General features: G+C 49.8%; 1 long non-coding RNA gene across 2 annotated transcripts; it reads right to left on the bottom strand.

The window, feature by feature from the left end:
• Positions 1-20,688: 20,688 nt before the first annotated feature.
• On the bottom strand, positions 20,689-59,729 carry LOC146045861 (uncharacterized). 2 transcript variants are annotated; one of them, XR_014465638.1, is made up of 4 exons: positions 59,150-59,729; positions 32,203-32,338; positions 29,000-30,626; positions 20,689-20,758 (listed from the first exon to the last, which is right to left on the bottom strand). It is a non-coding gene; the product is annotated as an uncharacterized LOC146045861 (long non-coding RNA). The 2 variants fall into 2 exon arrangements; XR_014465637.1 differs by lacking the exon at positions 20,689-20,758 and adding an exon at positions 22,247-22,337 and having other exon boundaries at positions 59,150-59,727.
• Between the last annotated feature and the right edge of the window lie 12,360 nt (positions 59,730-72,089).

The raw sequence follows: 72,089 nt of genomic DNA on the forward strand, positions 1-72,089 counted from the left end.
GGCTGGGCCGGGGGCCCCTAGGTCCTAGGGCCCCCGGGCAACTGCCCATCGTGCCCAATGGGAAAGACGGCACTGCTCACAAGAAGCAATCATAGATTATTCCCCAATCCCCACACCCCCACTGCGGCAGTGCTACCAAGACATCACAGTGCTCACTGGGCCAGCATACAGTGATGTATTATGTTCTTACACTCCTCACCACACTGCCTATTCCCCTTCTGCTGGCACCAACAACAAAGCACACATACCTGGGGAGTCAGCCTCACCAGCACAGAAGCAGCTCCATCTCACAGCCCTGTGAGGTGTAGAGAGAGAGGAGCTGCCTGAAAGCCGAGGAACTGTGCGCTGCAGCGCCACCTATCTGCAGCTCTACAACATTACATCCAAAACTGTCTCCATGTTTTCCCCACAGCTCCGCTCTATATAAAAAAAAAATGTCAGCTGGCTTGAATGAACAGGGGCCCTTTCAGAGAGGGGGGACTGGGGATACATACCCCCTCCCCCCCAATCCGGCCCACCAAAGTCGTTCGGTGTCAGGGATTGGAAATGCGCAGAAATGTGCAAAACCCGACCATCAGGACTGGTTCCGAATTCGAGGCCTGATTCAGTACCGCTCACTAAGCAGTGTTCAGTTAGTGAGTGGCATAACTCGCGCCCCCTGCCACCGAATCCTGTCGGTAACATGCGAGGGGATGTACGTGAACATTTCCCCTCACATGCGGCCATCAAATGATTTCTCTCCTCTTAAGAAATAAACTGAGTTTCTTTTCCATCAGAGTCCACCAAAGAGAGGGTGGGCGCTGACATCATGTGGCGTCAGCCGCCGGCCATCGACCCACCTGCGTTCCAAGGGAATGGGCAGCGTTTTCCTGGAGACGCTTATAAAATGCTCCGGCCTTTTCCTGTACCCTCCCCTACCCGTGCAAGCACCTCACCTTTGACAGGTGTCGAAAGCGTTCGCACAGAGGCCCTGCACATGTGTATAATTGGACATAAGCATCCTCAGAGCAGCACCATCGGTCCCCGGCGCGTATACACTGGGGGCGATCACTCCTGAATCACCCCTCAGATCGATACGAGCTATCCACTATCAGCCTCCAACTGCGCTGTTTTAGGACTTCATGACAATAAACTTCCTGTCATCCGGCAGTCTAGTAATCTCTGAGGTGTATGAGGAGTCTAGTTACAGACCTGTACGTCTGATCCTCTTTCTGCACCAGGACAGCTCCTCTAAATCAGGGCAGACTTCTCCACAGAGACTGGCAAATCTCTGAACTTCCTCTGCCCTCTGGCACCTACCCAGTGGCGCAAGTAGAATTGATTTATCAGTACTCTAAGCGAGTGCGCCAAAAGTGGGCGCGGCCATGTGTCATGATGGGGCGTGGTCATATGAAACTAAACGAGTGTTTACAGGACAAAAGGGGTATGGCCACATTATGACACATATGCCCATTTCACATTATGCCCCACAAGGTAATGCCTATTACACATAATATCCCACACCGTAAATTCCACTTCACATTAGGAGTAAATGGGGGAGGAGGTTGTCATTCGCACAAGACAAGGATATTGGTCGGACCCCTAAATATGTCCACGATTTATATTTCTGATTTTTTAGGAACAGGTGTGTGCTACCTAAGGACACAACATGTATAGAAGACAGAGAAGAAAAAAGAATGTCCTTTTTGTTGGTGCACCTCTAATTAATAAACCTTAAAAATTAACCTTTATTATTGTCTTTATTAAAAGGCTGCGAAAAATGAATTAAAAAACATACATAGACATATACAGTTGGGGTACACACATAAAACAAGGTGGCGGGCAGGGATTGCTCTTTATTGCGTTAATTCAAAATATGTTTATGAAGTGTTTAACAGTGTATAGAGGAGCCGATCCAAGTAGTGAATTGGATTTGCAAATAAAAATACCAATCTCTTCTTTCTGCCTGGATCAAGGTCTCAACTCATCTGGTCTGAGTCATCATATCTCAGTAGTCACATTTACCACTGTACAATTTGTAGGTGTGGTGGAGAAAAAGAGAGGGGATGTACCTGTCTGTGACACCTTATATAAGGGGGGTGCACACTGGTAAACCAACCCTCTTATCCAAGTGGGGGAATCACTCTCTTAGTATCGCTAATATCCTGGCATGGTCTTCACAAGTCTAACAAGTTGCCACCATGTCTGATAATCAGCAAGGTGACAATCTCGCATACCTGCAGATTACCTATTATGGTGGCAGGAGTGTGGGGATACTGAGCAAACCCTGTATAACTGTTTAGATTCACCCACCTGCAGATTACCTATTATGGTGGCAGGGGTATCTAATATCTAAACAAAAACCCCCAGACCTCACCTGGCAGTGAGACAGCCTCCCGAAGGGCTGGTCTTTCTCCCCTTGGGGGTCGAGGTCACCCTGATATTGTACAGAGTGACACCCTTTATTACCAATTGGGGATAACAGTGCTTGGTCTTAGATACTTACCTGCAGATTACCATATATGGTGGCAGCATATATGAGTAACCAAGCAGATCCTATTAACACACTTGATACCAACATCATATTGAGTCTGCTACCTTGCTGAGATTGTCACCTTGCTGATTATCAGACATGGTGGCAACTTGTTAAGGCCCATACAGACACTACGATGATGCCTTAATGATGATGAACGACCCCATTATAAATCACCTCCTGAACAACTCAGAACGACTTCGTTCAGGGTCGTTCAGGAGGTGAATCTTTCAACATCGTCTAGTGTTTATGCTGTGAATGATGGACGACTACAAACGATGCGCGTACCCGTGGGTCGTTAAAGACCATAGCCATCGTCCATGCATGCAGGTCAATTTGGCTATGGTCGTTAACATTGTTTGTTTTTTCAATAGAAAAAGGACCTGCATCGTTTGTGGTCGTTTCTCATCCGTCGTGCACCAGCGATCACCTGCAATGCTGAGGTCGTTCATTTTCACTTCAAGGGTGAAAATGAACGATGGTAGTTAAGATGTGACCAGTGCTTAAAGTGGTCCTGGTGAGGTGGTGGAACTCACTACTTCCCCCGCCGCCCCCCCCCCCCCCTCCTAGGGTGTTCGGCACCCCCCTGTAAGCTTTACATTTATGGCCTATCCCACATACCCATGAAAAGAAGAATGCAGGCCACGTAATACCACCCCTAATTACAATTATGCCCCACATTGCAAAACAACCACAAAGATAAAAAAAAATAGAACAGTGCGCGCCGAAGGCGCGCCGCAAAAATTTAGGGCATGGCTTTGTTGGACAGGGGATTATGCACACCGTAATGGCGATTACACATTATGCAACACGCCGTAATGCCCATTACACAATATGCCACACACAGATATTGCCCATTACATATTATGTAACACAGGTGCCACTTCCCTACATGCTTATTGCTAGGGTTTTCTTGCTCGAAACCAGGGGTTGCATGCTCAGTGTCATGGGTTTTTCATTTGATGTCAGGGGTTTCCTGCACAGTGCCAGGGGTTACAGATGCAGTTCCAGGGGTTTCCTGCACAGTGCCAGGGGTTACATGCACAGTGCCAGGATTTACATGCAAGTGCCAGGGGTTTCTTGCACAGTGCCAGAGGTTACATGCAAGTGCCAGGGGTTTCTTGCTCGATGCCTGGTGTTACATGCACAGTGCCAGGTATTACATGCACAGTGCCAGGGGTAACATGCAGAGTGCCAGGGGTTATATACATGGTGCCAGGATTTACATGCAAGTGCCAGGGGTTTCTTGCTCAATGCCAGGGGTTACATGCACTGTGTCAGGGGTTACATTGCTCGATGCCAGGGGTTTCTTGCACAGTGCCAGGGGTTACAGCACTGTGCCAGGGGTTTCTTGCACTGTGCCAGGGTTAACATGCTCGGTGTCAGGGGTTACATTGCTCGATGCCAGGGATTACATGCTCGGTGTCAGGGGTTACATTGCTCGATGCCAGGGATTACATGCTCGGTGTCAGGGGTTACATTGCTCGATGCCAGGGATTACATGCTTGGTGCCAGGGGTTACATTACATGTTCAGTGCCAGGGGGAACACACACAGGCACGAACATCACTCCAACACAGCACTTATCATCACTGAATAAAACAAAGCTGGCTACCTTATCCTCCGAGGAATTTCCTACTTCAAATAAATGTATACTTTCTGCATTATTCATAACCAGTAGCAGCACCAGGTCCCTACCTGCAGTATCCGCGTGGGTAAAGGGCGGCAGAGGGCAGCGCTGCTCCTCACCTCAGGATACGCCAGCAGCAGACTAGCAGAGGCACGGAGGAGGCATTATGGGCCAGGTCTCCCCATCCCCTTAGCTCCGCCCCAATATCCCGCCCCCCACCTCATTATTATTCATTTTATTCGGCGGGTTGGGTCTCCACTGGGTAGCCGTACATAATAGTCTGACTCTTTGCAGGCTGCTGGGCGCTGGCTAATGAGAGGACGGATGCTGAGAGGCAGACAGTGAGTTACACTGTCTGCCTCTCAGCATGCTCCTTCCTCTCATCAGCGGCAACTGGCAAGTAAGTCACATACACTGTGACTGCACACTGCCGGGTGAGCGGTGGGACACTCGTCGGGCTGCGGAGGCGGGGGACACTGGGCGGGCTGCACGCACAGTAATGGCTGGCTCCAGTGCTTAATGCAGCCTGAGCCAGCCTGCCTGCTGTGCTGGGGAAATGTTACTGTGGCCAGGCGTCGTGGGAGGAAGGAGGCGGAACTGAGTTCCGGCTTCAATTACAACTGCCGGAACTGAGTTCCGCCCCGTTCCGGCCCACTTTAACCCCTGGATGTGACACATCGTAGTGTCTGTATGGGCCATTAGACTTGTGAAGACCATGCCAGGATATTAGCGATACTAAGAGAGTGATTCCCCCACTTGGATAAGAGGGTTGGTTTACCAGTGTGCACCCCCCTTATATAAGGTGTCACAGACAGGTACATCCCCTCTCTCTTTTTCTCCACCACACCTACAAATTGTACAGTGGTAAATGTGACTACTGAGATATGATGACTCAGACCAGATGAGTTGAGACCTTGATCCAGGCAGAAAGAAGAGATTGGTATTTTTATTTGCAAATCCAATTCACTATTTATTTATTTATTTATTATTTATTTACAGGTTCTTATATAGCGCAGCAGATTCCGTTGCGCTTTACAATAGTAGACAGTGATAAAACAAACTGGGTAACAACATACAGACTTGGGGGTAGGAGGGCCCTGCTGCAAGCTTACAATCTATAGGGATATTGGTGGAAACACAAGGACAGGCACCAGTAATACCATAGCAGTCCCACCAAGTTACAAGTCCAGAAGGGTAGCTATATAATACATAAGTGCCTCAGAGGGTTATGCATGTAGAACTTAAACATTATAGGCTTGCCTGAAGAGGTGAGTTTTCAGGGAACGCTTGAATGTTTGAAGGCTATTGGAGAGTCTTATTGTGCGTGGAAGGGCATTCCATAGGATGGGAGCAGCCCGATGAAAGTCCTGTAATAGTGAATGGGAGCTGGTGATCCGTGCAGAAGAGAGACGCAGATCTTGTGCAGAGCGGAGTGGTCGAGATGGGAGATATTTTGTGATAAGTAGAGAGATATATGCTGGTGCAGTATGGTTAATAGCTTTATAAGTTAGTAGAAGTGTCTTGTATTGAATACGGTAAGATACAGGTAACCAATGGAGGGACTGGCAGAGCGGATCAGCAGATGATGAGCGTCTTGCAAGGAAGATCAGCCTAGCAGCAGCATTTAAAATGGATTGTAGTGGTGAGAGTCTGTTCTTGGGAAGACCAGTCAGGAGACTATTGCAATAATCAATGCGGGATATAATGAGTGCATGTATAAGAGATTTAGTAGTTTCTTGTGTGAGATACGGTCGTATTTTGGATATGTTCTTTAGATGCATGTAACATGATTTGGAGACAGATTGAATGTGGGGAAGAAAGGACAGGTCAGAGTCGAGGATGACCCCTAAGCAACGAGCTTGTGGGGTAGGGTAGATGGTCGAGTTGTCAACAGTGATGGAGATATCAGGATGGTAACTGTTCTTAGTTGGCGAGAATATAAGTAATTCTGTTTTTGAAATATTGAGTTTGAGTTGGCGGGAAGACATCCAAGATGAGATGGCAGAGAGACATTCTGAAACTCGGCCCAAAACCACTGGTGACAAGTCTGGGGTTGATAGATAGATTTGAGTATCATCCGCATATAAGTGATACTGAAATCCGAAAGAGCTTATTAGTTTGCCAAGAGAGGAGGTATAGATGGAGAACAGCAGAGGACCTAAGACTGAGCCTTGCGGAACTCCGACTGACAGAGGTAGTGAAGAGGAAGTAGAGTCAGAGAAGCGAACGCTGAAAGAGCGATCAGATAGGTAAGATGTGAACCAGGAAAGGGCTGTATCATTAAGACCTAGGGAGTGTAGTGTTTCTACAAGAAGAGTGTGATCCACAGTGTCAAATGCAGCAGATAGATCTAGAAGAATAAGTAGTGAGTAATGGCCTTTAGCCTTAGCAGTTACCAGATCATTCACCACTTTAGTCAGTGCTGTCTCAGTGGAGTGTTGAGAGCGGAAGCCTGACTGAAGCGGGTCTAATAGGGTGTGAGAGTTAAGAAAGTTTGTGATGCGAGAGTAGACAAGTCTCTCCAGTAGCTTAGAGAGGCATGGGAGCTGAGAGATAGGACGATAGTTAGAGAGAGAGTTAGGGTCAGAATTCTGTTTTTTTAGAATAGGAGTAATCACTGCATGTTTGAGCAGAGATGGAAAAGTACCAGTAGCAAGAGAGAGATTGCAGATGTTAGTTAAGGTTGGAATAAGCACAGGAGATAGATTTTTTATAACTTGTGCAGGTATAGGATCAAGAGGAGAGGTAGTAGAGTAGGAGGATAAGAAGAGTGCAGATACTTCCTTTTCATTTGTGGGCTCAAATGAAGAGAAAGTGCCAGAGGGTTCAGGTAGGGAAGAGAGCGGGTTAGAGGTAGTAGAAGAGCATACCATTTCATCTCGGATGTTATCAATCTTGTCCTTAAAGTAGGAGGCAAGTTCTTGTGCACTGATGGTAGCCAGTGGGGGAGGAGGGGGAGGGTACAGAAGAGACTTGAAGGTGTTAAAAAGTCGCTTAGGGTTGGTGGCATGAGAAGAGATGAGAGATTGGTAGTATGTTTGTTTGGCAGTGTCCAAAGCATTGCAGTAGGAGTAGTAGCTAGTCTTATATGTGAGGAAATCAGTCATATTACGAGATTTACGCCATTGGCGTTCTAATTTACGTGACTGATTTCGTAGTTGTCTTGTTGCTTTGGAGTGCCATGGTTGGCATCTAAGCCTACGTGGGGTATAGTGGGTAGCTGGAGCCACTTCATCAAGGGCTGTTTCAAGAGTCTGGTAGAGGTGGGAAACAGCAGAGTCAGGAGAGGTAAGTGTAGAAATTAGTGAGAGCTGTTGTTGCAGGGAGGTGGTAAGTTGTGGAAAATTTATAGCTTTAGTATTTCTGCGGGTTAGAGTAGGCATGCATGATTTCTGTGTCAGTGAGCTTGGGGTAATGGAGGAGAGCGAGAGGGTTATGAGATTGTGATCAGAGAGAGGGAAGGGAGTGTTAGTAAAATCAGAGACTGAGCACAGCCTGGTGAAAACAAGGTCCAGGCAGTGACCTTCCTCATGAGTAGCGGCGTCGGACCACTGGGAGAGGCCGAGAGAGGAGGTTAGAGAGAGGAGTTTGGAAGCATGCACAGATTGTGGACTGTCAATAGCAATATTGAAGTCACCCAGGATGATAGTGGAGATGTCAGAGGATAAGAAATGGGGAAGCCAGGCAGAGAAATTTTCCAGAAATTGAGATTTGGGAAGCCCAGGTGGGCGATAGATAGCAGCCACACGCAGAGAGAAAGGGGAAAAAACCCTAATAGAGTGAACTTCAAATGATGTAAATGTGAGTGAAGGAACTGGTGGTAGAACGGAGTATGTGAAGGCTTGTGACAGTAATATACCAACCCCACCTCCTTTACAGTTACCAGGCCTGGAGGTGTGAGTGAAATGGAAACCACCATGTGACAGTGCTGCAGGTGATGCTGTGTCTGATTGTGTGAGCCAGGTTTCTGTAATAGCCAGCAGGTTGAAATTGTGAGAGATGAAGAGGTCATGGATGGATGTTAATTTATTGCAAACAGAGCGTGCATTCAATAGGGCACATTTAAGTTGTTTGGGGTGTGGTGGGAGGCTTGTGATATTTATGAGGTTTGATGAATTTCTAGTCTTAGAAGCAATTAAATCTGAATGGGACCGGTTATTGGGGCCTGGGTTTGGTGATATGTCACCAGCTAATAAGATTAAAAAGGAGAGATAGATATAGGTGGATGATTGTGGTTTTTTGTATTGGTGATAGGATGTGGATGTGAAAGTACAAGTAGAGAAGTAAGTAAAGAGCTCATGAGTGCTTAGAAGAGGGGAGTGCATAATGGAAGAGGCAATGTGCACAGAATTGTGAGTATCAGGGAGATTATAGGATGGTTGAAGTTTGGTGAGTATTCCATGTAATGAAATGAGAAGTAGCAATGTAGTGAGCATGATCTGAATATGTTTGTGATCAGGGTAAGAAGAGTGGATAATGTGTATTAATAGTGTGTAATAAGTATTGTATTTACCTTGTTTGAAGTTGTTCAATGTTTTTCAACTGTTTTATAACTGTTCCTTATAAGTAATTCCCACTTTGAAATTTCTCACTTCGGATATTTCTCAATTAAAGAACTGCCCCGGCAGAGAACTGCCTTCTATGTGAACAGATATACCAGGTCTACTTGGATCGGCTCCTCTATACACTGTTAAACACTTCATAAACATATTTTGAATTAACGCAATAAAGAGCAATCCCTGCCCGCCACCTTGTTTTATGTGTGTACCCCAACTGTATATGTCTGTATGTTTTTTAATTCATTTTTCGCAGCCTTTTAATAAAGACAATAATAAAGGTTAATTTTTAAGGTTTATTAATTAGAGGTGCACCAACAAAAAGGACATTCTTTTTTCTTCTCTGTCCACTTCACATTATGCGCAACACAGTAATGCCCATTACTTATTAAACCACATGCCATTATGCCCATTACATGTCATTATGTCACACACCATAATGCCAATTACATACCATGTCACATAAGTGCCGCTTACCTACATGCTAGTTGCCAGAAGCTGCATGCTCGATGCCAGGAGTTTTGTGCTTGTTGGCACAGGGGGTTTCATGCTTGTTGCCATGAGAGGATTACATGCTTGCTGCCATGGGGGTTCCATGCTCGTTGCCATGGGGTGATTACACATTCATTGCCCAGGGGATGAAAAAGGGTTTACATCCTTGTTGCCCAAGGCGGGGGGATTACATGCTTGTTGCTCAGGGGGCTCCCTTTAACCATGTCGGCTCATGCCCCTCCTGGGCCCCTGACCCCAGGCTGCGCAATGCAGCAGGCTTCTCTAACCCCTCCTGCGTCTCTCGGCCATTTCAAATATGGTGCCGATACATGAGCCAATCAGAATTCGTGAACAGGCAGACATCAACATGGCTGCTTGTACGCGAGCTCTGATTGGCACCGGAGCTGCACTATATTTGAAATGGCCAAGAGCCGCTGAAGGGATGAGGAAAGCCTGCGGCGCTGCGCTCCACTCTTCTAGTCTCTCAGTGGCAGCGGCAGAGGCGCTGGAGGGGTGGGGGAACTTGTGGTGCTGCTCTACTCTCTCCTTCACCTCTCATCGACAGCACCTACCCGAGGGGTGGGAGAAGTGCAGCAGGGAATGCAGGGTGATACGGTGTATCAGCAACATATTTCTTAAAGGTGCGCCGTACAACTCCGTACCCCCCCCTTACTTGCACCACTGCACCTACAGTACTCCAGCCAGTCCCTGCACTCTTGTCAGCAGCCGGTTGCGATCGTCATTTAGGTAGCCATCCTGACTGGCCAGGACATTGCAGGATGCTTCTGAACTACCTTTGTGAGTCCAGGGCTGCAGCCAGTTATATCACTACTGCTCGTGCCAATTGTTCTTCACTGCACAGGTGTGATCGGGTTACAGAACATACAGCCTCATGGCTGCAAATGGTTCCCCTGTCACATCTCTCCTGCTCCTAGAACACACAGTGTAAAAGTGTACGAGGAAGCCAATGTACCAGTCCTCACTGAAGAAACGCATCCCCATGACAATACAGTATATCAGGGTTGCCGACTTTAAGATTCTCCTCTCCGGGAGAAGCACGGAGAGGAGAGATTCAGCAGCCACTCAGGGGGCGGGGCTTGCGAGTGACATCACTAAGTCCTGCCCCCATGCTGTTAAAGCAGCTAATTCACGGATCTCCATGGAGGGGGCGGGGCTAAAATGACGCGATTGTGTCATTTTAGCTCCGCCCCCTCCTCTGAGACCCGAGGATTGCTGCATTTTAATGCCGCGATCCGGGGGTCAGCGGGGGTCCCCCCTGAATCCGGGAGGGTTGCCCACCCTTCCGGGGGGCGGGGAGGGGGACAAGATTTTCGGGAGACTCCCGGAAATTCCGGGAGGGTCGGCAACCCTGCAGTATATCCCCACCCCATAAGTCACAGTTAGGATGGTGCTTGCTGAGGAATCTGCAATTCATTTGCTGTGTGCCACCCAGAGCTTTAGAGATGAGGAAACAAAGCTTAATTGTTGTCTCATGGGACCACAAAACCTTATCTCGCATTGGGCCAGATGTATCAAGCTTCAAAAATGTGATAACATGGGGAGTGGTAAAGAGCCAGCCAATCACCTCCAACCTGTCATTTTTCAAACCCAGCCTGTTACATGGCAGGTAGGAGCTGATTGGCTGGCTGTTTATCACTCTCTGTTTTATCCCGTTTGAAGATTGATACATCTGGCCCGTTGTAGCTGAGTCACTTTGATGCTTTCTGGCAAATCCAGATGTGCTTTGATGCAGTCTCTCTAATAATGGCTTCTTTCTAGCCACCCTCCCATACAGGACAGTTGTGTGCAGAGCTTTTCATATTGCTGACTGGTGCTTTCTCACTCGCACCTGAGGCACTGAGCTCTGTAGGTCCTCCTATAATAATAGTCGGCTACCCTGTGGGTCCCTCACTAGTCTCCTGGCTCTACCGCTGACTTGTGATGGGCGGCTTGGTCTAGGCAGCACCTGGGCAGCAGGACATAGCTTCCATTTCACCACTGATCCTACAGTGGGACATCAGAGCACTTGGCCTTTATTATTGGCTATTATCTTGTAGCCTTTCCTGCCTTGGGCATGTCTATAACTTTATCTGTTAGGTGAATAAAATGCTCCTTGGTCTCCAGTCTCACAGCTTTCCTTCACATTCTCCACCTGACCAATGTGATTTCAATGAAAGGGAGTTTGTCCATACATATTATTAAGGTACTTGTTTCCTAGCACGGCGCCCGTCGTGGGTGATCACATACCTTAAGTTAAGGTAACTTAGGGTATGCGATGGACGCGACCGACGTGATATTTGGCTATTTTTAGCCTTTATTGCCGGCAAAGAGAAAATCGCGTTGATCGCGTCCATCGCATGGCGTTATAATGGCACGCGTTCGACCGACGCGATCAACGTGATATTACATAGGGAGCAATGTTAAATTAGCCGGCTATTACAAAATCACGTTGATCGCGTCCATCGCATGCCATTATAATGGCATGCGATGCGACCGACGCGATTTTACATAGGGAACAATGTTAAATGGGCCAATGATCCAGATTTTTGATTGTATAGGCACCCTAATGGGTAATGTGTATGTTAAATGCCCCCCCATTGTTAATGGGAACCCACGATTAACGCCAACCCGAAGCGTGGAGAGCATAGCGAGCCTGCAAGGGGAGGCGGTACGCGTCCTACGACCTGTTCATACCCCGCGAGGGGACGCGTAATACCTGTGAAGTAATGCGCGTCCGCTAGCCACGCTTTGGGCTCGGTGGATCGCTGCGCTCGCCACACTGTATAAAGTCAACTCCACGCCGACGTGGATAGTGGGGGTATGAAAAGGTCGGAGGACGCGTACCGCCGCCCCTCGCGTGCTCGCTATGCTCGCCACGCTTCGGGTTGGGGTTGATCGTGGGGTGCCGTTAACAATAGAGGGGCATTTCACCCATGAGGGTGGGTATACAATGAAAATTGGAGTCTGGGGGGCATTTTACATTGGGGCCAATGTAAAATCGGGTCTCAGGGACCATTTTACATTGGTTCCAATGTAAAAAATCGCGTTGATCGCGTCGATCACATCGCATGCGATTTGGTTGCATGCGATGCGATCGACACAATTTTTGGGATCCCGATGGATGCAATTAAAATTGCTGGCGCCCTGCTAGGAAACAAGTACCATTATTAAAATGAATATTGTATTATATCAGATAACAATCTCCTGTTTATATTGGAACAGGGTTATTTATACTCAAAGGTCATACATATGATAAAGGGATTTTTGTAAGAACTTACCGTTCGAATCCCTTTCTCTGATATGGTCCTGGTGACACAGCTCAACACTGGGATGTAGGAGGGTCCGAAGGAGCCAGGCACCTATCCTAAAGTTTTAGAGGGTAGGCTCCTCCCCTACTGCATCCCTGGACTCTTCAGTTCAATCTTTCAAAGCCACTGGAATACATTAACTCAGTACAAACGCCTGCACATATTATATGCACATTTTATAACAGAAACTGTTAACTTTTAACCATTTTAACATGAACATCATGAAACTTCTGGCATACTTACTGAGCGTAAGGGAGGGATCGCTGTGTCACCAGGACCATATCAGAGAAAGGGATTCGAACGGTAAGTTCTTACAAAAATCCCTTTTTCTCTTTCAATGGTCCTGGTGACACAGCTCAACACTGGGACGTTCCAGAGCCGGTCCTTTGGGAGGGTACGCTCAGGTCTGCAGCTCTCAGCACTGCTCGCCCGAATGATGCGTCCTCCGACGCGAACTCATGGAATCTATAGAATTTGGCAAATGTGTGAACAGATGACCAAGTGGCAGCTCTGCAAACCTGCTCAGCTGTGGCCCCATGTCGAACCGCCCAAGAGGTGGCAACTGACCTGGTGGTATGCGCATTTATTTTGGCCGGTACCGGTCTACCCACTTTAGTGTATGCAAAGGCTATCACAGACCGCAACCACCTAGCAATAGTCTGCTTAGATGCAGGCCAACCAATTTTGTGTACGTCATACAATACCAACAATGTGTCAGTCTTCCTGACACTCTTCACTCTGTCCACATATATGCGTAACGCACGCACAACATCCAAAGTTCTCAACTTGTCCCTTTTCTTAGAACCCTCTGGGGGTTGAAACACAGGTAGAACTATCTCCTGATTTAAATGGAAGGTAGATACCACCTTCGGTAAAAACTGAGGCACTGTTCTTAAAACAGCCCTGTCATCATGAACAATTAAGAAGGGAGATTTACATGACAAGGCTCCCAACTCTGAAACTCTTTTAGCAGATGCTACTGCTAACAAAAACACTAGCTTCCACGTGAGAAACTTAAAGTCAGCCGACCTTAAAGGTTCAAATGGTGCCTTTTGAAGGCATTCCAAAACCAGTGATAGATCCCAAGGTGCTACTGGTTGCTTGTATGGAGGTTTCAACCTGGATACTCCTTGTAAAAAGGTTTGAATTTCCGGCAAAATGGCTATCTTTTTCTGGAAATAGATGGACAAGGCCGAAATCTGCACCTTCAGTGACTGAAGGCTTAGACCCGATGAAAAACCATCTTGTAAAAATTCCATCATTCTTGATAGCTTAAAATGAGATGTATGAGCCTTTCTTCTCTCACACCATCGAATGTAAGTCTTCCAGACTCTATAATAATTTGCCGAAGATACAGCTTTTCTGGCTTTTATCATCGTCTGTACCACTGCCTCAGAAAACCCTTTCCTTTTCAAAATGGTGGTTTCAATAGCCAGGCCGTCAAAATCAATCGATCTGAATCCAGGTGATTGAATGGGCCTTGTCTTAGAAGGTCTGGTCTCAGAGGTAGACGCCATGAGTCCACAGACAACCTCTGAAGCCTCGAGTACCAGGACCTCCTTGGCCAATCTGGGGCCACTAAGATCACTGGAACCTTCTGCCCCTGTATTTTCTTCAAAAGTCTCGGTAACATTGGTACTGGTGGGAATGCATAAAGGAGATCTCCCTGCCAGAGAATAGTCATGGCATCCACTGCCTCCGCTAGTGGATCCCTTGTTCTGGCATAGAACCTGGGCACTTGACGGTTGACCCTGGATGCCATCAGGTCCACATCCGGAGTTCCCCACATCGAAGTGATCTGGTGAAACACCTGAGGGTGTAAGCTCCATTCCCCTTCCTTGAGCTCCTCCCTGCTCAGGAAGTCGGCTTCTATATTCTCTATTCCTGGAATGAATATAGCCGATACAGCTGGAACATTCTGTTCCGCCCATAGGAAGCTTCTGGACACCTCCCACATGGCCAATTTGCTGCGTGTACCTCCCTGGTGATTCAGATACGCCACAGCTGTGGCATTGTCGGTCTGAATCCTCAAAGGGAGGTTCTGTAACCTGTCTCCCGCCAAGGAAATCACTTTCCAGACAGCTCTCAGCTCCAAGATGTTGATTGGTAACGCTGATTCCTCTGCCGTCCACAGGCCCTGAAGCCTGAGATCCAGGGCTACTGCCCCCCAGCCCCTGAGACTGGCGTCGGTAGTTACTACCAACCAGTCCCAGGTCTGTAATGACCGACCCCACTGAAGGGAATCTACTTCTGTCCACCATTTCAAGGATTCCCGAGTGTCCGAAGACAGCACTATCATCTCGGATTTCATGGTCAAAGTGTTTCCTGACCAGGCTGACAAAATGTTCCATTGGAACCTCCGAGAGTGGAACCTGGCAAATTGAAGCGTCTCGAATGACGCCACCATTTTCCCCAGGAGCTTGAGGCACCTCCATACTGAAATGCTCTGAGCCCTGAGAATCTCCTGGACTAGGGTGACCAGATCCCTGGCCTTTACCTCCGGGAGGAATACCCGATGAAGATGGGTGTCCAGTATGACTCCCAAAAATTGGAGCCTTTGTGACGGTACCAACTGAGATTTTTGCAAATTTAAAATCCAGCCGTGAGCCTGCAAAAAACTGATGGCCTCTGCCAAGTGACTCTGCAGCATGGCTGCTGACTCCGCTTTGAACAGGAGATCGTCCAAATAGGGTATTACTGTGATTCCCCTGAGCCTCAGCACCGCCGCCATCACTGACATTATCTTTGTGAATACCCTTGGCGCGGTTGCTAGCCCAAAGGGTAACGCCCGGAATTGTAAATGCAGGTCTCCTATGGCAAACCTCAACAAGGTCTGATGCTCCGGGTGTATAGGGACGTGCAAATATGCGTCCTGGACATCCATGGACGCCAAAAATTCTCCCTGGTCCAGACTCAGGAGTACTGACCGAAGGGACTCCATTTTGAAATGGTCTACCCATAAATGAACATTTAGAGACTTCAAATTTAGTATTGGTCTGAAAGACCCGTCTGGTTTGGGCACCAGGAACAGCGTGGAGTAAAAGCCTTTCTTCCACTCTGCCCTGGGGACTGGTGTAACCACCCCTTTTTTCAAAAGGGAGTGAGCTGCTCTCACAAGAGCTGTACGAAGCCGTGCCTCCTTTGGTAAGGATGTGGGAATGAACCTCTTCGGAGGCGGCCCTCTGAAAGGGATTTTGTAACCCTGTGTTATAATATCTAACACCCAGGCATCCTGGTCTAGAGAAGCCCAAGCGTCCCTGAAGAGTGTGAGACGCCCCCCCACTTTTGTCACTGTCGGGCGAAGCCCCTGACAGTCATGCAGAGGGTTTATCCTCTCCTTTTGTGGCAGGCTTCTTGTGAAAAGAGCCAAATTTTGACTTTTGTGTCTTGCCTCTAGAGGACTGAAACCTTCCCCTGAAAGACTGTCCTCGAAAGGACGCACCACCTCTAGGGGAGGGCCGAAAGGACGGCTTGAAAGCAGAAAATCTGGACGTCTGCTTTGCTGAGGAGGCCGGCAGGAATGTACTTTTACCGCCCGTGGCCTGTTTTATAATCTCCTCTAATTCGGTACCAAAGAGTACCTTTCCTTTGAAGGCTAATGTTTCCAGAGCCTTCTTGGACTCACTGTCTGCTTCCCAGGCTTTAAGCCAAAGCACTCTCCTGGCATTAATGGAGACTGTGGACACTCTGGTTGCCATTTTAATAGCTTCCTCCTCTGCTTCCACTGCATATTCTGCAGCTGCCTTAATCTTTTCTGCAAGGAGTAACGCACCAGGGTCAGCCTGCAGCATGGTGCATAATTCACCAGCCCACTCTATCATGGCCTTAGAGACCCAGGCTGAAGCAATAAGGGGCCGTAAGGTAAACCCCACCCCTTCAAAGATAGCCTTGAGGTTTCCCTCCAGCTTTTTATCCACAGAATCTTTAAAAGCTGCACCGCCTTGTACTGGTAATACAGTAGCCTTGGACAACCGTGCCACTGAAGCGTCCACCACTGGGACCTTTTCCCAGAGCTCCGCATGAGACTCTGGCATGGGGTACAGATTAAGGAATCGCTTAGGCATCTGAAGCCTCTTATCAGGAGTTTTCCAAGCCCCTTCTAACAATTCCTGTAACCCCTCATCTGAAGGAAAAGTAACAGCCTCCTTCCGCTGTCGCTTAAAAACACCTTTAACAGGAGTCTTATCCTCCACAGACAGCTTTAAAGCCTGCTTCACAGCTACAATGAGATCCTCTATACCAGCAGCAGAGTTCTCTTCCAAATCATCACCCTGATCCCAGGGGATGTCAGTATACTCTCCTTCCTCCTCATCTACCACAGTAGTCAAAGCATAAGACCTTCTAGGGGTCCCTGCCACATCATCCATTTTGTCCAGCATTTCACTGAACCTGTTGATCCCCTTAGCAGTATCCTGCATCACCTGAATCAGCGCAGGATCTGCCTGGGTAAGAGGCAAGGAGCCAGACAACTGCTGAGATGATGGCATAGGTCTCTGTGATTCTACCAGCCCATCACTCTGTCTGTCCAAAAGCTGCACCAAAGCGTTAACTGACCTGCCTAGGGCCCTGGCCCACGCAGGTTCCATCTGCTCTGCCCTATGGGGTTCACTGCCCATGGGTCTCACATCAGCGCAAGTAATACATAAGCCCCCCTTGGCCATCTGCTCAGGGACAAACTTTTGTGTGCAAACATTGCACGCGCTCAGTGCACTAAGGGCTCCCTCCCCCAAAACCACAGCCTGATGCTCAGACATGATGCAAGTGATAAATGTATATCTATCAGTATACACAGTGCAAACAATGTACAAGCGTTTATACAGAGGCAATGCACCCAGTCACTTATCTGTCTGTTGGTTTCAACTGCGGGGAAGCGATGCCCAGGAAATCCAAGTCACTCTGCCAGGATCAGTAAGCCAGCTCAGCTCCGCTGCAAGCGTTCTGAAAGGCGCCAAAGTCAGAGTGAAGGAAGAGACCACAGGTCCCTGCTGCTGCGGGGTCCGTGACCTTTTGGCGCCAACCACCCCCAGCAAGCCGCTCCTCAGGTAGGATTTCCTAGTTCTAGTGTTTCCCCCTTAACTGGGGATCACTTGGAACATGCCTGTCACAACGCTGCTGTCCTCTCATCTAGGAGCTCAGCGTGTAAGCTCCGCATAAAATGGCCGCCGCCATCACGGAGCGCCTGTCCCCCATGATCCCCACCTAAATGTGGAGCCGGTTTCAGGGTACTCCGGAGCCCAGGCAGCCTTTTAGAAAAGGCTATAAGCGCTGCACAGGGAGACCAGACAGTGTCTCCCCTGTGCACAGTGAGCTGACAGGACGCGCTTCTGTCAGCTCCTGCTGCGCTAGCAGTGTGAGGATTCACTATGAGAATCCTCACACTGTGCCTACCTAGCTAGGGTAAAAGTTAATAAAACAATAAAAATCCCCTAACTACTCTAATTCTTCGGCTGCTCCTGCAGCCCTTTAGAATAGCACCCACTCCAGTGGGCACCTAACACGAACTGAAGAGTCCAGGGATGCAGTAGGGGAGGAGCCTACCCTCTAAAACTTTAGGATAGGTGCCTGGCTCCTTCGGACCCTCCTACATCCCAGTGTTGAGCTGTGTCACCAGGACCATTGAAAGAGAAAAACTCATTATTGTATAAGTCTATCAAAAATCTACGCAATAAGAATAATTGTAACCTACAATCAACAGCAACAACATCAGCAGCAACTGGTTTAGGTAAGCAGAGCAAACCCAAGCCTACAAGGCTTATTCTGGCAGGGTGATGGCTTGGCGCAGTAAGGGGTCACAGCAACATTCTGTGGCTTCTGATTTATATTCTGTTCCCCAGTGGCACCAGGTTGTCTTTATAGGTGCCGGATGACTGAGCGGCAGTCAGGATTCCGACAGTAATTACATCAACGTCGGAATCCCGACTGCTAAACCCCTGACAGACGGGCAGCGGCTATTCTCCCTCGTGAGGGTTACTGTGTAACATCCATTTGCAGGCCCTGCGAGGGAATAGACCTTGCGAATGGGTGGTGGCCGGGCCACCATTTGCAAGACCGGGTTTGGTGGGCTCGCAAGGCTGTGAATTTGCAGCCTTGTGAATCAACCAGAATAACCCCTTTATCTGTAGTGTTATGTGGTGGCGTCTACAGGGCCTCCAAATCCAATGTTTCTGCAGTCACAAAACACCAGTCAGAGTACAAATAATTATTTATATTTTGGGGATTTATATGCAGACAAGATATATATATTTTTTTACTTCAGACCCAAAGAACAGGGTAAGAGGAAGGGGATAACAGTGCAAGGAGAGTAGCAAGGGAAATATAAATACAAATTGGGAAATTTAATAAAAACAAATATTAAAAATGCTTTGAGCTCATAGGTCCAGCTAAAATGGCAGTTTAACCCTTCCAATACTATAGGCCTGGACCTCCAGTCATGGAAGGGTTAAAATGATACAATGCGATAGTGTCTTATTAACTGTAAGAAAACCATACTTACAGGATTGTAACATTAAGAGCAGAAATGACGCCAGAAAGACCGATCGGGGGTCTGGTATCTGGGTCCGTAATAATAAAGTCCCCACTTCATCTGTTTGCACAGCGCTGGCGCGCCGCGTGCCCAGTTTAGGGAGCGCTGATTCACCATCTGGCACTAATGATTGCCCCCCTTCTTTTCGAGGCACAATATTGGTCCTCGCGCCATGTTAAGATTAAGTGCACTTTTGTGGTGAGAATTAAATACAAAACAAACAAGAACCAAAAAAAAAAAGGTTCACATAAAATACAATAGAGCACAAAGATATCTCAGTAACGTAAAACGGCTTGTGCAGCCTCTGGCTTAGTGGCAGCAGCTAACAGGTCAGACTGCTGAGCTACACAGCTTGCGGAGATGGTTAACAACAATCGGAGATGGGGTCTTCCTGGTAACTTCAATCAAGGATTGGGAGGGTCACAGATAAAGGGAAGGTTTGTAATAGAATCATACATAACATTTAACATACAGAAAATCAATCACATTTTTCTTGCGTGGGGATAGTTCCCTGTGTCTCCAGTGTGATGGTTTACTGATTTCCAGTTGTGCCCAGTTGATTCCAGTGCTGCTTGGTTTGGTCCAGTGTTGCACATCCAGTGAGGGGTTTGGGTCACCCCGCGACTGCCCGCAGTCTGGGGGGCATGGAGGAGGAGGGGCACGGGCACGTTTTCTGTGCCCAATGAAAAAAAAAAAAGGAAAAATTTGTTTTTTTTTCCCAGCTGTTCAACGAGCGCGTCATTCTCAGAGTCGGTAAAAACTGAAATAATAGTCTGTAACTTGTGAAGGATCCAGAGAAGTGTCATAGCATCCTGCTGCTCCCTGAGAGACAGAAAGAGGGACAGTTAGAGAAGACTCCTGCGTATGAGGCATGAACACTGCACAAGTATCAGACAATAGAGGGGGATGTCAGGTGCTAGAAGGCGCATCTATTGCCTAATGACCTTACACTAATACTGGCAATGTAGTATAATCGGTGTCTGGATTCTGGGAAGACAGGCGCAGTGTAACCCAAGCCGATGGCTGTGTATTGGTTGTAAATGCACTAAGGACACTGGTGAGTAGATCGGAACAGCTTACCGGAGGTGACACCTGCAGGTGAAAGGTGAAATCCTGGGAGGGAAACAACTGGAGAGACCATAAGTGGTACGATGATGGGATCGGCTGGGTACACGCTCCAGAGACCTGGGGGAGAGAAAAAGTTTCCATCAACTCCCATTACATTTACTACCAGGAGTACATACATATAATACTACATTTTATTAGCAGCTTATAGTCTCTGATCATGCTATTGCAAATGCCTGTAGCAGCCAGGGTCTATGGTACCATAGCAGGAATCTGGCGGCTTTAGGACCCTTGCCATATGCTGTCTAGCTAGCCCTAGGGTGCTCAGCACAGGCCGGAGACTTACAATGGTCTATGACACAGGTCTTCAACCTGTGGCCCTCCAGATGTTGTGGAACTACATGTACCAGCATGCCCTGACAGTTTTGGCATGCTCTTATAGGAAAAAAAATGTGGCAATGCATGTTGGAACATGTAGTTTCACAACATCTGGGGGGCCATTGAAGATCCATGGTCTATGATATATTTGGGAGAACCATTTCACCTTGTGTGGAGCGGAGCATAGAAACTTAAGTGACAGCTCTGTTGAACAGCCTAAAACTTACCTTCATCTGCACTTTAGCATACTCTGAGTTGCTTGCAGCTTTACGGAACTGTGAACATTGGGTCAGGGCTAAAAAAAGGGCAAAAGCGCTTATTTAGAGTTTAAGATTTGTAAGTTTGTTTGCATATTATTGCGCAATAATATAGATATTTAAGCACTTAGGTGTTACAGCAAAAGGTTGAATAGAGAGTTATTAAATGGTACAGATATTTGAATGTGTTCAATTTAAAGTGATTAATTACGAGTACAATAAGAATGTTCATTGGTTGTAACATAATACAGTAGAATTGTAGAATACATTTGTTTACTTTAAGAAAACATCTAATCAGTCGTTCTTCTCTGCGGGCGTCCTCGGAGATTTGCATAGTCTCCGAGGTGCTCGTAGCGGGGTGGGCATACAGTAGGCGGGCAGGGGGCCTTCGCAGGGTTTCCTGGGCGTACTCACAAAAATATTGGATGCACCCAGGAAATGCTGGGCATCAGCAAGTGAACGGGGGTGGCTACTTGCCTTCCGGGGGCCGGCAGCAGACGTCACCGAATGTCAGCTGCCCACAATGTTCACGGAGCAGGGTGCCACTAAATAAAGTCACCAGGGAGTGAGCACTTCAGAAATCGACCATCGAATGATTTTGGGAAAATATGCGAATAGCGGGGTGTGGGCATTTGGGCGGTGCTAAAAAGCTCACAAAGAAGCAAAATAACACTGCTTTGTGAGCCAACCAGAATAAGGGCCATACTGCTTATTAATGGGTGCAAGAATAGTGTAGCCCTGGCAGAAACAATGGTTAAGCATAGAGAACCCCAAGTAGGCATCGGCCTGGCTGCGATCCCATGGGAATGCCCAGCATTTCATAGAGACGCCCATGCCACTTTCATGGAGGAGAAACATCCTCCGGTGCGTGACAGCACTTGATGCTCTGATGAAGTGAACTATTAGGGGGAGCAGGCAAGAAACCGAATGGACATTCCAAACTACATAATCTACATATGCGATGGTCAGTGGGATGTACCGCCAATGCTTTGTACATTCCGTCCAGAGAGAGAGAGAGAGAGAGTTGGGGCAGAGAGAGACTGGACACACTTGTCGGCATAAGCAGGCAGCAAACGGAACACATGAATTCCCCGCCTGACTCTGCAACGCCCCAATTGCTGGCTCAATAATCCTGGCTGGTACACACTTTTGCAGAAGAAAATCAACTAAATAAAAATGTATTGTTTGTGGGGAAACAATTGTTGTCACTGATTTTCATTCTGTCTTTGACTGATTTTCCTTAACCATTGCATTGGCAGGTCTCAGTATCATATCCGCCACAGACGGCTCCTATTTATTTTTGATCTGTCCGACAGGGGGCGCTTACCTGTTTGCTAGGCTGCAAGTATATGCAGCTTAGCGAACAGGACTGAATAAGGCCCTTTATCTGTCTGTGCTCATGGTCGCCATCTCTCTCTCTACAGATCTCACACACTCTCCCTCTGACCCAGGTTAATGGCTGTGAGGGGTAAGGAGACAGGAGGGAAGAAGGACACAGAAAACTCATAAGTTACCTAACAACTCACCTCTGATATAATGCTAGAACAGGTCCAGGTGCAGCACATATTCGGTGTACACATAGGTGGCCAGCTGATCACCCGTTGTACTCGAGTAGACCTGGGTAACATAGATAAAGGTTATTACTGCACTATTCACACAATACTGACTATAGTGCACAATCTAGGGGTCTAGTTACTAACATGCAGCAATAAGGTGGATTGTCTATTACCTATTATTGGGGCAACAGAAACTCACTTATTGCCACCATCAGAGAAAGGTGACTAATATCTGGGACTTAAAAATACTTTCTACCTCACTCTTCCCAACTGCTTTAAATGTAATAAAATATATTTTTAACCAATTTATCATCTTTTTTTCATGGATTTTTGTAGGAAACACCCTTTCAGCATTTTATATGTGGAAATGGGAAACAGGGACAGAGGGGCGCACAATCACTGTACTATAGTGTTCTCAGATCCAGTCCTCTGCATACACTGGCAGTGCATGTTTTCCATATGTCCTTGCTGGAGCACAGGCATATTCATTACTCACTGACACATTATAAAATATCTACAGATGATTCTTAGGATTTCACTTGTGTTTCTGTGAGGAGACCTGTAAATTGTGCGACGTTAGCTTGTCCCAAGAACTGGAAATGGGAAGCAATGCTCCTCTATAAGAAATGAATGTTACAGTAAGGGGGTCATATTGTTCATTTGCACCCCCACGTGGTCCAGCGATGGTTTTTTTCCGTGCATGCGCATAATGAATTATGCGCATGTGCAGGGTCCCTGGGCGACTGAACTCAGCGACTGATCAGTTCACACTGACCAATGTGGGCCAGGGGAGTGGGGCAGCAGAGTAGGGTGTCCACCATGGGAACGCTCAGCATTTCATGGCCGTCCCTATGGGATTGCGTGCAGCGGGTGGTGTGCCAGGGTTGGACGGCTGACGTCACATGACGTCGGGCAGGCGGATGACGTCAGCCGTCCGTCCTGGTTTCGGCCGGCCACTGACTTATATTTGCGTGGCCTGGATAAGTCATTCGGTGGTCGGTGATCATCAAATGATTTCTCCTGCTGCGGGCACATGAGAGGGTATGTGTATTCGTGACACTTCCCCTCGCATGGTTGCAAGGTGATACGGTGGCGATTCGGCAGGGGCAGGCCCTCTGGGACTCGGTACGCTGCGAGTTTCACAGCTTACCGAGTCAACCAGAATCAGGGCCTAAGTGTAGAGATGGTGATGTGTTATATGTGTTATATAAAATATCTCTCAATAATCCATCTATGCCAAATCACTTCAGTCAGACACAAAGCCCTCTGACTGGCTCACTGGTCACCAAAGGCTATCCGCTTAAGCAGCACTTTCCCAGTTACAGGAAGAACACTATACACGTGTACCCAGACCGTCCAATAGGACCCTTCCATCAGGTACAGAAAGCTCTGCTCCCGGACTTCCCAGGTGCAGTTACCTGCAGTGAAACAGCTTTCTCATCAATTATCTAGTTCAACACAGGTGACTACAATCATAAACAGGGGGAAGCCCAAGAGCAGATCCTCTTGTACCTGATGGAAGGGGTCGTGCTGGGGGATCTGTTATTCCCCCACTCCCATCCCTAACTCCTATCTCACATGTCAATACAGACAAAAGTAAAACAGTACGGATGGCCATTGACCATCGATGATTCCAAATCATCGATGGTTCATGGCCAATGTCGAATACTTTAGCCATCGATGGGGGAGAACCAGATGGTTTCCCTCCATCGATGGAACAGCAAAACGATGTTTGCCTTTTTTTTAAAAGCGCTGGGACACAGAGCATAGCTCTGCCCCCCGACACCAGCGAAGCCCCGTCCCCCGTGTTTTAAATGGCCCACAGCCCAATCAATCAAACACAATGGATGACCATTGATATGTAAAAATATCGATGGACATCCATTGCATAGTTTAGCACTATCGATGGCCAGTTGCAGAATTGCCATCGATGGCAATGGCAACGATGGCCATCCCTATAAAACAGATATTTTAGTAGATGTATTTAAAAGTGAAATAACATAGGCACCTGATTATCACTACCCCGGAGGGCTGTATTCTATTGTATTATGTTGGTGAAATAGTTACAGCCATACATTTATGTACATTTAATGTTCCTTTCTTGCAGTTAGATTATAAATTAGGAACATGTACATAGGATTTCACTGAAATTAGGCACAAATAACATTAACAGGGTAAGTTATAGCAACTTAGAAATCCTAAAAATAAAATTAGACCCATTAGCATGGATACTATAGAGTGTATATGGGAGAGCAGCAAGCTGGTCACATGACCCAAGCTATACACTTTCATAGCTGAGAGTGGCAGTTATTTTCCAACTGGCATCTCTGCAGCAGACAGCATCAGAGGAGGAAGCAGGAGCCCAAGCAGAGGATTGAGAAGGGGAGAAAAAGCGATTTCAGGAGACAGAAAGCCAATTACTGGATCAGGTGAACCCGTCGTAAGACGCAGGAGCTGAATCAGGAGAGGTAAGTAAACTTATTGGATCAGGTGTACCCGTCGGAAGACGCAGGAGCCAGATCAGGAGAGGTAAATCGACTCAGTGGATCAGGTGTACCCGTCGGAAGACGCAGGAGCCAGATCAGGAGAGGTAAATCGACTCATTGGATCAGGTGTACCCGTCGGAAGACGCAGGAGCCAGATCAGGAGAGGTAAATCGACTCATTGGATCAGGTGTACCCGTCGGAAGACGCAGGAGCCAGATCAGGAGAGGTAAATTGACCAATTGGATCAGGTGTACCCGTCTGAAGACGCAGGAGCCAGATCAGGAAAAGTAAATTGACCAATTGGATCAGGTGTACCCGTCGGAAGACGCAGGAGCCAGATCAGGAGAGGTAAATTGACCAATTGGATCAGGTGTACCCGTCGGAAGACGCAGGAGCCAGATCAGGAAAGGTAAATTGACCAATTGGATCAGGTGTACCCGTCGGAAGACGCAGGAGCCAGATCAGGAGAGGTAAATTGACCAATTGGATCAGGTGTACCCGTCGGAAGACGCAGGAGCCAGATCAGGAAAGGTAAATTGACCAATTGGATCAGGTGTACCCGTCGGAAGACGCAGGAGCCAGATCAGGAGAGGTAAATCGACTTATTGGATCAGGTGTACCCGTCAGAAGACGCAGGAGCCAGATCAGGAGAGGTAAGTCAACTCATTGGATCAGGTGTACCCGTCTGAAGACGCAGGAGCCAGATCAGGAAAGGTAAATTGACCAATTGGATCAGGTGTACCCGTCGGAAGACGCAGGAGCCAGATCAGGAGAGGTAAATTGACCAATTGGATCAGGTGTACCCGTCGGAAGACGCAGGAGCCAGATCAGGAAAGGTAAATTGACCAATTGGATCAGGTGTACCCGTCGGAAGACGCAGGAGCCAGATCAGGAAAGGTAAATTGACCAATTGGATCAGGTGTACCCGTCGGAAGACGCAGGAGCCAGATCAGGAGAGGTAAATCGACTTATTGGATCAGGTGTACCCGTCAGAAGACGCAGGAGCCAGATCAGGAGAGGTAAGTCAACTCATTGGATCAGGTGTTCCCATCGGAAGACGCAGGAGCCAGATCAGGAGAGGTAAATCGACTTATTGGATCAGGTGTACCCGTCAGAAGACGCAGGAGCCAGATCAGGAGAGGTAAGTCAACTCATTGGATCAGGTGTACCCGTCTGAAGACGCAGGAGCCAGATCAGGAAAGGTAAATTGACCAATTGGATCAGGTGTACCCGTCGGAAGACGCAGGAGCCAGATCAGGAGAGGTAAATTGACCAATTGGATCAGGTGTACCCGTCGGAAGACGCAGGAGCCAGATCAGGAAAGGTAAATTGACCAATTGGATCAGGTGTACCCGTCGGAAGACGCAGGAGCCAGATCAGGAAAGATAAATTGACCAATTGGATCAGGTGTACCCGTCGGAAGACGCAGGAGCCAGATCAGGAGAGGTAAATCGACTTATTGGATCAGGTGTACCCGTCAGAAGACACAGGAGCCAGATCAGGAGAGGTAAGTCAACTCATTGGATCAGGTGTTCCCGTCGGAAGACGCAGGAGCCGGATCAGCAGAGGTAAGTTGACATATTGGATCAGGTGTACCCGTCGGAAGATGCAGGAGCCGGATCAGAAGATGGAGGAGATGGTCGGGAAGAAGAGGAGAAGGAAGGAGACCTCAAGAAGGCCTGAAAAGGAAGCACCTGAGGAGGAACCCAGCGGCAAGATACAGAAGACAGACCAGAACACAGAGGAGATGGCCGGAAAGAAGAAGTGCAGGAAGGAGACATCAAGAAAGCCTGAAAAGGAAGCACCTGAGGAGTCCAGCAGCAAGATGCAGGAGAAAGACCAGAAGACAGTGAACAACACTTCATCAAGAAAATCCAGAGAGGAGGAATCGCTGGAAGAAAGAAAGAGAGCGGCAAGCGAGGCTAAAGACCCGGATGAAGATGAGCCAAGACCAGGTAAGCGGAAATGTAGTTGGATGTCCTTGCACTGTAGTTCATTTTCACATTGGCAAAGTTGAATATTGTTTATATAAAAAAAAATATAAATAATGTTTTATATGTAATTTATATTTACTTCATTGGTTACTACAGTTATTCAGATAAAGACAGTCTAAAAAAAATGGATTAGTAAAACTACTGTAATATTTATGGAGAAAGGTGCACAACTAAAAAGGTGCTGTAACCTACAGTATAGCTCAGTTTGGTGACAGGCATATGCCGGCATTCGCAGTGTCATTTACACAATGAAAACACAGTATGAATGTTCTTCTACCTTTACCTAGCCTAATCCTAACATTACTATGATTATTACTTTATTAACCCCACACCCAAATATCAGGGGGTTTACAGAATACAGATGGCGCCGGGCTCATCTTTCCAGGGGATGGCGATGGCGACGCCATTCGCCATTCCCTGCTCCGGCGCCATCTGTGTGTCGGAAGGGGACGCGCGCGCACGAGGTGTGCGCGCGTCCCCTTCCGACGGTGCTGCCGTCCTCGTCCGACGGGCGCCCGGTGCCCACACCGGGCGCCCGCACCCCCCCACAGCCGCTTCGGGTCCCCCCAGCCCCCCTCGAGCGGGAGGCGGACAGTATTGCGTCCGCCTCGCCCGCCGGCCGCCCGGATACTGAGACGCACGTGCGTGGGGGACGCACGCGCGTCTCAGTCAGATGGCGCGCCGTGCTGCTGGCGGATCGCCAGCGGCATGCTGCTGGCGATTCGCCAGCAAGCATAAGGCCTGCCCCATCTGTAGCTCTAGGTTTACTGGCACTAAAGGTGGTAATACCCAGGATGGCGGTGCCTGCATTTATACTTGACAGCCCAACTCCCATGGGGAAGACAGCCATGGTGATAACTGGAGAATGTAGGGCTGGTGTCACCCGCTGTAATGACTCATGGGGGGAAATTTACTAAGATGTGTATGCTACTTCACATGTGATGTTGCTATAGGCAACCAATCAGAATCTACTTCTTCTTTATTTAGCATCCTCTAAAAGACATGATCTGATTGGTTGCACATCACATGTGAAGTAGAATACACATCTTAGTAAACCCCCCCCCCCTCCCCCCATGGTGTCATGGCGGTTTTATCCCTTCATTTAATTATGGACTTGGTACAATATTAGATATTTAATCTAAAGTAATGTATGTTAACATGAATTTCACATATAGGAATACAGATGCAAACCCTTTCAGGCTGTTTATAGGACAACAAAACGCATAATATCCCGTGTCAAACTTGGACATGAAGGGCCCATCAGGCGAATGTAATGGTTGGCATCTATTGTAGCTTAATGCCATTACAAATGTACTACAGGCGATGTGATTAGTGCCAGAACGGTATGGCCAGTAACTACAGGATTAGCTCAGAGGAATTGGCTTGGTCACTAGAACCCCAGGCAATCCTTTTGATCACTAGCAATAATTTACCGGCTTAAATTTGCATGAGAATGCATCACTACCAGTTCCTCAAAACACATAAATGAACATGCTCCATTCCTACAATATCAAATAGGCACTATTCAGTTACGCAACTAAATTATTAAACTCAAAAGTGATCAAGGTGCAGGGCAATACTGTGTCTGAAGTCTGAGGGCACATAGAAAACATTGGTGGTAGGTGTAGAAGGACAGAAAGCCTACACAAGCAGAGGGAAGGGCTAAGGCACTGCTGTTAACAAGGGAAGGGCAGAGAGCCTGGATCAGACAGAGCCCGAGAGTCCAAACCACACAGGGATAGAGCAGATAGACTGAACCAGACAGGGGAAGGGCAGAGAGGCCGGACCAGACAGGGGAAGGGCAGAGAGGCCGGACCAGACGGGAAGGGCAGAGAGGCCAGACCAGACAGGGGAAGGGTAGAGAGGCCGGACCAGACATACGCATGTGCAGGTCTGCCTGGGGAGCTGGGCACAACAGCTCTCCTTATCGGCTGGGGGGGGATTAATACATTTGCCCATAATGGTGCCCGCTTCTCCACGCTATGCAGAAGAAGCGAGACCCATTATTTAAAAAATGTTATGGCCTCCATCATACATCTGCCCCACTGTGTACATTAAAAGTGTAGTTAGGAGTTTGAGGTCACTGTACAATGATGTCTGGCATTTCCGATTAGCTATAAGTATATTCAGCTTTGTAAAACCCTACAGTGTGTTTTATGTTGTGGTCCCAGTATTCCCACTTCAGTTTTCATCATATTACTGTGTCTTTAGCTGTTAAACAATAATTTCATAATGTCTCTTACTTTACTCCACAAGGACCAAGCAGCGTCTCACCACCAGACAAGGAGGAACCTCTCTTCATGGACAGGTACAAGATCAGCCGTGAGTTAGGAGAGGGCGGCTATGGAGTGGTCCTGCTGGCGCGTGAGATCTCCACCAAGACGGATGTCGCCATAAAGGTCGTGAACAACGAGGGACTGTCAGAGAGAGAAAAAGAGAAGACAAGGATTGAGACCAGGGCCCTACAATCAACATCTGGGAGCCCCTTCTTAGTACATGGCCTCCTGACCTTCCAGACCGAGAACATCTTGGCATTCGTCATGGACTACGCCAACGGAGGAGACTTATTCGACCTGCTGCAATCAAGAGGGCGTCTTGAGTCTACAGCTGCAACGTAAGATCTATGCATAATCTGGTGTATAACTGTGTGACTGTGTGCAAGACAAAATCCTATAGGAGCTTACAGTCTAGGAAATGAGCAAACACACATACTTACATTCACTGTACAATATATGTTATTCCTTGTTGGACTCCTATCACTTTGGGGTATAGGTATGAAGCAGTGATAAGGAAGTGAGCCAGAAGAGAAGTGGCCCATGGCAACCAATCAGCACTGAAGTAAAGGTGCGTACACACGGTAAGATATAGTGCACAATCTAGCTAGCTAGTTGTGAATAGCATGCTAGATAGTACACTATATCTTCCCGTGTGTACGCACTATCTGACGTACGATGCACGCTCCCACCGGTCGTCTGGCAGGGAGCTGCTCGGGTGAACATGCAACTCAATTCTGGCTAGAAAGCATAAGATGTATAGTGTAGTATAGCTGTGACGTCATATCGTATGTGATATCTTATGCACACTGTACGTTATTATAAGCACAAATCTTATGCTTCTGACCACTGGGACTTTCCTGGGAAATAGTATACAACATCATACGGAACATAAATCGTACCGTGTGTATGCACCTTAACGCCTGTAATTTGCATAGTATGAAATTATACAGAGTAGCTGATTGGTTGCCATAGACCAATTTTCCTCTGGCTCATTGCTCCTCCCTTATCACTGCTCATACAACTACCCCTTTGCCTTTTCCTACTATGACTTTATCCTACCTGTATTTTCTTTTGCCGTTTCTATAGCTCTTAAGGTGGCCATGCGCTTCTTCTTGCAGCAGAGTATGGCCATCCAGTCCCTTCGGCCGGAACCTTCCCAGGGGGTAGGATCGCATGTGATGTATCGCATACGATCCTTTGCCATGTGATGTATCACATGCGACCCCGCTCCCCGCAGTGGGTCCGAGGTGGAGGTCGGACATGCAGCAGGTACGACCTTTGATCTGATGCACAGTGGACCGCGTATCGGATCAGATGTCAAACACACCCGATTTGGCCACTTTTACACAATTTCTCAGCCCGATCCGTCAGAATCAGGTGAAAAGTAGCCAAATTCGGACTAGTGTATGGGCACCTTTACACTATTCCCCATCCTACACTGTATCTCTCTATCCTGCCCATACACTACGGCTGATTTGGGATGTTACAATATTGATACATTTCTTCTTTAACAGAGTCTTCGCTGCCGAGATCGTGTCCGGTCTCCAGCACTTCCACAGGATGGGCTTCATCCATCGGTAACTAACTTTCTTTCCTTGTTTAAATAAACATAAAATACAAGGGCTGCATTAGTACTTGTTCTTATTGTGGGAAATAAATCATAGTAGTTACACCCTTATAAACATAACATTACTCTGCGATGCATTCAGTGCTAATATGTGTACTGAGAAATAAGAGGTATGGTAAGATATTTTACTGCCTGCACAGAAGACCCATGTGCAGAAGAACTGGCACTGATGCCTTAATATTTGCTATATTCTGCACAGACACAAACTCCATATTTCTGGGGAAGACATATGGCGTTCCAGTCATCCATGCTCGGTGAGCATAAGGGGCAGCCTGGTGCCTCCTCAGCTTTAGGACCTTGTTCATAGCACACACTGCACCCTGGTCTGGCCATGTGGAACAGGCATTTATCAATTAGGAGATGCACTTTTCTACATTTCCAGATGTATCCTCATATAGCCAGCCTCAATCCGCCATGCTGAGTAAGTGTAAGTGCCAGTGAGACCCCAGGTCCCGTACAACTAAGATGCGCCAGGAGACTTTGCCCTAATATGTGTCTGAGGACATATCTGCAGCCTTAGTCACTTACTGTATTATGTATTTCATATACTGTCCATGCAAACAAGTACTTAATGAAGAAATTGTTCCTATTACAGAGACATCAAACCAGAGAACATCCTGCTTCATGACGGCCATATTAAAATCGCCGACTTCGGGCTGGCGTTGGAGAACACACCCAAAACCTCTGGCTACGCTGGAACACGTGGCTACATTGCCCCAGAGGTGAGGCTATAATAAATTAGAGGTCGGCTGTACAGTATAAAGGTGCATGCTACAAACAGTAGCGGCTTTATGTTCTAAATGGCATCTAATCATGATCTGCCTTCACTGACAGCCAATCACAGGTGTTTTCCTACACTGGTGGTTTAGGAGTGGCTGGCTGGGTAATGCAGAGCCAGGGCAATCCCTTTTATCATTTTGCAGAGGTTGTTCATAGTGAACTTTTGTATCTATGGGGATTTTCCAGGTTTGGTTTATACTTTTGACTCCTTTATTGGCACTCCCGAGAATTTTACGGGTTATGCTCCAGTTCACGCTGAGATCAGTGCTGCGCTCGGCTTCAGCAGCTGCCCAACCTTGCCTCCTTCCCCCGGCTGTGTGCGGTGTGACCTTGTAATGTCATCTCACACACAGCCAGGTTCAGGGCCGGGCAGCGGCTGATGGAATGCCCAGCGGCACTGCTCGGCTCTGGGTAATGCAGTGGGGGGGGGGGGGTGTTGGGAAGCGCTCCCCAAAAAAATACCACTGAAGGGGTTAACTTACACTACGATGAATAAAAGTGGAATATTTTGTATTGAGTAAATAATAACTGGGTCTCATAGTATTATTGTAATAAACCAATTATCTTGTGATGTAAGTAAGGCTAATGGAACACACTGCATAAAAGAAAAATATAAATCATTGCCTCTGCCTGTATGTATGAAATAAATCATGTGTCCCAACCAGGGTGCCAGATGTGTCTGTCAGTGTAACATCTGATGGCAGGCGTATTGTGCCCAGATCTGCTCTCCTGTTTATAAAGTGTTATTGAGTGAACTTCTTACCTTTTATTGACAGATCATCAAGCGAGAGCCATATGATGCGGGAGTGGATTGGTACTCCTTCGGTGTGGTGCTATTCGAGATGACAACAGGAAAATCCCCCGAGGAGTGCCACATCTCGGCTTTGGCGGGCTGTCATCTGTGCCCGAATACAAGAAACATCATTGAAGAGGTGAGTGTCAGACCCACCTTAGCATTCAGCACTAGGTAACAAAGAGGCCATGAACAATGTGTCAGCGTCTGTTATTTATACAGAACCCCCATTCTCTAGTATCAGCCATGTAGTTGTTCTACGAGCGGTCATGTAGCTGCACATGGGGAAGCTATACGTAGTTACATACGTCAGATTACATTACTGGCTCCACCTCCCTGACACACACAAATAAGTGAAGGAAACTCCAAGCCAGAGCAATGCCTGCTGCAGGAGTCACTGTACCACTGACATACACTACTGGTCACGTTATACAGCACCGGCATTTTCCCTGTTTCTATTCAAATGTAAGCAAATCAAGTCCAGTGAATGACCCCCAATGGTACCATGATAAGCAGTAACCTGCTAGAGGTTGGGGGAAAGAATACTAAACTACATAGACACACATCCTCTGATTAGGGGAAAATAATGATTATTTTCTTTGAGGCTAAAAATCATTTGAGAAATATGTCTCCCAAATATGTGCTGTAAGGAATCAGACTGCAGCTAAACAGAAACTTAGTTGCCCTCACGTTCCTCTTTCCAGCTCCTGTGTGATGACCCTGAGATGCGTCTGGGTGAGAACGGCAACATCAGAGAACATCCATTCTTCACGGGAATCGATTGGGAGAAGTTAGAACATCTGCAGGACCCATTCACTCCCAGCTTCTCCCTGCAGCCACCACAGTAAAGGTAACATCACTTCCCCAGGTGCAGGAGGTATAACATCATCTCACACAGGAGCAGCCGATACCTCCATCAGTAGCCACAGAACAACTTCCAGCTTCCAGAAGAACACCTGGCTTCTCCGTCAGCCCGAATTACACAAGGTGGCAGAACATCGCCCCTCAACTAACAACTACGGTATGTTCTCCAACGCCCATCAAGTACTGGAGACCGAGAGACCGGAACATCAAATCTCTTCCTGATTGGGTAAGTACGATCCAACCCATATTATGCGCAATGTTTGGTTTCTGCACATGTGATCACATGGCAGAACAACGAACACCTCTGCTGATTGCAGAGGTGCTTGCGGTGTAGAGCAGCCAGCGATCACAAATGGAGGCAGGGGGTGGAATGCACCTCCTCCTGCATTTGCATTGCTTGAGGATCCCACATGATAAGCTGCTGTGAGCAGCTTATCATGTGCAATCCAAACTGAATCAGGCATCTTCTAAAAATGTATATAAAATATAACATCAATGGCGAGGGTTTGGCTGGATTATTTAGGGAGGACGGAGGCCAGAACTGATGTTATATCTTATATACATTTAAGCTGCAACGCAAAGTTTCCTTTGTCTTGCAAGCCGACCTACAACTGCAAGCCTGAGAGAGATGAGACTTACTCAGGCTGCAGTCGCAGCGTCACAGCCACCGATGGTCCTGATGTTTTTCTAAACTGCAATCGCAGTTTGTTATGATCACAAATGGAGGCCGGGGGTGGAATGCACCTCCTCCTGCGTTTGCACTGCTTAAGGATTGAGGATTAAGCATTATACACATACCACCCCAGGGCCAATAGCCTAACAGCGCACCCCTACTCTCTACTGCCTTACCATCGCTCGCACCACCCCCCATCATCCATGCCCACACTGCTGCTCTCTCTAACTCCCCCCTCAGCTTCTCTGTCCTCACCCTCTCTGCCCTCGCCCACTCTCTAACTCCCCCCTCAGCGTCTCTGCCCCCACCCTCTCTCTAACTCCCCCCTCAGCGTCTCTGCCCTCACCCTCTCTCTCTAACTCCCCCCTCAGCGTCTCTGCCCTCACCCTCTCTCTCTAACTCCCCCCTCAGCCTCTCTGCCCTCACCCACTCTCTAACTCCCCCCTCTCTCTAACTCCCCCCTCAGTGTCTCTGCCCTCACCCTATCTCTCTAACTCCCCCCTCAGCCTCTCTGCCCTCACTAACTCTCTAACTCCCCCCTCAGCGTCTCTGCCCTTACCCTCTCTCTAACTCCCCCCTCAGCGTCTCTGCCCTCACCCTCTCTCTAACTCCCCCCTCAGCCTCTCTGCCCTCACTAACTCTCTAACTCCCCCCCTCAGTGTCTCTGCCCTCACCCACTCTCTAACTAACCCCTCAGCGTCTCTGCCCTCACCCTCTCTCTAACTCCCCCCCTCAGTGTCTCTGCCATCACCCTCTCTATAACTCCCCCCTCAGAGTCTCTGCCCTCACCCTCTATCTCCCCCCTCAGCGTTAATGCCCTCACCCTCTCTCTAACTCCCCCCTCAGCGTCTCTGCGCTCACCTTCACTCTAACTCCCCCTCAGCCTCTCTGCCCATACCCACTCTCTAACTCCCCCTTCAGCGTCTCTGCCCTCACCCTCTCGCTAACTCCCAAATCAGAGTCTCTGCCCTCTCTCTAACTCCACCCTCAGCGTCTCTGCCCTCATATATCTAACTCCCCCCTCAGCGGCTCTGCCCTCACCCTCTCTCTAACTCCCCCCTCAGCATCTCTGCCCTCACCCTCTCTCTAACTCCACCCTCAGCGTCTCTGCCCTCTCCCTCTCTCTAACTCCCCCCTCAGCATCTCTGCCCTCACCCACTCTCTAACTCTCCCCCTCTATCTAACTCCCCCCTCAGCGTCTCTGCCCTCACACTCCAACTCCAGTCCAACCCATATTATGCGCAATGTTTGGTTTCTGCACATGTGATCACATCGCAGAACAACAAACACCTCTGCTGATTGCAGAGGTGCTTGCGGTGTAGAGCAGCCAGCGATCGCAAATGGAGGCAGGGGGTGGAATGCACCTCCTCCTGCATTTGCATTGCTTGAGGATCCCACATGATAAGCTGCTGTGAGCAGCTTATCATGTGCAATCCAAACTGAATCAGGCATCTTCTAAAAATGTATATTAAATATAACATCAATGGCGAGGGTTTGGCTGACTTATCTGGGGAGGACGGAGGCCAGAACTACACCTGCAAACCTGAGAGAGATGAGACTTACTCAGGCTGCAGTCGCAGCGTCACAGCCACCGATGGTCGTGATGTTTTTCTAAACTGCAATCGCAGTTTGTTATGATCACAAATGGAGGCAGGGGGTGGAATGCACCTCCTCCTGTGTTTGCACTGCTTAAGGATTGAGGATTAAGCGTTATACACATACCACCCCCGGGTCAATAGCCTAACAGCGCACCCCCACTCTCTCCTGCCTTACCATCACTCGCACCACCCCCCATCGTCCATGCCCACACTGCTGTTCTCTCTAACTCCCCCCTCAACATCTCTGTCCTCACCCTCTCTGCCCTCGCCCACTCTCTAACTCCCCCCTCAGCGTCTCTGCCCTCACCCTCTCTGCCCTTGCCCACTCTCTAACACCCCCCACAGCGTCTCTGCCCTCACCCTCTCTCTAACTCCCCCCTCAGCGTCTCTGCCCTCACCCTCTCTCTAACTCCCCCCCTCAGCCCTCACTAACTCTCTAACTCCCCCCTCAGCGTCTCTGCCCTCACCCTCTCTCTAACTCCCCCCTCAGCCTCTCTGCCCTCACTAACTCTCTAACTCCCCCCTCAGCTTCTCTGCCCTCACCCTCTCTCTCTAACTCCCCCCTCACCCTCTCTCTAACTCCCCCCTCAGCGTCTCTGCCCTCACCCTCTCACTCCCCCCTCAGCCTCTCTGCCCTCACCCTCTCTCTAACTCCCCCCTTAGCCTCTCTGCCCTCACTAACTCTCTAACTCCCCCCTCAGCTTCTCTGCCCTCACCCTCTCTCTCTAACTCCCCCCACACCCTCTCTCTAACTCCCCCCTCAGCGTCTCTGCCCTCACCCTCTCTCTCTAACTCCCCCCTCAGCCTCTCTGCCCTCACCCACTCTCTAACTCCCCCCTCTCTCTAACTCCCCCTCATTGTCTCTGCCCTCACCCTCTCTCTAACTCCCCCCTCAGCCTCTCTGCCCTCACTAACTCTCTAACTCCCCCTCAGCGTCTCTGCCCTCACTGTCTCTCTAACTCCCCCCTCAGCGTCTCTGCCCTCACCCTCTCTCTAACTCCCCCCTCAGCCTCTCTGCCCTCACTAACTCTCTAACTCCCCCTCAGCGTCTCTGCCCTCACCCTCTCTCTAACTCCCCCCTCAGCCTCTCTGCCCTCACTAACTCTCTAACTCCCCCCCTCAGCGTCTCTGCCCTCACCCTCTCTCTAATCCCCCCCTCAGCCTCTCTGCCATCACCCACTCTCTAACTCCCCCCTCAGTGTCTCTGCCCTCACCCACTCTCTAACTCCCCCCTCAGCGTCTCTGCCCTCACCCTCTCTCTAACTCCCCCCCCCTCAGTGTCTCTGCCCTCACCCTCTCTATAACTCCCCCCCTCAGAGTCTCTGCCCTCACCCTCTATCTCCCCCCTCAGCGTTAATGCCCTCACCCCTCTCTCTAACTCCCCCCTCAGCTCTAACTCTCTAACTCCCCCCTCAGCATCTCTGCCCTCAACCTCTCTATCTAACTCCCCCCTCACCCTCTCTCTAACTCCCCCCTCAACGTCTCTGCCCTCACCCTCTCTCTCTAACTCCACCCTCAGCCTCTCTGCCCTCACCCACTCTCTAACTCCCCCCTCTCTCTAACTCCGCCCTCAGTGTCTCTGCCCTCACCCTCTCTCTCTAACTCCCCCCTCAGCCTCTCTGCCCTCACTAACTCTCTAACTCCCCCCTCAGCGTCTCTGCCCCTCACCCTCTCTCTAACTCCCCCCTCAGCGTCTCTGCCCTCACCCTCTCTCTAAACCCCCCCCTCAGCCTCTCTGCCATCACCCACTCTTTAACTCCCCCTTCAGTGTCTCTGCCCTCACCCACTCTCTAACTCCCCCCCTCAGCGTCTCTGCCCTCACCCTCTCTCTAACTCCCCCCTCAGCGTCTCTGCCCTCACCCTCTCTCTAACTCCCCCCTCAGCGTCTCTGCCCTCACCCTCTCTCTAACTCCCCCCCCCCCTCAGCCCTCACTAACTCTCTAACTCCCCCCTCAGCGTCTCTGCCCTCACCCTCTCTAACTCCCCCTCAGCCTCTCTGCCCTCACTCTCTCTCTAACTCCCCCCTCAGCCTCTCTGCCCTCACTAGCTCTCTAACTCCCCCCTCAGCATCTCTGCCCTCACCCTCTCTGCCCTTGCCCACTCTCTAACTCCCCCCACAGCGTCTCTGCCCTCACCCTCTCTCTAACTCCCCCCTCAGCGTCTCTGCCCTCACCCTCTCTCTAACTCCCCCCCTCAGCCCTCACTAACTCTCTAACTCCCCCCTCAGCGTCTCTGCCCTCACCCTTTCTCTAACTCCCCCCTCAGCCTCTCTGTCCTCACCCTCTCTCTAACTCCCCCCTCAGCCTCTCTGCCCTCACTAACTCTCTAACTCCCCCCTCAGCTTCTCTGCCCTCACCCTCTCTCTCTAACTCCCCCCTCACCCTCTCTCTAACTCCCACCTCAGCATCTCTGCCCTCACCCTCTCTCTCTAACTCCCCCCTCAGCCTCTCTGCCCTCACTAACTCTCTAACTCCCCCCTCAGCGTCTCTGCCCTCACCCTCTCTCTAACTCCCCCCTCAGCGTCTCTGCCCTCACCCTCTCTCTAAACCCCCACCCCCCTCAGCCTCTCTGCCATCACCCACTCTTTAACTCCCCCCTCAGTGTCTCTGCCCTCACCCACTCTCTAACTCCCCCCCCTCAGCGTCTCTGCCCTCACCCTCTCTCTAAGTCCCCCCTCAGCGTCTCTGCCCTCACCCTCTCTGCCCTTGCCCACTCTCTAACTCCCCCCACAACGTCTCTGCCCTCACCCTCTCTCTAACTCCCCCCTCAGCGTCTCTGCCCTCACCCTCTCTCAAACTCCCCCCCCTCAGCCCTCACTAACTCTCTAACTCCCCCCTCAGCGTCTCTGCCCTTACCCTCTCTCTAACTCCCCCCTCAGCGTCTCTGCCCTCACCCTCTCTCTAACTCCCCCCTCAGCCTCTCTGCCCTCACTAACTCTCTAATTCCCCCCCTCAGTGTCTCTGCCCTCACCCACTCTCTAACTAACCCCTCAGCGTCTCTGCCCTCACCCTCTCTCTAACTCCCCCCCTCAGTGTCTCTGCCATCACCCTCTCTATAACTCCCCCCTCAGAGTCTCTGCCCTCACCCTCTATCTCCCCCCTCAGCGTTAATGCCCTCACCCTCTCTCTAACTCCCCCCTCAGCGTCTCTGCGCTCACCTTCACTCTAACTCCCCCTCAGCCTCTCTGCCCATACCCACTCTCTAACTCCCCCTTCAGCGTCTCTGCCCTCACCCTCTCGCTAACTCCCAAATCAGAGTCTCTGCCCTCTCCCTCTCTCTAACTCCACCCTCAGCGTCTCTGCCCTCATGTATCTAACTCCCCCTCAGCGGCTCTGCCCTCACCCTCTCTCTAACTCCCCCCTCAGCGTCTCTGCCCTCACCCACTCTCTAACTCCCCCTTCAGCATCTCTGCCCTCACCCACTCTCTAACTCTCCCCCTCTATCTAACTCCCCCCTCAGCGTCTCTGCCCTCACACTCCAACTCCAGTCCAACCCATATTATGCGCAATGTTTGGTTTCTGCACATGTGATCACATCGCAGAACAACAAACACCTCTGCTGATTGCAGAGGTGCTTGCGGTGTAGAGCAGCCAGCGATCGCAAATGGAGGCAGGGGGTGGAATGCACCTCCTCCTGCATTTGCATTGCTTGAGGATCCCACATGATAAGCTGCTGTGAGCAGCTTATCATGTGCAATCCAAACTGAATCAGGCATCTTCTAAAAATGTATATTAAATATAACATCAATGGCGAGGGTTTGGCTGACTTATCTGGGGAGGACGGAGGCCAGAACTACACCTGCAAACCTGAGAGAGATGAGACTTACTCAGGCTGCAGTCGCAGCGTCACAGCCACCGATGGTCGTGATGTTTTTCTAAACTGCAATCGCAGTTTGTTATGATCACAAATGGAGGCAGGGGGTGGAATGCACCTCCTCCTGTGTTTGCACTGCTTAAGGATTGAGGATTAAGCGTTATACACATACCACCCCCGGGTCAATAGCCTAACAGCGCACCCCCACTCTCTCCTGCCTTACCATCACTCGCACCACCCCCCATCGTCCATGCCCACACTGCTGTTCTCTCTAACTCCCCCCTCAACATCTATGTCCTCACCCTCTCTGCCCTCGCCCACTCTCTAACTCCCCCCTCAGCGTCTCTGCCCTCACCCTCTCTCTAACTCCCCCCTCAGCGTCTCTGCCCCTCACCCTCTCTCTAACTCCCCCCCTCAGCCCTCACTAACTCTCTAACTCCCCCCTCAGCGTCTCTGCCCTCACCCTCTCTCTAACTCCCCCCTCAGCCTCTCTGCCCTCACTAACTCTCTAACTCCCCCCTCAGCTTCTCTGCCCTCACCCTCTCTCTCTAACTCCCCCCTCACCCTCTCTCTAACTCCCCCCTCAGCGTCTCTGCCCTCACCCTCTCTCTCTAACTCCCCCCTCAGCCTCTCTGCCCTCACCCTCTCTCTAACTCCCCCCTTAGCCTCTCTGCCCTCACTAACTCTCTAACTCCCCCCTCAGCTTCTCTGCCCTCACCCTCTCTCTCTAACTCCCCCCACACCCTCTCTCTAACTCCCCCCTCAGCGTCTCTGCCCTCACCCTCTCTCTCTAACTCCCCCTCAGCCTCTCTGCCCTCACCCACTCTCTAACTCCCCCCTCTCTCTAACTCCCCCCTCATTGTCTCTGCCCTCACCCTCTCTCTAACTCCCCCCTCAGCCTCTCTGCCCTCACTAACTCTCTAACTCCCCCCTCAGCGTCTCTGCCCTCACCGTCTCTCTAACTCCCCCCTCAGCGTCTCTGCCCTCACCCTCTCTCTAACTCCCCCCTCAGCCTCTCTGCCCTCACTAACTCTCTAACTCCCCCCTCAGCGCCTCTGCCCTCACCCTCTCTCTAACTCCCCCCTCAGCCTCTCTGCCCTCACTAACTCTCTAACTCCCCCCTCAGCGTCTCTGCCCTCACCCTCTCTCTAATCCCCCCCTCAGCCTCTCTGCCATCACCCACTCTCTAACTCCCCCCTCAGTGTCTCTGCCCTCACCCACTCTCTAACTCCCCCCTCAGCGTCTCTGCCCTCACCCTCTCTCTAACTCCCCCCCCCTCAGTGTCTCTGCCCTCACCCTCTCTATAACTCCCCCCCTCAGAGTCTCTGCCCTCACCCTCTATCTCCCCCCTCAGCGTTAATGCCCTCACCCTCTCTCTAACTCCCCCCTCAGCTCTAACTCTCTAACTCCCCCCTCAGCATCTCTGCCCTCAACCTCTCTATCTAACTCCCCCCTCACCCTCTCTCTAACTCCCCCCTCAACGTCTCTGCCCTCACCCTCTCTCTCTAACTCCACCCTCAGCCTCTCTGCCCTCACCCACTCTCTAACTCCCCCCTCTCTCTAATTCCGCCCTCAGTGTCTCTGCCCTCACCCTCTCTCTCTAACTCCCCCCTCAGCCTCTCTGCCCTCACTAACTCTCTAACTCCCCCCTCAGCGTCTCTGCCCTCACCCTCTCTCTAACTCCCCCCTCAGCGTCTCTGCCCTCACCCTCTCTCTAAACCCCCCCCCCCTCAGCCTCTCTGCCATCACCCACTCTTTAACTCCCCCTTCAGTGTCTCTGCCCTCACCCACTCTCTAACTCCCCCCCCTCAGCGTCTCTGCCCTCACCCTCTCTCTAACTCCCCCCTCAGCGTCTCTGCCCTCACCCTCTCTGCCCTTGCCCACTCTCTAACTCCCCCCACAACGTCTCTGCCCTCACCCTCTCTCTAACTCCCCCCTCAGCGTCTCTGCCCTCACCCTCTCTCTAACTCCCCCCCCTCAGCCCTCACTAACTCTCTAACTCCCCCCTCAGCGTCTCTGCCCTCACCCTCTCTAACTCCCCCCTCAGCCTCTCTGCCCTCACTCTCTCTCTAACTCCCCCCTCAGCCTCTCTGCCCTCACTAGCTCTCTAACTCCCCCCTCAGCATCTCTGCCCTCACCCTCTCTGCCCTTGCCCACTCTCTAACTCCCCCCACAGCGTCTCTGCCCTCACCCTCTCTCTAACTCCCCCCTCAGCGTCTCTGCCCTCACCCTCTCTCTAACTCCCCCCCTCAGCCCTCACTAACTCTCTAACTCCCCCCTCAGCGTCTCTGCCCTCACCCTTTCTCTAACTCCCCCCTCAGCCTCTCTGTCCTCACCCTCTCTCTAACTCCCCCCTCAGCCTCTCTGCCCTCACTAACTCTAACTCCCCCCTCAGCTTCTCTGCCCTCACCCTCTCTCTCTAACTCCCCCCTCACCCTCTCTCTAACTCCCCCCTCAGCATCTCTGCCCTCACCCTCTCTCTCTAACTCCCCCCTCAGCCTCTCTGCCCTCACTAACTCTCTAACTCCCCCCTCAGCGTCTCTGCCCTCACCCTCTCTCTAACTCCCCCCTCAGCGTCTCTGCCCTCACCCTCTCTCTAAACCCCCACCCCCCTCAGCCTCTCTGCCATCACCCACTCTTTAACTCCCCCCTCAGTGTCTCTGCCCTCACCCACTCTCTAACTCCCCCCCTCAGCGTCTCTGCCCTCACCCTCTCTCTAACTCCCCCCTCAGCGTCTCTGCCCTCACCCTCTCTGCCCTTGCCCACTCTCTAACTCCCCCCACAACGTCTCTGCCCTCACCCTCTCTCTAACTCCCCCCTCAGCGTCTCTGCCCTCACCCTCTCTCAAACTCCACCCCCTCAGCCCTCACTCACTCTCTAACTCCCCCCTCAGCGTCTCTGCCCTCACCCTCTCTCTAACTCCCCCCTCAGCCTCTCTGCCCTCACCCTCTCTCTAACTCCCCCCTCAGCCTCTCTGCCCTCACCCACTCTCTAACTCCCCCCTCAGCATCTCTATCCTCACCCTCTCTGCCCTTGCCCACTCTCTAACTCCCCCCACAGCGTCTCTGCCCTCACCCTCTCTCTAACTCCCCCCTCAGCGTCTCTGCCCTCACCCTCTCTCTAACTCCCCCCCTCAGCCCTCACTAACTCTCTAACTTCCCCCTCAGCCTCTCTGTCCTCACCCTCTCTCTAACTCCCCCCTCAGCCTCTCTGCCCTCACTAACTCTCTAACTCCCCCCTCAGCTTCTCTGCCCTCACCCTCTCTCTCTAACTCCCCCCTCACCCTCTCTCTAACTCCCCCCTCAGCATCTCTGCCCTCACCCTCTCTCTAACTCCCCCCTCAGCCTCTCTGCTTCACTAACTCTCAAACTCCCCCCTTAGCTTCTCTGCCCTCACCCTCTCTCTCTAACTCCCCCCTCACCCTCTCTCTAACTCCCCCCTTAGCGCCTCTGCCCTCACCCTCTCTCTCTAACTCCCCCCTCAGCCTCTCTGCCCTCACCCACTCTCGAACTCCCCCCTCTCTCTAACTCCCCCCACAGCGTCTCTGCCCTCACCCTCTCTCTAACTCCCCCCTCAGCGTCTCTGCCCTCACCCTCTCTCTAACTCCCCCCCTCAGCCCTCACTAACTCTCTAACTCCCCCTCAGCGTCTCTGCCCTTACCCTTTCTCTAACTCCCCCCTCAGCCTCTCTGTCCTCACCCTCTCTCTAACTCCCCCCTCAGCCTCTCTGCCCTCACTAACTCTCTAACTCCCCCCTCAGCTTCTCTGCCCTCACCCTCTCTCTCTAACTCCCCCTCACCCTCTCTCTAACTCCCCCCTCAGCATCTCTGCCCTCACCCTCTCTCTCTAACTCCCCCCTCAGCCTCTCTGCCCTCACTAACTCTCTAACTCCCCTCTCAGCGTCTCTGCCCTCACCCTCTCTCTAACTCCCCCCTCAGCGTCTCTGCCCTCACCCTCTCTCTAAACCCCCACCCCCCTCAGCCTCTCTGCCATCACCCACTCTTTAACTCCCCCCTCAGTGTCTCTGCCCTCACCCACTCTCTAACTCCCCCCCCTCAGCGTCTCTGCCCTCACCCTCTCTCTAACTCCCCCCTCAGCGTCTCTGCCCTCACCCTCTCTGCCCTTGCCCACTCTCTAACTCCCCCCACAACGTCTCTGCCCTCACCCTCTCTCTAACTCCCCCCTCAGCGTCTCTGCCCTCACCCTCTCTCAAACTCCACCCCCTCAGCCCTCACTCACTCTCTAACTCCCCCCTCAGCGTCTCTGCCCTCACCCTCTCTCTAACTCCACCCTCAGCCTCTCTGCCCTCACCCTCTCTCTAACTCCCCCCTCAGCCTCTCTGCCCTCACCCACTCTCTAACTCCCCCCTCAGCATCTCTATCCTCACCCTCTCTGCCCTTGCCCACTCTCTAACTCCCCCCACAGCGTCTCTGCCCTCACCCTCTCTCTAACTCCCCCCTCAGCGTCTCTGCCCTCACCCTCTCTCTAACTCCCCCCCTCAGCCCTCACTAACTCTCTAACTTCCCCCTCAGCCTCTCTGTCCTCACCCTCTCTCTAACTCCCCCCTCAGCCTCTCTGCCCTCACTAACTCTCTAACTCCCCCCTCAGCTTCTCTGCCCTCACCCTCTCTCTCTAACTCCCCCCTCACCCTCTCTCTAACTCCCCCCTCAGCATCTCTGCCCTCACCCTCTCTCTAACTCCCCCCTCAGCCTGTCTGCCTTCACTAACTCTCAAACTCCCCCTTTAGCTTCTCTGCCCTCACCCTCTCTCTCTAACTCCCCCCTCACCCTCTCTCTAACTCCCCCCTCAGCGCCTCTGCCCTCACCCTCTCTCTCTAACTCCCCCCTCAGCCTCTCTGCCCTCACCCACTCTCGAACTCCCCCCTCTCTCTAACTCCCCCCTCATTGTCTCTGCCCTCACCCTCTCTCTCTAACTCCCCCCTCAGCCTCTCTGCCCTCACTAAGGGGGAGATTCTCTAAGAATCTCCGCCCCCCTTCGCCGCGCATCACATATTTAATTATCGCATATGCTGTAACATATGCGATAATTAAGGCAAAGGACAGCTCTTGCGTTAAGAGCTGTCCTTTGCGGTGAGAGTCGCCGGGTCCCAGCAGGTCCCGGCGGCTCTCCTCTCCCTCCCACACCCGGCGCTGCTGCTGCTGCGCCGGGCTCTCCTCCTCCCTGCACCCGGAAGAGGATTAGTGCAGGGAGGAGGTCACGGGTCCGGGCAGCACTGCGCTGTGCTGCCCGGACACAGGTGAGGGGGCGATGCGGGGCGGCGGGGGGTCGGCGCGGGGCGGCGGAGAGTTGCGATAGAAGCCCATTGGCTTCTATGGGGCATCGCCAGATTTTTCTGGCGATGCCCCCCGCCGCGATAACCCGGCGGGGGGATGCTTACAGCATCCCAAAATGCGGTAAAAACCCCGATAACAGGGTTTTTACCGCATTTTTAGCGTAGAGAATCCCGCCCTGACTCTCTAACTCCCCCCTCAGCATCTCTGCCCTCACCGTCTCTCAAACTCCCCCCTCAGCCTCTCTGCCCTCACCCTCTCTCTAACTCCCCCCTCAGCCTCTCTGCCCTCACTAACTCTCTAACTCCCCCCTCAGCGTCTCTGCCCTCACCCTCTCTCTAACCCCCCCCCTCAGCCTCTCTGCCATCACCCACTCTCTAACTCCCCCCTCAGTGTCTCTGCCCTCACCCACTCTCTAACTCCCCCCTCAGCGTCTCTGCCCTCACCCTCTCTCTAACTCCCCCCCCCTCAGTGTCTCTGCCCTCACCCTCTCTCTCTAACTCCCCCCCTCAGAGTCTCTGCCCTCACCCTCTATCTCCCCCCTCAGCGTTAATGCCCTCACCCTCTCTCTAATTCCCCCCTCAGCTCTAACTCTCTAACTCCCCCCTCAGCATCTCTGCCCTTACCCTCTCTCTCTAACTCCCCCCTCACCCTCTCTCTAACTCCCCCCTCAGCGTCTCTGCCCTCACCCTCTCTCTCTAACTCCACCCTCAGCCTCTCTGCCCTCACCCACTCTCTAACTCCCCCCTCTCTCTAACTCCCCCCTCAGTGTCTCTGCCTCACCCTCTCTCTCTAACTCCCCCCTCAGCCTCTCTGCCCGCACTAACTCTCTAACTCCCCCCCTCAGCGTCTCTGCCCTCACCCTCTCTCTAACTCCCCCCCCTCAGTGTCTCTGCCCTCACCCTCTCTATAACTCCCCCCCTCAGAGTCTCTGCCCTCACCCTCTATCTCCCCCCTCAGCGTTAATGCCCTCACCCTCTCTCTAACTCCCCCCTCAGCATCTCTGCCCTCACCTTCACTCTAACTCCCCCTCAGCCTCTCTGCCCATACCCACTCTCTAACTCCCCCTTCAGCGTCTCTGCCCTCACCCTCTCTCTAACTCCCCCCTCAGCCTCTCTGCCCTCACTAACTCTCTAACTCACCCCTCAGCGTCTCTGCCCTCACCCTCTCTCTAACTCCCCCCTCAGCGTCTCTGCCCTCACGCTCTCTCTAACCCCCCGTCAGCCTCTCTGCCATTACCCACTCTCTAACTCCCCCCTCAGTGTCTCTGCCCTCACCCAATCTCTAACTCCCCCCCTCAGCATCTCTGCCACCCTCTCTCTAACTCCCCCCCCTCAGTGTCTCTGCCCTCACCCTCTCTATAACTCCCCCCTCAGAGTCTCTGCCCTCACCCTCTATCTCCCCCCTCAAATGGTGTCTGCAGCGCTTAAGTGGGGAGGCGTCATGTAAAAAGCAACCCTAAATGAGGCGAAAACGCATCCCAAGGATTGGTCTGTCCATCAAGTACTGGAGACCGAGAGACCGGAACATCAACTCTCTAAAGCCTCTTAAAATCTGAGCACTTTAGCCAGGTTGACAAAGCCGGCCTGAGCGCTCGAAATGCGTTTCCAAAGGATTCCCGCCTCATCTGTGACACCAACCTGCTGCACATCTGTGATACCAACTTGCTGCATGTCTGCACTTTAAACGTACTGACAGCCTGCCTAAATCATCGCTCCCCAGCAATGGCTATGACTGCCAGCTGCATGCGGCTGTCACCACGTGAGAGTGTACAGGACACTGACCTATTAAGAACGGAGATCAGCTTGTGCGGACGGTACGTAGCAGTCCGGGACCATGGACCATCGGCTTCTCCACACAGTAAGGTACTCCTGGTACCTCAACACACAGGACACATGTCACATGCTCTAACTTTCTATCTATAACGTGCAATACATCGCGCGCATCAAGTGCAGTCCAAAAATTAAGCCGGCCTGCGACTGCAAGCCTGAGTAAGAGGAGACTTACTTAGGCTGTAGTCGTAGAGGGTGAACGTGACCGATGGTCGCAGTGTCCTTGTAAACTGCCATTGCATCGCAGTTTGATATGATCACAAATGCCGGCAGGGGGTGGTATGCACCTCCTCCTGCATTTGCATTGCTTGAGGATCCCACGTGATAAGCTGCTGTGAGCAGCTTATCATATGTGACCCAAGCTGAATTTATATAAAATATAAAATCAAAGGCGAGGAATTGGCTGGCAACTTGGGGCGGATGGAGGCCAGAACTGATTTTATATTTTATATAAATACACATTTACGCTGCTAGGTGAAGTTCCTTCGCCTTGCAAGCCAGCCTGCGACTGCAAGACTGAGTAAGGGGAGAATTACTTAAGCTGTAGCCATAGAGGGACACTGCAACCGATGGTCACAATGTCCCTCTAAACTGCCATTGCATCGCAGTTTGATTTGATCACAAATGCCGGCAAGGGGTGGTATGCACCTCCTCCTGCATTTGCATTGCTTGAGGATCCCACATGATAAGCTGCTTATCATTTGCAACCCAAGAATAGAATAGAATCAACTTTATTGGCCATGTGTGCTTGCGCACACTAGGAATTTTTGGGGGATTTACAGTGCAGCATAAATCATGGCTAATGGGGGGAGGCATTACATACATTACATTGAGACATTATATGCGGGGACCACATTTTTAAAGGGCAAAATTCGCCCTGCACCTCTAGCAGTGCCCCACTTAAACAGCCTCACGGGGAAGCCCAGCGCCGCCGCAGACGGCGATACCCGGCGCTTACCCGGCAGCGAAGCGACTTCGGAGGGGCCAGGCCCGCCCCTTTGATGACGGCGGCGGCTGGGCCCGCACCCTTTGATGACATTTTTTTTTTAATATTTATTTTTTAAACTGACACTTGCACGGATCTGAATGATCCATGTAGGCTTCTGCTGATACGAATTAGTATTTAATGGCTGATAAATACAAATTCGTATTGAAAAAATACTTATGCATACGACATCAGTAAAATATGAGAAAAAAAAAAAGAAAACCTCCCCTCTGGTAATATCCACCCACTATTATTGCTTAGCACAAATCTCTGCGTGTATATGTGCTCCCCATGGGAGATCGACACCAGCAAAGTTGCTTAGCAAAATTGCTTAGAAAAATTGCTTAGCACAGATCTCTACGTGTGTATGCCCCTTTACTCAGGCTGCAGTCGCAAAGGGTCACAGCCACCGATGGTACCGATGTTCTTCTAAACTGCAATCACAGTTTGATACGATGGCAAATGGAGGCAGGGGGTGGAATGCACCTCCTCCTGCATTTGCATTGCTTAAGGATTGCACATGATAAACTATTGCAAGCAGCTTATCATATGCAATCCAAACTGAGAGCCTGATTCAGACCTGTTCTCTATGCTGGGAAAAAAATGGTGTCTGCAGTGCTTAAGTGGGGAGGCGTCCTGTAAAAAGCAACCCTGAGTGCGGCGAAACGCATCCCAAGGATTGGTCTGTCCATCAAGTACTGGAGACCGAGAGACCGGAACATCAACTCTCTAAAGCCTCTTAAAATCTGAGCACTTTAGCCAGGTTGACAAAGCCGGCCTGAGCGCTGGAAAACGCGTTTCCAAAGGATTCCCGCCTCATCTGTGACACCAACCTGCTGCACATCTGTGATACCAACTTGCTGCATGTCTGCACTTTAAACGTACTGACAGCCTGCCTAAATCATCGCTCCCCAGCAATGGCTATGACTGCCAGCTGCATGCGGCTGTCACCACGTGAGAGTGTACAGGACACTGACCTAGGAAGAACGTAGATCAGCTTGTGCTAACGGTACGGCCGTAGCAGTCCGGGACCATGGACCATCGGCTTCTCCACACAGTAAGGTACTCCTGGTACCTCAACACACAGGACACATGTCACATGCTCTAACTTTCTATCTATAACGTGCAATACATCGCGCGCATCAAGTGCAGTCCAAAAATTAAGCCGGCCTGCGACTGCAAGCCTGAGTAAGAGGAGACTTACTTAGGCTTTAGTCGTAGAGGGTGAACGTGACCGATGGTCGCAGTGTCCTTGTAAACTGCCATTGCATCGCAGTTTGATATGATCACAAATGCCGGCAGGGGGTGGTATGCACCTCCTCCTGCATTTGCATTGCTTGAGGATCCCACGTGATAAGCTGATGTGAGCAGCTTATCATATGTGACCCAAGCTGAATTTATATAAAATATAAAATCAAAGGCGAGGAATTGGCTGGCAACTTGGGGCGGATGGAGGCCAGAACTGATTTTATATTTTATATAAATATACATTTACGCTGCAAGGTGAAGTTCCTTCGCCTTGCAAGCCAGCCTGCGACTGCAAGACTGAGTAAGGGGAGAATTACTTAAGCTGTAGCCATAGAGGGACACTGCAACCGATGGTCACAATGTCCCTCTAAACTGCCATTGCATCGCAGTTTGATTTGATCACAAATGCCGGCAAGGGGTGGTATGCACCTCCTCCTGCATTTGCATTGCTTGAGGATCCCACATGATAAGCTGCTTATCATTTGCGACCCAAGAATAGAATAGAATCAACTTTATTGGCCATGTGTGCTTGCGCACACTAGGAATTTTTGGGGGATTTACAGTGCAGCGTAAATCATGGATAAGGGGGGGGGGGGAGGCATTACATACATTACATTGAGACATTACATGCGGGGACCACATTTTTAAAGAGCAAAATTCGCCCTGCCCCTCTAGCAGCGCCCCACTTAAACAGCCTCACGGGGAATCCCAGCGCCGCCGCAGACGGCGATACCCGGCGCTTACCCGGCAGCGGAGCGACTTCGGAGGGGCCAGGCCCGCCCCCTTTGATGACGGCGGCTGGGCCCGCACCCTTTGATGACATTTTTTTTTTAATATTTATTTTTTAAACTGACACTTGCACGGATCTGAATGATCCATGTAGGCTTCTGCTGATACGAATTAGTATTTAATGGCTGATAAATACAAATTCGTATTGAAAAAATACGTATGCATACGACATCAGTAAAATATGAGAAAAAAAAAAGAAAACAAAACCTCCCCTCTGGTAATATCCACCCACTATTATTGCTTAGCACAAATCTCTGCGTGTATATGTGCACCCCATGGGAGATCGACACCAGCAAAGTTGCTTAGCAAAATTGCTTAGAAAAATTGCTTAGCACAGATCTCTACGTGTGTATGCCCCTTTACTCAGGCTGCAGTCGCAAAGGGTCACAGCCACCGATGTTACCGATGTTCTTCTAAACTGCAATCACAGTTTGATACGATGGCAAATGGAGGCAGGGGGTGGAATGCACCTCCTCCTGCATTTGCATTGCTTAAGGATTGCACATGATAAACTATTGCAAGCAGCTTATCATATGCAATCCAAACTGAGAGCCTGATTCAGACCTGTTCTCTATGCTGGGAAAAAAATGGTGTCTGCAGTGCTTAAGTGGGGAGGCGTCCTGTAAAAAGCAACCCTGAGTGCGGCGAAACGCATCCCAAGGATTGGTCTGTCCATCAAGTACTGGAGACCGAGAGACCGGAACATCAACTCTCTAAAGCCTCTTAAAATCTGAGCACTTTAGCCAGGTTGACAAAGCCGGCCTGAGCGCTGGAAAACGCGTTTCCAAAGGATTCCTGCCTCATCTGTGACACCAACCTGCTGCACATCTGTGATACCAACTTGCTGCATGTCTGCACTTTAAACGTACTGACAGCCTGCCTAAATCATCGCTCCCCAGCAATGCTATGACTGCCAGCTGCATGCGGCTGTCACCACGTGAGAGTGTACAGGACACTGACCTAGGAAGAACGTAGATCAGCTTGTGCTAACGGTACGGTCGTAGCAGTCCGGGACCATGGACCATCGGCTTCTCCACACAGTAAGGTACTCCTGGTACCTCAACACACAGGACACATGTCACATGCTCTAACTTTCTATCTATAACGTGCAATACATCGCGCGTATCAAGTGTAGTCCAAAAATGAAGCCGGCCTGCGACTGCAAGCCTGAGTAAGAGGAGACTTACTTAGGCTTTAGTCGTAGAGGGTGAACGTGACCGATGGTCGCAGTGTCCTTGTAAACTGCCATTGCATCGCAGTTTGATATGATCACAAATGCCGGCAGGGGGTAGTATTCACCTCCTCCTGCATTTGCATTGCTTGAGGATCCCACGTGATAAGCTGCTGTTAACAGCTTATCATATGTGACCTAAGCTGAATTTATATAAAATATAAAATCAAAGGCGAGGAATTGGCTGGCAACTTGGGGCGGATGGAGGCCAGAACTGATTTTATATTTTATATTAATATACATTTACGCTGCAAGGTGAAGTTCCTTCGCCTTGCAAGCCAGCCTGCGACTGCAAGACTGAGTAAGGGGAGACTTACTTAAGCTGTAGCCATAGAGGGACACTGCAACCGATGGTCACAATGTCCCTCTAAACTGCCATTGCATCGCAGTTTGATTTGATTTGATCACAAATGCCGGCAACGGGTGCACCTCCTCCTGCATTTGCATTGTTTGAGGATCCCACATGATAAGCTGCTTATCATTTGCGACCCAAGAATAGAATAGAATCAACTTTATTGGCCATGTGTGCTTGCGCACACTAGGAATTTTTGGGGGATTTACAGTGCAGCATCAAGCATGGATAAGGGGGGGGGGGAGGCATTACATACATTACATTGGGCCTTATTCTGGTCTGTGCGTACTTTCCTGAATTCTTACGGATGGCGTTTTTTAGCCGTCTGCGCATGCGTGGGCAACGCTATGCGCATGTGCCATGCATGGTCTCCGTACTTGTTCTCACTAATACTGTACAGAAATGTGCACAGCAATCACTCTGGAAATATGGGCGTCTTATGGGAGTCATTCGGTACTACACAGGGGCGTAGTTTCAAAGTGGGCTAAACTGGGCGTAAACATGGGCGTACACGAGGGAGTGCACTCATTCTGGTAGCCGTGCATGCGGACAGCACACCGAATGCACGCGAACCAAAAGGCTAGAAATATGCAGTGTTCATAAGCAAGTATTTCTTTGCGGACACCACTCGGTCATGCGCTAGGCAATCGGAACGCCTAATCACTACGGGCGCACCTCAACCAATGTCAGCTGAACACAATACAATCCACTCCTTTACTCATTACTCATTAATTACACTCTTCTCATTGCTTCAATTGGAACCATTGCAGCTTAAATGGACCATTACTAAACACACACATATATGCTGCAGTTTGGACACACATTTACACTGCAACCAATGGACAGAACTTACTATCACTAATATAAATATACATGTCACTTCTACATTTACCAATTAAACCACACATTTGGGGATGTAAATACACCGCATCGGCGCGTACGGGCAGGTTCCCGTCCGTTCTGACGAGGTAAGACCGTGCAGAATATGTGTGTTTCCACCGCACACGCAAGGTTTGGATGTCGTCCGTAAATACGCCCTGTTGTTCCAGTGTGAGTCCGTCCGTATGTGGAGGTCCGGTGGGCGTTTCTTCGGACGATGACCGCACAGCGTGGCGTGCGGCCCGCTCCGAAAGATTTCGGGAATGTACGCACCGACCAGAATAACCTCCATTGAGACATTACATGCGGGGACCACATTTTTAAAGGGCAAAATTCGCCCTGCCCCTCTAGCAGCGCCCCACTTAAACAGCCTCATGGGGAAGCTCAGCGCCGCTGTAGACGGCGATACCCGGCACTTACAAGGCAGTGGAGCGACTTCGGAGGGGCCAGGCCTGCCCCCTTTGATGATGGCGGCGGCTGGACCCGCACCCTTTGATGACATTTTTTCAAAAATATTTATTTTTTACACTGACACTTGCACGGATCTGAATGATCCATGTAGGCTTCTGCTGATACAAATTAGTATTTAATGGCTGATAAATACAAATTCGTATTGAAAAAATACGTATGCATACAACATAAGTAAAATATGAGAAAAAAAAAGAAAACAAAACCTCCCCTCTGGTAATATCCATCCACTATTATTGCTTAGCACAAATCTCTGCGTGTATATGTGCTCCCCATGGAAGATCGACACCAGCAAAGTTGCTTAGCAAAATTGCTTAGAAAAATTGCTTAGCACAGATCTCTACGTGTGTATGCCCCTTTACTCAGGCTGCAGTCGCAAAGGGTCACAGCCACCGATGGTCCCGATGTTCTTCTAAACTGCAATCACAGTTTGATACAATGGCAAATGGAGGCAGGGGGTGGAATGCACCTCCTCCTGCATTTGCATTGCTTAAGGATTGCACATGATAAACTATTGCAAGCAGCTTATCATATGCAATCCAAACTGAGAGCCTGATTCAGACCTGTTCTCTATGCTGGGGAAAAAATGGTGTCTGCAGCGCATAAGTGGGGAGGCGTCCTGTAAAAAGCAACCCTGAGTGCGGCGAAACGCATCATAAGGATTGGTCTGTCCATCAAGTACTGGAGACCGAGAGACCGGAACATCAACTCTCTAAAGCCTCTTGAAATCTGAGCACTTTAGCCAGGTTGACAAAGCCGGCCTGAGCGCTCGAAACGCGTTTCCAAAGGATTCCCGCCTCATCTGTGACACCAACCTGCTGCACATCTGTGATACCAACTTGCTGCATGTCTGCACTTTAAACGTACTGACAGCCTGCCTAAATCATCGCTCCCCAGCAATGGCTATGACTGCCAGCTGCATGCGGCTGTCACCACGTGAGAGTGTACAGGACACTGACCTAGGAAGAACGTAGATCAGCTTGTGCGAACGGTAGGGCCGTAGCAGTCCGGGACCATGGACCATCGGCTTCTCCACACAACAAGGTACTCCTGGTACCTCAACACACAGGACACATGTCACATGCTCTAACTTTCTATCTATAACGTGCAATACATCGCGCGCATCAAGTGCAGTCCAAAAATTAAGCCGGCCTGCGACTACAAGCCTGAGTAAGAGGAGACTTACTTAGGCTGTAGTCGTAGAGGGTGAACGTGACCGATGGTCGCAGTGTCCTTGTAAACTGCCATTGCATCGCAGTTTGATATGATCACAAATGCCGGCAGGGGGTGGTATGCACCTCCTCCTGCATTTGCATTGCTTGAGGATCCCACGTGATAAGCTGCTGTGAGCAGCTTATTATATGTGACCCAAGCTGAATTTATATAAAATATAAAATCAAAGGCGAGTGATTGGCTGGCAACTTGGGGCGGATGGAGGCCAGAACTGATTTTATATTTTATATAAATATACATTTACGCTGCAAGGTGAAGTTCCTTCGCCTTACAAGCCGGCCTGCAACTGCAAGACTGAGAAAGCGGAGACTTACCTAAGCTGTAGCCGTAGAGGGACACTGCAACCGATGGTCACAATGTCCCTCTAAATTGCCATTGCATCGCAGTTTGATTTGATCACAAATGCCGGCAAGGGGTGGTATGCACCTCCTCCTGCATTTGCATTGCATGAGGATCCCACATGATAAGCTGCTTATCATTTGCGACCCAAGAATAGAATAGAATAGAATCAACTTTATTGGCCATGTGTGCTTGCGCACACTAGGAATTTTTTGGGGATTTACAGTGCAGCATCAAGCATGGATAAGGGGGGGGGGGGAGGCATTACATACATTACATTGAGACATTACATGTGGGGACCACATTTTTAAAGGGCAAAATTCGCCCAGCCCCTCTAGCAGCGCCCCACTAAAACAGTCTCACAGGGAAGCCCAGCGCCGCCATAGACGGCGATACCCGGCGCTTTCCCGGCAGCGGAGCGATTTCGGAGGGGTCAGGCCCACCCCCTTTGATGACGGCGGTGGCTGGGCCCGCACCCTTTGATGACATTGCGGCCCGGGCACGCCCCTCTTGTGACATTGGCGGCCCGGGACCGCCCCCAGCTTTAACATCAGCGGGCCAGTGAACACTAATAAGCAGGGACAGTACAGTTATCACACAGGGAACACATACCTGCCGAGCTGCACAGCACCTAGGCAGCCATCAGAGGCACCACTGGTCGCTGCAGCAGCCAGGTAGGTAGCGATATAAGCAAGGACAGTGGTGGTGGTGGGGGGCGGGGGGATAGAGCCGGATTATAATGGAGGCACAAGGGGTCAGGCACAAGGTTTTGTGCATGGGAGTGGGGTAGTGCTGCAGCTTCACCTATCTGCCAATGTGACAATGATTAATGGTGCTGAGCATCAGGAGCCAAGGCACACTGATTGCACAAGTGTGCAGTGCATTCCTGGGAGTTGTCTAAGTCCCATGACACTTTAAACCAGAGGGCAGAGGCTGAGAGGATTGTGCTGAGCTCTAATTGGTGGAGCTCATTACCTGCCCATGGAGAACAGCAGCAGCAGCTTAGTCATGGGAGGGTTTTTAATCAAAGGCAGCACTAGGACTGTGAGGTCTCCTACAGAGTAAGGTGCAGAGGGACAAACACAGGCTTTTCATATGGTATGTATTTATGTGTATGTGTGTGTGTGTGTGTATATATGTGTATATATATATATATATATATATGTATATATATGCAGTTACCCATTGACCAAGTTTATACTGCCTTTACTCTGTGTTTTGACAGTGTAATATTCTCCCATGCAGTGTGCGGCCAGTAATGACAAGTGCAAGGGGGCCCCCCTGGCTAAAGTACCCCGGGCCCCCCGAAGGCTTAATCTGGCACTGATCCCACATGATAAGCTGCTTATCATTTGCGACCCAAGAATAGAATAGAATCAACTTTATTGGCCATGTGTGCTTGCGCACACTAGGAATTTTTTGTGGATTTACAGTGCAGCATCAAGCACTGGGGGGCGGGGGGGGGGGCGGCATTACATACATTACATTGAGACATTACATGCGGGGACCACATGTCCGACGAGCAGCACAGCGCATAGGCAGCCATCAGTGGCGCCACTGGTCTCTGCAGCAGCCAGGTAGGTAACGATATAAGTAGTGTTCCCGCTAGGCTGCTTTAGCTCTAGCAGCGCCCCGCTAAAACAGCCTCACGGGGAAGCAAAGTGCCGCCGTAGATGGCGATGCCCAGCGCTTCCTCAGCAGCACACCGACTTCGGAGGGGCCGGGCCCGCCCCCTTTGGTGATGGCGGTGGCCAGGCCCGCCCCCTTTGATGACGGCAGCGGCCCGGGCATGCCCCTCTTGTGACATTGGCGGCCCGGTCCGCCCCCGGCGCCCTGCCCGCTCTAACTGCTAGAGTGAACACTAATAAGCAGGGACAGTACAGTTATCACACAGGGAACACATACCTGCCGAGCTGCACAGCACCTAGGCAGCCATCAGAGGCACCACTGGTCAATGCAGCAGCCAGGTAGGTAGCGATATAAGCAAGGACAGTGGTGGTGGTGGGGGGCGGGGGGGATAGAGTCACTGAGGCCTGGGGAGAGACAATGAGGTCTGAGGCTGGAGTTGGGCCCTCCCTGGGCTGAGTTCCACGCCTCTGCCCCCTATAGTCTAATCATACATCCTCCCTGGGGGGGACGGGGGGTGCTGCCACAGGATAGATGGCTCCTGCATCTGCTGATGCTGGGGGACGGCGGCTTGGTTCTGTGGGACTGATATATCCCCTGTCCTGGCCGGGTGCTGCCTCCAGGTGCCGATGGGGGCCACCGTCACCTCTGGGGGTAATCATGCCGGGGACCATGCCTGCGGCCAGGTCCTGAGCCTCTGGTGCCGTCCCCGGGGGCTGAGCTGTGCGCCGCTGGCTGGGGCCTGGTCCACTGCCGCATCATCCGGTGCTGCATCTCCGTGCATCTCCTGCAGTTGCAGTGAGCCCACCCCGGCTGGGGTGGGGGGGAGTGGTCACCGTGCCGCCATTCGTCCTCCTCCTACGCCGTACTCCGTCCAGGGCGCCCTTTCTGAGGCCCCTACCGGAAGCTCAGCTAAATTTATATAAAATATAACATCAAAGGCGAGTGATTGGCTGGCAACTTGGGGCGGATGGAGGCCAGAACTGATGTTACATTTTATATAAATATAAATATATGCTTCAAGGTGAAGTTCCTTTGCCTTACAAGCCAGCCTGCGACTGCAAGACTGAGAAAGCGGAGACTTACCTAAGCTGTAGCCGTAGAGGGACACTGCAACCGATGGTCACAATGTCCCTCTAAACTGCCATTGCATCGCAGTTTGATTTGATCACAAATTCCGGCAAGGGGTGGTATGCACCTCCTCCTGCATTTGCATTGCTTTAGGATCCCACATGATAAGCTGCTTATCATTTGCGACCCAAGAATAGAATAGAATAGAATCAACTTTATTGGCCATGTGTGCTTGCGCACACTAGGAATTTTTTGTGGATTTACAGTGCAGCATCAAGCACTGGGGGGGGGGGCGGCATTACATACATTACATTGAGACATTACATGCGGGGACCACATGTCCGACGAGCAGCACAGCGCATAGGCAGCCATCAGTGGTGCCACTGGTCTCTGCAGCAGCCAGGTAGGTAACGATATAAGTAGTGTTCCCGCTAGGCTGCTTTAGCTCTAGCAGCGCCCCGCTAAAACAGCCTCACGGGGAAGCAAAGTGCCGCCGTAGATGGCGATGCCCAGCGCTTCCTCAGCAGCACACCGACTTCGGAGGGGCCGGGCCCGCCCCCTTTGGTGACGGCGGTGGCCAGGCCCGCCCCCTTTGATGACGGCAGCGGCCCGGGCATGCCCCTCTTGTGACATTGGCGGCCCGGTCCGCCCCCGGCGCCCTGCCCGCTCTAACTGCTAGAGTGAACACTAATAAGCAGGGACAGTACACTTTTCACACAGGGAACACATACCTGCCGAGCTGCACAGCACCTAGGCAGCCATCAGCCGCACCACTGGTCGTTGCAGCAGCCAGGTATGTAACAATATAAGCCGGGACAGTACAGTATCACACAGGAAACACATACCCGCCGAGCTGCACAGCGCCTAGGCAGCCATCAGAGGCGCCACTGGTCGCTGCGGACTCCTGCATCTGCTGATGCTGCGGGACAGCAGCTTGGGCCTGATCTTTCCCCTGTCCTGGCCGGAAGCCGCCTCCAGGTGCCGATGGGGGCCACCGTCGCCTCGGGGGTCATCATGCCGGGGACCGTGCCTGTGGCTGGGTCCTGAGCCTATGGTGCCGTACCCGGGGGCTGAGCTGTGCGCCGCTGGCTGCGGCCTGGTCCAGTGTGGCGTCATCCAGTGCCGCATCTCCGTGCATCTCCTGCCGTTGCAGTGCACCCGCCCCGCCCGGGGTGGGGGGGGAGTAGTCACCGTGCCGCCATCCGTCCTCCCCCTCCGCCGTCATGGCGCCCTTTCTCCGCCCCGTACCGGAAGCTCAGCTAAATTTATATAAAATATAACATCAAAGGTGAGTGATTGGCTGGCAACCTGGGGCGGATGGAGGCCAGAACTGATGTTATATTTTATATAAATATACACTTACGCTGCAAGGTAAAGTTTTCTTCACCTCGCAAGCCAGCCTGCGACTGCAAGACTGAGTAAGATGAGACTTACTTAAGCTGTAGTCCTATAGGAACACCCCGACCAATGGTCGCAATGACCCGCTACACTGCCATTGCATCGCAGTTTGATATGATCACAAATGCCAGCAGGGGGTGGTAAGCACCTCCTCCTGCATTTGCATTGCTTGAGGATCCCACATGATAAGCTGCTGTGAACAACTTATCATATGTGACCGAAGCTGAATTTATATAAAATATAACATCAAAGGCTGGCAACTTGGGGCGGATGGAGGCCAGAACTGATGTTATATTCTCTATAAATATACATTTACGCTGCATGGTGAAGTTATCTCCCCATGTGACTCCAATATCTTCGGCCACTTAAAAAACAAACACTTAAAGGTGAACGGTTCACCTGTGACAAGGAGGTGCAGGAGACCGTGGAAACCTGGATTCATCAGCAACAAAGGAGTTTCTACACTGAATCCATCCACTCCCTTGTTACGCGCTGGATCATTGCATCAATGTCAATTATGTGTAGTTGTAATGTTACACATGAACTGTAATTAAATATTCTTTGATTAAAATATTGTTTACATACAACCGTAGTCTCCCTTTTCATTTGGGCACACCTTATATATCATCTGTAGACCCCATTTTCTATGCAGATGTCATTTGTTCATTATGTAAATGGTAGTGTCTACAAAACTCCTATGGACAAATCTCTACTTACATTCCAGCAAATGTGATTGTAAAACTCATTATGGCCCTTATTCTGGTTGCCACGCAGGGAACGGTGGTGGCACTGTGCATACGCAAGCAGGACAGCGGGCGGGGGTGGCCCCATTAGAATATGGGAGTGTTTCATGGACGTTCCTATAAGAACTCAGGGCGTTCTCATGCTAATGAGGCCATGATGCGGGGGGTGGGCAGCTGGTGACATCACCGGATGTCAGCTGCCCCCCCATTTCCTTCCCAGTGTGCCCACATATGTAAGTGCCTTGAAAGTCACTTTTATTTGCATGCACGCACCACATCCTTCAATGGTCGGCAACCATCAAAAGATGTGGCCGTTCCCCCCTGGCCTGTGAATGGATGTTACTTTGTGGATGTTACTGCAACAGCCAACCATTCACAAGGCGGGCTTTGGTGTAATCACAACGCGGCAAATTTACAGCCTTGCGAATCAACCAGAATAATCCCCTATATGTAAATTACAAGACAGGAAGTGATCACATACTCACCTGCTATTAAATGGTGCCCTCCGGGATACCAGGTGTAGGGGGTGCGGGAATTCCAGCAGATGTAACGGGATGCACTTCTGGAAGTCAGAACATCGCCTCTAAATTCCGGAGTCCCCTGTGCATTCAGCGAATGTGCGGACCAGCATGGATTGGAGTCTACTGATATCATTTCTCTGACTGAGCCCTGAAATGTCTTTTTCGCAATTATCATACATTAAATGCTGTTAAATCTATGTATTACATGACATGCAAATAATAGTAAAGCGTGGAGCAGATACTGTAAAAAACAATATATGTAATTCAACATAGTGGAACGATCACATTGTAAATAAGCTGGAAACTGATTATTGCCGCCGGCCAATGTAACAGGTGAAGAATAGTCAGTGCGACGAGCTGACGCCTGGGAACCGTGTAATGTATATTGAGCTCTGTAATGCTGGCCACACATCAGACCAACTTTTCTCCAACCATCCAGCTTGGAGGGAATAAAAATCTGGTACTGGACGGGAACAAAGGACAATCAGAAATGTGCTCACAAACCCAGGAAAACTGACTAAAAAATTCAGTCAACTTGTTTAAATCAAACAGGTCCAACTACTGTACCGTGTCTGAGCGACAGTTTTTTTTCTTTTCAAGATTTTGGGTGCAAATATTTGAAGTAAATATTACATTTGCTCCCATCCAGTGACAGATTTTTATTCCATCCAAGCAACTAGTTGGATGGTTGGAGGAAAGTTGGTCTGATGTGTGGCCAGCATAAGTACCCACCTGAAGTAGCCCAAGTAGCCCAACCCTGAGAGGGAGAGTGATCAGATAGTATACAGGGCATTCCGGGGGAAATACAGAAACCAGGGTCTCCTTATAGAACAGATGCTAAACCAACTAAAATACTGATTTATTAGAAGATGATTATAATACAGTTCCTCCATCCGGTGCGTTGTCGGCCGCTGGAGGCGGCATTTCAGCTCACACCGGCCGGGGAGGGATGGGCTGAAATAAGTGACCAGTGGCTGTGCGTGGCTAAACCTAATCCTAATGAGCACAAACAGCTTGATAAAATACATCAATAGAGTATCACCCCATCTCCTTGGGGCTAATTCAGACCTGATCACGTGGCTGCGAATTTGCATATCAGCCGATTCTTCATAAACTGCACATGCGCACGTCCCCTAGTACCCATTCCAAGTCCTTCTATTCCATTCCAGACTCTTCACCCACTCTACTATTGTAGCAGCATCCTCCTCTCCCCCCCGTGTCAGCCTGCCCACCTACACCCCTGCTCTAGCAGCATCCTCCTCTCCCCCCATGTCAGCCTGCCCACCTACACCCCTGCTCTAGCAGCATCCTCCTCTCCCCCCATGTCAGCCTGCCCACCTACACCCCTGCTCTAGCAGCATCCTCCTCTCCCCCCATGTCAGCCTGCCCACCTACACCCCTGCTCTAGCAGCATCCTCCTCTCCCCCCATGTCAGCCTGCCCACCTACACCCCTGCTCTAGCAGCATCCTCCTCTCCCCCCATGTCAGCCTGCCCACCTACACCCCTGCTCTAGCAGCATCCTCCTCTCCCCCCATGTCAGCCTGCCCACCTACACCCCTGCTCTAGCAGCATCCTCCTCTCCCCCCATGTCAGCCTGCCCACCTACACCCCTGCTCTAGCAGCATCCTCCTCTCCCCCCATGTCAGCCTGCCCACCTACACCCCTGCTCTAGCAGCATCCTCCTCTCCCCCCATGTCAGCCTGCCCACCTACACCCCTGCTCTAGCAGCATCCTCCTCTCCCCCCATGTCAGCCTGCCCACCGACACCCCTGCTCTAGCAGCATCCTCCTCTCCCCCCATGTCAGCCTGCCCACCGACACCCCTGCTCTAGCAGCATCCTCCTCTCCCCCCATGTCAGCCTGCCCATCTACACCCCTGCTCTAGCAGCATCATCCTCTCCCCCCATGTCAGCCTGCCCACCTACACCCCTGCTCTAGCAGCATCCTCCTCTCCCCCCATGTCAGCCTGCCCATCTACACCCCTGCTCTAGCAGCATCCTCCTCTCCCCCCATGTCAGCCTGCCCACCTACACCCACCTACACCTACGCCCTAGGAGGCAGGGCGGGAGGAGGTGGGGCAGCGATGAGAGAAGAGGACAGCGGGCAGGAGGAGGCAGGTGCATCCAGCAGCTGGGCACTGTGCGGCAGGCACTGCCGCTGACTGGGGACGGTCGGGAACTGATATATGTTACTGTATATGTATGGTGAGGTCTCGAGGAAGTGACGGGGCAGCGGCCAGCAGCGGGGCAATGTGCGGCACTAAAGCATGGGGGCGGGAGAGTGTATATCTATGGTTTTACTTTTTTTTTAGTGGGCTATGAGGTGTTACCTGCAGGCGTCGTAATGGGCGTTACCTAGGTCACGTGGGTACGACCCTAATGAATCTTTTTAAAATAACTATGCACTCACCACAGTGTAATTGTCTGGTAGTTTATATTGCAGCAATTCACACTAAGGGCCTGATTCAGCAAGGCTCGGTAAGCAGGGGTCAACTGCTGCTTGGCGAGCTCATAACAACCATCCGAACGCTCCGTCAGTACCATGCGAGGGAGTGTACTCACACACATCCCTCGCACACAGCTGGGTTAAGGCTCTGGAGGGCCCAGGGGACTTTTGACAGGGGGGCCCTGAGGACTAACATTAAAATCATATTACAAATTTGTGTGTGTGTGTGTGTGTGTGTGTGTGTATGTATGCATGTGTGTTTGTGTGTGTATGCATGTGTTTGTGTATGTATGTGTGTGTGTATGCATGTCTGTGTGTGTGTGTGTGTGTATGCATGTGTTTGTGTATGTATGTGTGTGTATGCATGTTTGTGTGTGTATGCATGAGTGTGAATGCATGTATGTATATATGTATATATGTGTGTGTGTGTGTGTATGCATGTGTGTGTATGTATGTATACATGTGTGTGTGTGTGTGTGTGTGTATGCATGTGTGTGTGTATGCATGTGTGTGTGTGTGTATGCATGTGTGTGTGTGTATGCATGTGTGTGCGTGTGTGTGTGTGTATGCATGTGTACACATACATATCTTTTATTGACATATTAGAGCCTGTGTGACCCAGAAATGTTGCAAATATGCTGTTTAATAAATGCAATGTAATATAATGGTTTAATACTGCAGTGCCATGCGTGGTCTGAATTCATTCCTGTCCCTCAGCAGGGGGATGTAATGGGATGCCGGCAGTCAGAATATCAATGCAGACCTCCCAATCAGTGGTGTAACTACAGAGGGTGCAGGGGATGCAACTGCTGTGGGGCACGGGGGCAATACCCTACACCCTATTTTAAGTTGATTTTTTTTTTTAATGGGAGCAGGAAACACAGCGGCTGCAGGAGCCTATATGAGGACTAATTCTGTCACTATGGTGGGTGGGAGCAGCAGGAAGCCCAGTGGCTGCCGGCTCTCAAGAGACCAGTGGCACAGTGGCGGCATGTCACCTTACCCCCTCTCATCTGGCTGCCGGCACCTGAGGAGACATGTGAGTCACTGTGGCAGCAGGGGAAGGAGAAGACCCAGCAGCTGCAGGAGCACCGGAGGAGAAAAGTTACTGCAGCTGTGGGAGGAGGAGGAGGCCTGCGGCTGCCAGCGCTGTGAATGTAAGACCCTCCATTGCTAGTGAAATCAAGACATGCATCCTCTCCTCTTCCCCCATCACCCTCTGTAACCTCACCTCGTCACATCACCTCACCAACTCTATCCCTGCCACACCCCTATCAATCTCTCCCCTCACCCCCGTCACCTCACCCCTGACCTGCATCCTCTCTTCCCCTCATCATCCCTAGTCACCTGACCACCTCTCGCCCCGTCACCTCACCCCTGAGCTGCATCCTCTCCTCCCCCTCATCATCCCATGTCACCTGACCACCTCTCGCCCTGTCACCTCACCCCTGACCTGCATCCTCTCCTCCCCCTCATCATCCCATGTCACCTGACCACCTCTCGCCCCGTCACCTCACCCCTGACCTGCATCCTCTCCTCCCTCTCATCATCCCTAGTCACCTCACCAGCTCTCGCCCGCCCATCACCTCAACCCCTCTCTATCTCACTCCTGCTGCTCTCTGTCTCCCCTCTCTCCACCTTCTCTTTTTAGCACCTGCCCCACCCCCCATAGAAGCATTGTAGTGACAAAGGTGGTGGTTGGAGGCCATTTCAAGATTTTGCTATTGGGCCCTGAAAGTTCTAGTTACCCCCTGATCCCAATCATAAGTATGTGGGGCAGGCCAGCGTCAGGCTGGAAGAAAATTAGGTTTTGGCAATAGTGGCGGAGTTAGGGTCAGGCTGTGGGCAGGAGGGTTCGGCCACTAGAAAGAAGGGGGGTTAGGGTTAGGCTGTGGGGCACGAAGGTTAGGCACTAGCAAGGAGGGATAGGATGATGGCATCTGTATTCTGACTGCCGGCATCTACACCACCAGTCATCTGCATGTATTTCATAAATAATATACGAGTATCTATACATATATATGTATATACATAGCCTATAGGTCATACACAGACACATACCATACATAGACACAGGGCATATACTGTATGCACATATACCATACATATATACAGGGCATATATGCACATATACCATACATACATACAGGACATACACACACACATACCATGCATACACATGTGGCATAAACACACACTATGTTTATAAAAACACACAAGCTATAGACATTATTACAGCAAATAAGCCCCACAAGCAATCACACCCACACAGCTGCTACCAAGACATCACAGTGCTCACTGGGCCAGCATACAGTGATGTATTAATGGTTTTTACACTCCTCACCCCACTGCCTATGCCCCTTCTGCTGGCACCAACAACAAAGCACACATACCTGGGGAGTCAGCCTCACCAGGACAGAAGCAGCTCTATCTCACAGCCCTGTGAGGTGTAGAGAGAGGAGCTGCCTGAAAGCTGAGGAACTGTGCGCTGCAGCGCCACCTATCTGAAACTCTACAACATTACACCCAAAACTGTCTCCATGTATTCCCCACAGCTCAGCTGTATATATAAAAAAAATTTTTTTAGCTGGTTTGAACGGGGACCCTTTCAGAGAGGGGGGACTGGGGATACATACCCCCTCCCCCCCAATCCGGCCCGCCAAAGTCGTTCGGTGTCAGGGATTGGAAATGTGCAAACCCCGACCATCAGGGCTGGTTCCGAATTCAAGGCCTGATTCAGTACCGCTCGCTAAGCAGTGGTCAGTTGCTACTTAGTGAGCGGCATAACACGCGCCCCCTGCCACCGAATCCTATCGGTAACATGCGAGGGGATGTACGCGAACATATCCCCTCACATGCGGCCATCAAATGATTTCTCTCCTCTTATAAACTGAGTTTCTTTTCCGTCTGAGTTCGCCAAAGAGGGGGTGGGCGCTGACATCATGTGGGGTCAGCCGCCGGCCCACCTGACTTCCCAGGGAACGGCCAGCGTTTTCATGGGGACGCTTATAAAATGCTGAACGTTCCCATGCTCCGGCCTTTGCCCGCCTCCTCCCCTACCCGTGCAAGCACCTCACCTTTGACAGGTGTCGAAAGCGTTCGCACAGCGTCCCTGCACTTGCGTATAATTGGCCATAAGCATGCGCAGAGCAGCACCATCAGTACACTGGGGACGATCACTCCTGAATCACCCCCTCGGATCCATACGTGCGATCCTGAATCAGCCTCCAACTGCGCTGTTTTAGGACTTAATGACAATAAACTTCCTGTCATCCGGCAGTCTAGTAATCTCTGAGGTGTATGAGGAGTCTAGTTACAGACCTGTATGTCTGATCCTCTTTCTGCACCAGGACAGCTCCTCTGAATCAGGGCAGACTTCTCCACAGAGACTGGCAAATCTCTGAACTTCCTCTGCCCTCTGGCACCTACCCAGTGGCGCAAGTAGAAATTATTTCTTATCGGTACTCTAAGCGAGTGCGCCAAAAGTGGGTGTGGCCATGTGTCATGAGGGGGCGTGGTCATATGAAACTAAACAAGTGGTTACAGGACAATAGGGGCATGGCCACATTATGACACATGCTGTAATGCCCATTACACATTATGCCCCACAAGGTAATGCCTATTACACATAATATCCCTCACTGTAAATTCCACTTCACATTATGCACCACACGTTAATGCCCATTACTTATTAAACCACATGCCATTATGCCCATTACATGTCATTATGTCACACACCGTAATGCCTATTACATATTATGTCACATAAGTGCCGCTTACCTACATGCTAGTTGCCAGGAGCTGTGTGCTCGATGCCAGGAGTTTTGTGATTGTTGGCACAGGGGGTTTCATGCTTGTTGCCATGAGAGGATTACATGCTTGCTGCCATGGGGGGTTCCATGCTCATTGCCATGAAGTGATTACACATTCATTGCCCAGGGGATGGAAAAGGGTTTACATCCTTGTTGCCCAAGGCGGGGGGGATTACATGCTTTTTGCTCAGGGGGCTCCCTCCAACCATGTCGGCTCATGCCCCTCCTGGGCCCCTGACCCCAGGCTGATTGGCTCCGGAGCTGGCTGAGAGCCGCTGGAGGGGTGAGGAAAGCCTGCCACGCTGCGCTCCACTCTTCTAGTCTCTCAATGGCAGAGGTGCTGGAGGGGTGGGGGAACCTGTGGTGCTGCTCTGCTCTCTCCTTCACCTCTCATCGGCCGCACCCGCCAGAGGGGTGGGAGAAGCGCAGCAGGGAATGCAAGGTGATACGGTGTATCGGCACCATATTTCTAATAGGTACGCCGTACCACTCCGTACTCCCTTATTTGCACCACCGCACCTACTCCAGCCAGTCCCTGCACTCTTGTCAGCAGCCGGTTGCGATCGTCTTTTAGGTAGCCATCCTGACTGGCCAGGACATTGCAGGATGCTGCTGTACTACCTTTGTGAGTACAGGGCTGCAGCCATGTATATCACTGCAGCTCGTGCCAATTGTTCTTCACTGCACAGGTTTGATCGGGTTAAAGAACATACAGCCTCATGGCTGCAAATGGTTCCCCTGTCACATCTCTCCTGCTCCTAGAACACACAGTGTAAAAGTGTACAAGGAAGCCAATATTGTGTATTGTGATTTTGTCATGTTCCTTCCCCCTTTATATTTCTTCCTTCTGTATCCCTCTCCTTTTGCAAAAAAAAATTAAAATTCAATAAAATTACTGATGTTAAACAAACTATAACCCGAAATGTAAACAACAAAGTGATTGGCCGATAGTTTGGGGGTATCACAGTTGCAGGGTAATTACTTTTTTGTTGTTCAGCAATGTCAGTATTGCTTTGGCCTTGTATCAGGTTGTCCTAAAAGGTTATCCTTCTAAGCTGCCCAGACCCCACTGAAGAAACGCATCCCCATGACAATACAGAATGTCCCCACCCCATAAGTCACAGTTAGGATGTTGCTTGCTGAGGAATCTGTAATTAATTTGCTGTGTGCCACCCAGAGCATTTATAGATGAGGAAACAAAGCTTAATTGTTGGTTCATGGGACCACAAACCCTTATCTCACATTGGGCCAGATGTATCAAGCTTCAAAAAGTGATAAAGTGGGGAGTGATAAAGAGCCATCCAATCACCTCCAACCTGTCATTTTTATAACCCAGCCTGTAACATGGCAGGTAGGATCTGATTGGCTGGCTGTTTATCTCTCTCTGTTTTATCACCTTTGAAGATTGATACATCTGGCTCATTGTATCTGAGTCTCTTTGATGTTTTCTGCAAATGCAGATGTGCTTTGATGCAGTCTCTCTAATAATGGCTTCTTTCTAGCCACCCTCCCATACAGGCCAGTTGTGTGCAGAGCTTTTCATATTGCTGACTGGTGCATCCTCACTCGCACCTGAGGCACTGAGCTCTGTAGGTCCTCCTATAATAATAGCCGGCTACCCTGTGGGTCTCTAACTAGTCTCCTGGCTCTACCGCTGACTTGTGATGGGCGGCTTGGTCTAGGCAGCACCTGGGCAGCAGGACATACAGTAGCTTACATTTCACCACTGATCCTACAGTGGGACATCAGAGCACTTGGCCTTTATTATTGGCTATTATCTTGTAGCCTTTCCTGCCTTGGGCATGTCTATAACTTTATCTGTTAGGTGAATAAAATGCTCCTTGGTCTCCAGTCTCACAGCTTTCCTTCACATTCTCCACCTGACCAATGTGATTTCAATGAAAGGGAGTTTGTCCATACATATTATTAAAATTAATATTGTATTATATCAGATAACAATCTCCTGTTTATATTGGAACAGGGTTATTTATACTCAAAGGTCATATATATATATATGATAAACTCATTATTGTATAAGTCTATCAAAAATCTACGCAATAAGAATAATAGTAACCTACAATCAACAGCAACAACAACATCAGCAGCAACTGGTTCAGGTAAGCAGAGCAAACCCAAGCCTACAAGGCTTATTCTGGCAGGGTGATGGCTTGGCGCAGTAAGGGGTCCCAGCAACATTCTGTGGCTTCTGATTTATATTCTGTTCCCCAGTGGCACCAGGTTGTCTTTATAGGTGCCGGATGACTGAGCGGCAGTCAGGATTCCGACAGTAATTACATCAACGTCGGAATCCCGACTGCTAAACCCCTGACAGACGGGCAGCGGCTATTCTCCCTTGTGGGGGTCAGCTGACCGCCCGCTAACTCCCAAGCATCCGCGCATATGTAAGTGTGAGTCACTTTTACATGCGTGCACCTTTGCCATCATTCGATGGTCGCCAACCATCGAATGATGTGAGTGGATTACAGTAGGCTACGTATGGATGTTACTGTGTAACATCCATTTGCAGGCCCTGCGAGGGAATAGCCCTTGCGAATGGATGGTGGCCGGGCCACCATTCGCAAGATCGGGTTTGGTGGACTCGATCAACCAGAATAACCCCTTTATCTGTAGTGTTATGTGGTGTGCGTCTACAGTGCCTCCAAAATCAATGTTTCTGCAGTCACAAAACACCAGTCACAGTACAAATAATTATTAATATTTTGGGGATTTATATGCAGACAAGATATATATATATTTTTTACTTCAGACCCAAAGAACAGGGTAAGAGGAAGGGGATAACAGTGCAAGGAGAGTAACAAGGGAAATATAAATACAAATTGGGAAATTTGATAAAAACAAATATTAAAAATGCTTTGAGCTCATAGGTCCAGCTAAAATGGCAGTTTAACCCTTCCAATACTATAGGCCTGGACCTCCAGTCATGGAAGGGTTAAAATGATACAATGCGATAGTGTCTTATTAACTGTAAGAAAACCATACTTACAGGATTGTAACATTAAGAGCAGAAATGACGTCAGAAAGACCGATCGGGGGTCTGGTATCTGGGTCCTTAATTATAAAGTCACCACTTCATCTGTTTGCACAGCGCTGGCGCGCCGCGTGCCCAGTTTAGGGAGCGCAGATTCACCATCTGGCACTAATGACTGCCCCCCTTCTTTTCGAGGCACAATATTGGTCCTCACGCCATGTTAAGATTAAGTGCACTTTTGTTGTTAGAGAATTAAATACAAAACAAACAAGAACCAAAAAAAAAAGGATTCACATAAAATACAATAGAGCACAAAGATATCTCAGTAACGTAAAACGGCTTGTGCAGCCTCTGGCTTAGTGGCAGCAGCTAACAGGTCAGACTGCTGAGCTACACAGCTTGCGGAGATGGTTAACAACAATCGGAGATGGGGTCTTCCTGGTAACTTCAATCAAGGATTGGGAGGGTCACAGATAAAGGGAAGGTTTGTAATAGAATCATACATAACATTTAACATACAGAAAATCAATCACATTTTTCTTGCGTGGGGATAGTTCCCTGTGTCTCCAGTGTGATGCAGCTATAGAGATTTATAGGATATGACCTGAGGTGGCGCCTTGCTGCCTATGAACTGTACTTATCCCTGGCTATCACCAAATAACCTTTACAAACATACAATTACAAAATATGGGAATTTCCAATCATTGGCGCAAAAAGAGGTGAATAAAAAAGTCTCTATCTTCTTATATTCTTTTTCCTCAAAGCAATCTTCAAAAGTTGTTGCTCCGCCAATATGTGGGAGGAGTTTTAAAGAAGAATAGTAGCGATTAGAAGTAATTATCACAAATGCTAGAGGTAGATATATCCAAAGTAAGAATTTGGGCGTACCCCACTTACGGTGAGTAGGGCAATGTATAGGCTCGTAGCGGTTTCTTTATATTCTTCTGGTATTGTCCTTTTCAAGGTGAGTTTTTCCTCGACGTGGATGGATGTGCAAAAAGAATATATATACACAGCGTCAATGCATAGATATATACTACATTGATTATATCTCTTCAAAAATCTCCCCGTGAGTTCAATAACTGGTAAGTGCTAGTGTCGAGTCGTACCTTACTCACCAAGACATAGAGTAAGGTGCATCTATAAAGGTTTCTTTTAACTGTGGTGTGTGAAGATCAACAATGGGTAAACGTACCCCAACTCACGTGGCAAGAAGTTCTCTTTAAACACGTAGCGGGTTCTTTGGATGGATTCAACTATTGTCAGTGGACCATTATTGTTTTTCTCCCGAATTTTGGTGGTGAATAAAACAAATATGCAAATAATGTGTCAGATGCTTAACAAAATATTGATAAGCCTACTTTCTTTTAAAGTAGACCCCGTGCATTCATTGGTAAGTAAATAGTAATATCGAATCGTACCTCACTCACCAAAAGATGGAGTAAGGTACGTATATAAAGGTTTCTTTTTGATTCTAGGTGATTCAGAAGTATGGAGATCAACAATGGGTACACGTACCCCAACTCACGTGGAAAGAGGTTATCCTTAAGCACGTAGCGGGTTCTTTAGATGGATCGAATTATGCTCAGTAGACCATTGTTTCCTCCCCAGGTGTAGTGATAAATAAAGTAAAAAATAAGTGTGTCAGAAAATTGACATAGTGTTAATATGCCTTTTTTGCAATAGGCATATATTAATAGAAAGTGACTGTTATTAATTATTAGTGATTGAGAGGTACTAATCTCGTACCATAACTCACACTTAGAAGTGCAGATAAACACCCATAAAGGTATCTTTTTAGGAGTAGATTCCCTCCACCATGTGGTAATTGACTGAGAGAAGGCTCAATACCAGGAGATTTTTATGATCTTCAGAATTTGCGTACCCTACTCACAATTCTATTAATGTTACACCGCCCATCAAGGTATCTTTGTCTTTAGATAGAGATCTCTTGTGGTTTAAAAATTTTCTTCAAGATACTCCAGCAATGATTTCTTCAAAAATTTATATTTTATTATACGATAGAAAACAGGTAAAAATCCTCCATCCCAACAATGGAAGGATCCCAGTATATTCAATTTAATACAAGTCCCAAAAAATTTAAAAATAGTGAAAAAAACCGATAAAAAATATTTTTAAAAAAATATTAAAAATACATACATAGAGTCCAAAAAGTATCCAAGGGAAAAGGGTGATGGCTGCTCACTCTTCACAGTGCTTGTCAACGCGTTTCGGTGTATCAGACACCTTTTTCAAGACATGACTGTGAAGGGTGAGTGTCCATCTTTTATAGTGAGAGCAGCCTATCAGAATACACAGGAAATGAGCATAACAGGTCATGTATGATACATCATTCAAAAGTGTATATCCAGCCTTTAAATATATGATTCATACATAAAAAGTCCATCCACTTAGTGGAAATGTACAAAATTAATATCCAGAGTCCATATATAACATGTATAACATCTCCGATCCACAGTCGGCATAAACGGTCGCCATGGCAACCAACATATTGCTTCCGATATCAGTGAATAGCAAAGCCTCCAATATAGATATACTTAGAGAGAAGGAGAAGTTCCGTTAGTTTAAGTCCTGTGATGATCACAATAATTGAGATGTGCTTAGAATGAGGAGAAATAAAACAATATGCTATGTCAGGGATCCTACGTAGTGGAGCTTCCGGCCGCTGGAACGCAAGCTACGGAAGCCCCAGCTGTCCAGATCAGTATGGCATATCCGGGTATGTGAACCGCAACGAGCGGAGATAGCTCGTCCGCGCGGTGACGAATGGGGGATTGTAATGCTGTGACTAAAGATGATGTAGTTTCCGGTTGATGAACCGCACATTGCGGAAGCCCAGGACCTCGTTGGACCGCAAATACGTGGAGGGGATTGACGGATGCAATATGCGTTGTCATGGCAAATCCGCTTTTCACATGAGAAATCCAAAGCGTCAGAAAGACAAAAAAAAACAAAGGCAGCGATTAGTATAACACTGAAATTTCATCTAGCATAGTAAATCCAGAGATATATACATAATAATGTACGTATTACCCATATATATTAGCTCCCTTCTTAAAGAAATATCCTATGGATAGATGTGAGCTCAAAATGGTTCTTTTTTACTTATAAGAACCACTTGAGCTCAAAATCGCTGTTTAAGCCTCCCGGCAATAGGGTATTACAATTGAAGATGAGATTCATCTCACTTCTTGCTAGGGGGGTGATGGTGTCATTATGTCTTAAGTTCTTTTTTGAGACCTTCAAACCACAAAAAGCAACTATTTCCAATGGAGAGCAATTGTGTACACTTTTAAAGTGTGCAGATAGCGCGTGCAACTCAAAACCCTTTTTTATGTTTCGAATATGTTCGCCTAGTCTAATCTTCAATGCCCTTGTGGTACGACCTATATAATGTTTGTTGCAACTACATTTTATAGTGTATATAACATTTTTGACATTGCATGTAATAAAATCTTTAATATCAATTTTATAGTCATTTATTATATACTCCGTGGTTTTGCTGGCACCATTGCCCTTTATATTTCTACACCCCACACAGCTGCCACACCTAAAAAAACCTTTTGTATTAATTCTAGACATAGGTGGTTTAGTAGTATATGCACTTTTTACTAAGGCTGATCTGATATTTGGGGCT

Source organism: Crinia signifera, chromosome 11 (genome assembly GCF_055691185.1).
Source record: "Crinia signifera chromosome 11, ASM5569118v1, whole genome shotgun sequence".
NCBI classification, from domain to species: domain Eukaryota; kingdom Metazoa; phylum Chordata; class Amphibia; order Anura; family Myobatrachidae; genus Crinia; species Crinia signifera.